This window comes from Tamandua tetradactyla, chromosome 1 (assembly GCF_023851605.1).
Source record: "Tamandua tetradactyla isolate mTamTet1 chromosome 1, mTamTet1.pri, whole genome shotgun sequence".
In the NCBI taxonomy this organism is placed as follows: Eukaryota; Metazoa; Chordata; class Mammalia; order Pilosa; family Myrmecophagidae; genus Tamandua; species Tamandua tetradactyla.
This window is the reverse complement of record NC_135327.1, coordinates 210932954-211005042: the sequence shown is the minus strand read 5'-3', so window position 1 is coordinate 211005042 and position 72089 is coordinate 210932954.

Genomic DNA, 72089 nt, shown 5'->3' with positions numbered 1-72089 from the left:
TCCCTAGGAGTCATCTCCCACGTCACCAGGGAGCCTTTCACCCATGGATGTCATATCCCATGTAGTGGGGAGGGAAATGATTTTGCTTGCAGAGTTGGGCTTAGAGAGACTGAGGACACATCTGAGCAACAATAGAGGTCCTCTAGAAGTAACTCTTAGGCATGTCTATAGGTAATCTAAGCTTCTCCACTACCTATACAAGCTTCACAAGAGTAAGCCTCATGGTGAAGGGCATGGCCTATTGATCCGGGTATCCCTAAAGTTTGACACAGTATCGGGGATTCCCTGATGGTAAGGTTTAATAGTTCCATAATCTTTCTCTCCTCCCTTAGGGGACTTTGCCAATACTTTTTGATTATCTGCTTAATATACTCCAGGATGTTTCCAGGCCTTACAATAATCTATCCAGGGTTAAAGGACCTCTTTCTCATTCTGTGCTCTCTGTGTTTCAGTTGTTCAAATGAGCTATACAGATAGGCTGAATTAGATTATGCACTACAGAAAATTTCAGTTCCAGATCAAATAAACCTTTCTTCCATTGGTTTCAAAGAGCATGTGTGGTTCTAAAATTTAGACACTGTCTTCCTTACCCCAATGTTCTGAATTACTTTAACCCCAACCTGTTCAGCTTTGTTCTTATCTCTAAATACCAGGTTATATATATAAAACAGCCTCTCAAAACCCAGAAATAATAATTACCGCTCCAGACTTAATGTGTCTGCTCTAAAAGCTTATAATCTAGGCCCCTGTTTTTTTATAAGCATTTTTTTAAAGGTGACCATACCATTGTTGTTTTTTTGTTTCTGACTTATTTTGTCTCACCAAATGTCCCACATGTTCATTCACATCATTGCATGCCTGATGACATTGTTCCTTTCTGTAGCAGCACAACCTAAGTTCATAAGTATGCAACATCATTTGCCAATCTACTCCATCAGTGCGTTCTTCAGCCACCTGCATTCATTAGGCATCATGTGGAGGGCCCAAAGTCCCCAGTCCATCAACATTCTCAATTTTAGATAATTTCATTGTTTCCAAGAGACAGAAAACCAATGAACAAACCCTCACCAAATAGGAAATCTAAATCTCCTTTTAACTTTTGTCCCTCATTCCATTATTTACCTCTGTTGTTGCTGTGGTAGTGCTGATGGTTTCCTTTTGAACATAGCTCATGGCATGCAATAGCAGTTTTCCCCATATACCCTGGACTTAAACACTCTTTGTACAAGAATCACATCTTTGAAGTAATTCTTATGAGAACTCATTCATATCTCTAGTGTGAGTCAGTGGGACATGTAGGGTCTATACAACCTGTTCTAGTTTGCTAGTTGCCAGAATGCAACACACCAAAGATGGATTGGCTTTTAATAAAAAGAGAAGTATTTCATTAGTTCTTCAGAGGAAAGGCAGCTAACTTTCAACTGAGGTTCTTTCTTACATGGGAAAACGCAGGGTGATCTCTGCTGGCCTCCTCTCCAGGCCTCTGGGTTCCCGCAGCTTTCCCCTGGGTGATTTCTTTCTGCATCTCCAAAGGCCTGGGCTGAGCTGTGAGTGCTGAGATGAGGTGTGCTGAGCTGCTTGGGCTGTGCTATATTGTACTCTCTCATTTAAGCAACAAACAAATAAGTCAAACATCATTCATTACAGCAGACATGCCTCCTAGCTGACTGCAGATGTAATCAGCAACAGATGAGGTTCATGTGCCATTGGCTCATGTCCACAGCAGCAGAACTAGGTGCCTTCACCTGGCCAAGTCGACAACTGAATCTAACCACCACACAACCCTTTTCAATCTTGTTCATCTTCAATATGGTAATATTACTTCTAGACCCACTAGAAAATCACCTTCACTCCTATCTATTCCCTTACATTGGAGTTCAACCTCATTAGTTAATGGTTCACCCATCTCTAGCTTCTATGTATCTCTAAGTCCCTCATATTCTGCATGATAAGCCTTGGATTATACCTTTATGCTGATCATAAAAGCAGAATAATACAGTATCTTTCATTTTGTGTCTGGCTAATTTTGCTCAACATTATGTCCTCAAGGCTCATTCGTCTTGTCATGGGCTTCAGGACATCATTTTGTCTTACTGCTGCCTGCATTGACATTCTATCCTATGTATATACCACATTTTGTGAATTTACTTGGCTGTTTTGGGGCAGCATTTAGTTTGTTTCCATTTTTTGGCAATTGTGAATAATATTGCTATGAACATCAGTGTGCAAATGGCTGTTTGTGTCATTGCTTTTTAGCTCTTTGGGAAAATATACCAAGTAGTGCTATTGTTGGGTCATAGAGTAACTTGATATTTAGTTTCCTAAGGAACCACCAAACAGCCTTCCATAGTAGCTGCACCATTATACATTCCCACCAGCACTGCATAAGTGTCCCAGTTTCTCCACATCCTCTCTAACATTTATAGTTTCCTGTAGGTTTAATAGCCATTCATATAGGTGTGAGGTGGTATCTCATTGTTCTAGAGTGCTAGCTGCTGGAATGCAACACACCAGAGACGGATTGGCTTTTAATAAAAGGGGATTTATTTTGTTAGTTCTTCAGAGGAAAGGCAGCTAACTTTCCACTGAGGTTCTTTCTTACGTGGTAAGGCACAGGATGGTCTCTGCTGGCCTTCTCTCCAGGCCCCTGGGTTCCAACAACTTTCCCCAGGGTGACTTCTTTCCCTATCTCCAAAGGCCTGGGCTGAGCTGCGAGTGCTGAGATGAGGTATGCTGAGCTGCTTGGGCTGTGCTACTGTGTGCTCTCTCATTTAAGCACCAGCCAATTAAGTCAAACGTCATTCATTGCAGCAGGCATGCCTCCTAACCGACTGCAGATGTATTAGCAACAGATGAGGTTAACGGACCATTGGCTCATGTCCACAGTCACAGAACTAGGTGCCTTCACCTGGCCAAGTTGACAACTGAATCTAACTACCACACTTATTGTAGTCTTAATCTGCATTTCCCTTATAGCCAGTGAGAATGAGAATCTCTTTATGTGTTTTTGAGTCTCTGTATTTGTTCTTTAGAAAAATGTCTATTCATATCTTCAGCCCATCTTATAATTGGATTGTTTGTTCTTTTGTTGTTGAGTTGAATGATTTCTTTGTATATACAGGAAATCAAACCTTTGCCTGATATGTGATTTCCAAATATTTTCTCCCATTGAGTTGACTGCCTCTTTGCTTTTTTGACAAAGACTTTTGAGGTGCAGAAGCATTTGATTTTGATGAGTTCCCATTTATCTATTTTTTTCTTTTGTTGCTTGTGCTTTGGGTGTAAAGTTTAGGAAGCCACCTCTTATTACTAGGTCTTGAAGATGTCTCCCCACATTTCTTCTAGAAACTTTATGGTGCTAGTTTTTATATTTAGGTGTTTGACCCACTTGGAGCTAATTTTTGTGTAAGGTGTAAGATAGGGGTCCTCTTTCATTCTCTTGGCTATTGATATACAGTTCTTCCATGCCTAATTATTGACAAGATTATTTTGTCCCAGTTCAGAGCATTTGGGGGCATTGTCAAAAATCAATTGACCATAGGTTTGGTGGTCTATATTTGCTCTCTTGATTCTATTCCATTGATCCATTGGCTTCTGTCTTAGTGCCAATACCATGCTGTTTTGATCACTGTGGCTTTATAATAGGTTTTACAGTCAGGGAGTGTTAATCCTTCCACTTTGTTCTCTTTTTTTTAGGATGCTTTTAGCTATTTGGGGTCTCTTTTCCTTCCAGATGAATCTGATAGTTAGCTTTTCCAAATCTTGAAAGTAGGTTGTTAGAATTTTGAGTGGTACTGGGTTGAATCTGTAGATCAATTTGAGGAGAATTGACTTCTTAACTATATTTAGCCTTCCTATTCATGAACAGGAATGTCTTTCCACTTATTTATATCTCCTTTGATTTCTTTTAGCATTGTTATGTACTTTTCTGTCTACAAGTCCTTTACATACTTAGTTAAGTTTGTTCCTAAGTATTTGATCCTTTTAGATGCTTTTTTGAATGGAGTTTTTTCTCTGACTCCTCAGTTAGGTCATTGCTTGTGTATAGAAATGTTACTGATTTTTGCACATTAATTTTATATCCAGCAACCTTACTGAATTTGTTTATTAGCTTAAATTACTTTGCTGTAGATTTCTCACAATCTTTCAAGTATAGTACCATATCATCAGCAAATAATGAGAGTTTTACTTCTTCCTTTCCAATTTTGATGCGTTTTATTTCTTTGTCCTGCCTGATTGGTATAGCTAGAACTTCTAGCACAATGTAAAATTGTAGTGGTGACAGTGGGCATCTTTGTCTTGTACCTGATCTTAGAGAGAAGACTTTCAGTCTCTCTCCATTGAATACAATACTGGTTATCATTTTTTCATATATTCCCTTTATCATATTGAGGTAGTTACCTTTGATTCTTATCTTTTGGAGTGTTTTTATCATAAAAGGATGCTGAATTTTGTCAAATGCTTTTGCAGCATCATTCGAGATGATCATGTCATTTTTCCCTTTTGATTTGCTTATGTGCTGTATTACATTAATTGATTTTCTGGTGTTGAGCCATCCTTGCATTCCTGGTATAAATGCCACTTGGCCATGGTACATAAATCTTTTAATATGCTGTTGGATTCAATTTGCTAATATTTTATTGAGAATTTTTGCATCTGTGTTCATTAGGGAGTTTGGCCTGTAGTTTTCCTTTCTCATAGCTTCTTTACCTGGTTTTGGTATTAAAATTATATTCACTTCATATTCCTCTTTCCTCAACTTTTTGGAAAAGTTTGAGCAGGATTGGCGTTAGTTTTTTCTGGAGTGTTTGATAAAATTCCCTTGTGAAGCCATCTGGCCCTGGGCTTTTCTTTGTAGGAAGATTTTTGATGACTGATTGAATCTCTTTACTTGTGATTGATTTGTTGAGGTCTTCTATTTATTCCTGAGTCAGTGTAGCTTGTTTGTGAGTCACCAGGAATTTTTCCATTTCATCTAAGTTGTCTAGTTTGTTGGCGTATAGTTGTTCATAGTATCTTCTTATGATTTCTTTGGTTCTGTCTTAATACACCCCTTCTCACTTCTGATTTTGCTTATTTGTATCCTCTCTCTTTTTTTCCTTTGTCAGTCTTGCTAGTGGCCCAGCAATTTTATTGATTTTCTCAAAAAAACACCTTTTGATTTTATTAATTTTTTCAATTATTCTTTTGTTCTCCCATTCATTTATCTCTGCTTTAATCTTTGTTATTTCTCTTCTCCTATTTGCTTTGGGGTTAGTTTGCTGTTCTTTCTCAAGTTCTTCCAAGTTTGCTGTTAAGTCCTCAATTTTTGCTCTATCTTGTTTTTTTAATTTAGGCACTTAAGGCAATAAATTTCCCTCTCAGCACAGCCTTTTCTGCATCCCATAAGTTCTGATAAGTTGTGTTCTCATTTTCATTCATCTCCTAATTGCTACTGATTTCTCTAGCAATTTCTTCTTTGACCCAGCGGTTGTTTAAGAATGTGTTATTTAATCTCCACATATTTGTGAATGTTCTTATTCTTTGGTGGTTATTGAGATCCAGCTTCATCCTACTGTAATCAGAGAAAATGCTTTGAATAATTTCAATTTTCTAAGTTTATAAGGACCTGTTTTGTGTCCCATCATATGATCTATCCTAGAGAGTGTTCATGAACACTAGAGAAGAAAGTATAACCTTGTGCTTTGGGGTGCAATGACCTATATATGTCTGGAAGGTCTAATTCATTTATCAAGTTATTTAACTTCTCTATTTCCTTGTTGATCTTCTGTCTGGTTGCTCTATCTATAGAGGGGAGTGGTGTATTGAAATCTCCTACTATTATTGTTGAAACTTTTATCACTCCCTTCAGTTTTGCCAATGTCTGTCTCATGTACTTTGGAGCTCTTTGATTGGGAGCACGAACATTTACAATTGTTATATCTTCTTGGTAAATTGATCCTTTAATTAGTATATATTGTCCTTCCTTGTCCCTTATGATGCCTTTAAATTTAAAGTCTATTTTGTTCAATATTAGTATAGCTACTCCTGCTTTCTTTTGGTTACAACTTGTGTGGAAAATCTTTTTGAATCTTTTCACTTTCAATCTATTTGTATCCTTGTGTCCAAGATGAGTCTTTTGTAAGCAGCATTTAGCTGGATTATGTTTCTTAATTCATTCTGCCAATCTATGTCTTTTAATTGGTAAATTTAGTCCATTAACATTTAAAGTTATTACTGAAAAGGCATTTCTTGATTCCACCATCTTATCATTTTTTATTTTATTTGTCAGATTTATATGTTCTTTTTCCCTCTTTCTCTTTGTATTATTTAAATTACCCTTAATGGCACTCTTCAATTCTGTGCCTTCCTCCAGACTTCCCTCTCTTGTTTGTTTTTTTTTTTTTTTTCAGCTGGCAGAACTCCTTTTAGTATTTCTTATAGGGCTAGTCTCTTGTTGAAAAATTCTTTCAGGACTTCTTCATCTGTGTAAACTTAAATCTCTCCCTCAATTTTGAAGGACAATTTGTCTGGGTACAGAATTCTTGGCTGGAAATCTTTCTCTTTCAGGATCATGAATATATTATACCACTGCCTTCTTGCCTCCAGGGTGCCTGTTGAGCAGTCTGAAATCAATCTTATTTGATTTCCCTTGTATGTAGTAGATTGTTTTTCTCTTACTGCTTTCAGGATTTTCTGCTTCTCTATAGCATTTGACAGACTTACTAGTATGTGCCTTGGGGAAGGCCTATTTGGATTTATTCTGTTTGGTGTTCTTTGGGCTTCTTTGACTTGTATACTTATATCCTTTATGAGGGTTGGGAAGTTTTCTCCCATTACATCTTTAACTACTCTTCCTAGTTGTTTTCTCCTCTCCTCTTCTTCTGGGACACCAGCAATTCTTATATTTGCATTCTTTTCTTTGTCTATCATATCCCCGACTTCCCATTTAATTGTTTCCATCTTTTTGCCATTTGCTGTTTTGAGTCTATGAAGTCAATTATTCTGTCCTCTATTTGACTTATTCTTTCTTCTGTCTCTTCAAATCTGGTTTCGATTTCCACTATTTTTCATTTATTCTTTCAAATTCCTCTTTGTGCTCCTCTACTGTCTTCTTGATCTCCTTTATGTCATTTTCTATCCCATTTATTTTATTAAGTAGAATTGTATGAACATCTTTGATTAGTTGCTCCAATGTCTGTGTCTCCTCTGGTTTTTAATTTAGTCATTAGGCAGGGCTACATCTGTCTGCATTGTGATGTGCTTAGTGATCTTCTGCTGGCTTCTTCACATGTAAATATCTTGATTGATTTACTTTGGGAGTTGATTTCTCTCAATAGTCTAAGGACTGGTGTTTGTGAGATGGCTGTATAACAGGGAACAGGGCACAGGGTGGAGCACTCAGTATGGTGATTTGTTTCAGGGCAGGTATGGGTGCAGGTTCGGGATGTTAATGCTGATGCTTGTGAAGGTGGGCACCCAGCTTCCAGGGAGGATGTAGTTGTGTGGGTGCATTGATCTGGGGAGCATAACCTTGGCGTGTGCTGGCCTAAGGCACAGAGCCCTTTGTGCACATGTGTAGAGCTGTGACAGCAGGTTGGTGTTATGTCTTCATGGATTGGGGCCAGATGTGACCCAACTGTGCAGGTTGGAACTTTCTTAGAGCTAGAAAGTGAGGTTGAGGGCTGTGTGCATGCATGGTTCTAGGACTGCTATAAAGTGTGGTTCCCAGAGCTGAATGATATGATTGGGGACCATGCATATGTGTAGGTCTCGGAGTGCTGTAAACAGAGGTGCTGAGCTCAGGGAGGGTAGGGTGAGGCTGTGCAACACTACAGGCAGGGGGTAGGTATAGCCTAGGTATGAAGGCTAGTGCTCACAACCTTTATGCACTGGCAACAGCTTGCAGGTAACAAGGAGGGGGAGTTAGTGCTCAGGACGGGTGCAGGAGAGGTGGGTTGGGCTGCATCTGGGGTGGGAGTGTGGGGCAGGTACATGTCCTGGGGGCTGGTGGTGTGGCAGCACCAAAGCGTGGGGAATGGGACCGGGTGACAGGGTTCGAGTGTGTGGGGTGTGGGGTGAGTCACCAGTCACAAGGTTGCACTGGTGAGGGTAGCGCACCCAAGGAACATTATCTGGCCTACTTTCTAGTCCTGTGTTCCTATCTGTGCTCTCCCATGGGCTCCACGGCTCTGTGCCTCTGTGCCAGGCTCCAGCTTTCTGCTTCTCAGTTCCTTGGCCTCTGCAACCAGGGCTGCCACATGTGGTGCAGAAGGCTCTCCCAGGTCAGTCACACTCCTGAATTGCTACTTCAGTTGCTCTCCTGCCCCTTCTCTAACTTTTCCATGGAGCTGGGTTAATCTCAAAGTACTGTAGTGGGTCATCTTCCCAGAAGTCTTATTAATATGTTGGTGTGGTGAGTTGCATGAATTCATTTTTTAATGTTTAAACAATTATCATTTCTGTGATAAGCCTAATTTGGTTATAGTATATCTATTTAATCACTTTGCTGGATTAAACTTTTCATTATTTTATTTGTAAATATTCATGGTATAGACGGGTTTTTAAGTGTAATTTTTTTCATATTTGTCTTATCTAGCTTGTGTATGAAGCTAATATCAGCCTCATTTATGATTTATCTCTGTATTGTAACATATGAAATAATCAGTACACAGTGATTTTTAAAACATATTTTAAGAATTCAAAATAAACTTTTGTGATAATTATAGGTCATGTGTATTGTATTTCTGTCATAATTAAAATGGTTGTCATTGCTTTTAAAATTGTTTTCTGTTTACTCTATTACTGGAGTTCCCTCTTATTTTCTGTCTGCTATGTATGTAATCACTGGTCAATTAGACTTCCTAGATCTGTGTTTAGAAACATACCTTATGTCCATTTATATCTCTTTTTCTGTGTTTTCTGAATTCTTAGAAACCTGTACTTTTCTTCTACTTAATCACAAAGAATATTCTGGAGCTACATTATCTTAAGATAAAACAGATTTTAAGACTATAATATATTTATAGATGAAAATGCTAACTAAGCAATGATAAAATTTCTACTTTATCTGAGAGAATATAATATTTTAATTTGAGTGTTTATTTTGAAATATCCACAAAATGTATAAGAGAAAAATTATTGGTTACACCAAAGAATCTTGACGAATCTGCCATCATCATAGAGATCTCAACATGTCATTCTCAATTATTAAATATATGAGATTCAACCCAAAATAAAAGGAATGCATTAATAAAATACATACGAATCTATACTTAATTACTAGAAAATACACAGTCACATAACCATTTTTAAAATTTTTCAGATACTTCAGCTAAGACATAAACCAAGTCTTGAAACATTTTGAAAAATTCTGATTCTCTGACCTCAATTTAATGACTAAATGAACTAAAACAAAATTAAAATACAAATTTATTAACATTTTAAACTCACTTGTGAGTTATTCAATGTTTATATGATTTTTCCAAAGAATAGTTATGAAAAACTATTAGAACTAAATTATAATGAAATACTAAATATTAACAGCATCTAAATATAACTACCCAAATGAAAAATATTGAAATATTAAATACTGAAATATTAAAATCAAAGAGCTGCTATTAATCAGAAGATAGAAAAAAAGAAAGTGAAAGCACGAGCTACTAGAAGTTATTTGAATATTTCCAAAGAAACCAATCACAGTAACTGGAATATATAAGTAATGCATATATATAATTTATAAATAAATATATAAATTGGTAAAAAAAAAAGATAAAAATTTCACACAGAAGAGCCAGATATATTACAAAAGAGAAGACATGAATGATGAATAAATATTTGAGAAGTTTATAAAATTATTTCTTATAATGAGAAGTTCAAAATAAGATGGCAGTCATATACTTAATTAAAATTATTATTTGGTGAAAATATTAAGTTATGACCAAACCAAGGATAAGTAAGGAAGAAGAGCAATTGAACAAATTAGAAATTTTGCTGATTGAATAGATTTTTAATAATACTTTGGGAAACAATTTGAAATTCTTTCCCACATTTGGAAATGAGCATCCACTACTTTCTAGTAATATAATGTTCCTTCTAGAGAAAAGGTCAGACATATACAAGGTAAAATGTGGTGAAGAAAGTACATGGCAATTTATTTATTATATGCAAAGACACAAACAACAGAAATATCCATTAACAGGAGAATTGCTAAGTAAATTATTGTCTATTTACATAATAGAATATTACACAACAGTAAAAATAAATATATTGCAGCCATAGGTAAAAGGGAGAAAAATCATAAAAAGATAATTGAAGTGGAAAATAAAATGTACAGAGTACTACATATTGCATAATCATTTATATAAACTCAATGATAAATAACTAAAGGATATAATGTTTAGGGATATGCATTGTGATAAATTTAAAAATAAACAATAGAAAGAAACACAATATCCAGGGTAGTGCTACCCTTTTCAGATTAGGTGAAAGAATGGGATTTGAAGGGAGAACACAGATAGCTTCATGGTGTTGATAACCTTTTGTTTTTTATTTAGGATTGTGGGTTTATGACTATTTTTTTCTATCAAAGTATATGCTTCATAACTTACATATACTTTGCATACTTTGATGTTTATGCATTAGTCATTAAATATTGCACATTTACAATATAAATGCAGGTGTGTTAATAATAAAAATTGGAAGGAACTGCACTAATTATCTAATTTATCATCTGAATATAAAAACTAATTAGAGAGAAATAATTTACCAAAAGTTTCATGTTTCAGAGTATAAATAAGAGATAAAAATAATCTCAATTGTATATTCATTAAAACATAAAGTTCTGATTATGTTTGTCTTGATATAAATGATTTGAAAGGTCAAGAAGCTAAGAAGTGCTTTCATTATAGAAATAAAGTCTTCAAAGTGAATTAATCAAGCCTTCTTAAATTATGACAGGGATTGAAACGTTGACACAAATATGTTTTGACAGTAGTCAAGGGATTCAGAATAAGAGTTTATAATTTAATCAACTAACTCCAAAAAAAGAGTCACAACCAGAAATAGTTTTGAACAAGAAAACATATATGAGAGGGCAAAAAAAAAATATGGCAAATGAAAACAACTAGCATATTTCAATATTTCTAAATCTGATTCTAGAAAAAGAAATCATTTAAAGGGAATGGTAAATTAGGATAACTCTGCAAAATAAAGAATTACCTGTTTTTAGAGATCCCATATGTGCTTATGTTGAATTTTTAATCTTGTAAACATTTAGCCCTTCTGAAGAAGCTTAATCACAAGAAGATATATCAGGATTTTACTAGTTCATGGTGCAATAAAGCACAAACTACAAAATGCTTGCCAAATAACACCACACTTATACCCAGTGATATTTTAAAGAAACTATAAAGCCCCAACTTCAGAGGACATGCTACCAATATTATACTTATACAATAATAATACAATATTTTGCATATAAAATATCTTATTAATTTGTTTAGATAAAGTTGAAAGAAAATATCAGCTATTACCAGAAAACTGTTCCATAATTTGCATTGGAATTGAAGACATTTGTAGTTTGAAGTTTTCCAATTCTTTTTAAAAACTAAAATTTAACATTCCTTTTTAATATGAATTTTTTTGTTCATAATTACTCCATATATTCTTTTCTTTTTATCATTTTAGCCTTCAGCATTTCAAGGGAATGATGGCAAAAAGACCATTACCACTAGCATAAATGGGCATTATGAAATATTATACATATATATATATGTATTCAAATGTGTTAATACATATATATTGTATTAATGAATACATGTGAACACACAAAAAGTTCTGTTAATCAAATATCAATTGGATATACTCAGCATAGAATATATGTCAATTTCATTTAAATCTTAGAAATTTTAATATGTGACTAATTTTATTTTATTAAGAAAGGGTAATCCTGGGTTAAGACAACAGAAACTGATTTCATGTATATGAAAGCCCCTGACCTTGTCCATTCCTTAGTACCGTGGCCAATAAATTTTAAAATAAAGACATAAACCCACAAAGATAAGAAAGACAGAAGAAAGGAAAGCCCAAAAAGTAATTTTGTAATTTGGGAAAAGGATAGATTAGTAAAAACTCCTATAGCAGTCCTCTCCAAGCCCATGGTAAGGAAATCTGATAAATAAAACGCAGACTCCTCAAAATGTTTGGGGTTTAGCAACACTACTACATTTGGATTTAGGGCTGAAGAAGAGGGCTAAACCAGAGGATTCTATGGCATCTTTCTTAGAAGCAGTTAGAGCCTCAGAGACTTATCCTCATCTCTAAGTTTCAGTATGACTGCCCTCCTCAATTCTAGTCAGTAGTCAGGAACTGTCCTTGTGGAGGGTTACACAGAGGTTCTGTGGACTAGAAAACACCAATCACAGTTAAATGCATGGCTATCATACTGTGGATGGGTGATTTCAATCAAATTCTGAACACTGGGTGCTGGATCCCCAGACGTCTTTACAAATTTGGCTCCAAGAATTCTACTCAATGAATCCTTACCTTCCAGACACACATGTCCCTTTTATGAAGAAACTGAACTACCCAAGAAGAAAGGTATAGAGAAACAATGTCATGTTTTCCCAAAGAAAACACGTTCTCTCTACCCAGATCACCTCATGCTCAAGCTCCTAAGTGACAAAACCATATGCAACTCAGAGCTTCCAAAAACATTTTATTCCAAATAATAGGAAGATGGCAAAATAGAATAGATCAAGTTCAGCCCTGCTCCAAGGAAAAGCTAGAGAAGGAATGGGAGGGAGACTGAGATGGCAATTCCAGAGTGTAACTGACCTAGGAGCGCTGTCTGCACTACATAGGGTGGCCCTGGTTGTAAAAGCTGAGGAACTGAGAAGGAGAGAACTGGAGCCCAGCACAGAAGCCCGGAGCCCACAGGAGTGCATGAACAAATATATGGCAATTAAATAACACACTGTGAAACAACCAGTGGGTCAAAGGAGAAATTGTTAGAAGAAATCAGTAGCTATCTGGAGATGAATGAAAATGAGAATACAACATATCAGAACTTATGGGTGCAGCTAAGGCTACATCCCATAAGATGGAAATTTATTGACTTAAATGTCTATATTAAAAAACAAGAAAGAGTGGTGCATGGTGGTTCAGTGGCAGAATTCTTACCTGCCATGCTGGAGACCCGGGTTTGATTCCTGGATTCCTGGATTCCTGACTATTGTCAAATAAATAAATAAATAAAAACAAGAAAGAGCAAAAATCAAGAACTTAACTGCTCACCTGGAGGAACTTGAGAAAGAACAGCAAACTAACCCCAAAGCAAATGGAAGAAAATAACAAAGATAAAGCAAAGTTAAATGAATGGGAGAACAAAAGAACAATTAAAGGAATCAGTAAACCTAGAAGTTTGTTCTTTGAGAAAATCAATAAAATTGATGGGCCACTGGCAAGACTGACAAAAAAAGAGGGAGGATGCAAGTAAACACAATCAGAAATGAGAAGGTGTGTTATCACCAATCCTGAAGAAATAAGGGAAATCATAAGAGGATACTATGAACAATTATATGGCAACAAACTAGACAACTTAGATGAAATGGAAAAATTCCTAGAAATTTGACTCAGGAAGAAATAGAAGATCTCAACAAACCAATCACAAGTAAAGAGATTCAATCATTCATAAAAATCTTCCCACAAAAGAAAAACCCAGGGACAGATGGCTTCACAGGGGAATTATATCAAACATCCCAAAAAGAACTAACACTAATCCTGCTCAAACTTTTCAAAAGAATTGAGGAAAAAGGAACACTACATAACTCATTTTATGAAGTTAATATGATTTTAACACCAAAACTGGGTAAGATGCTATAAGAAAGGAAAACTACAGGCCAATCTCACTAATGAACATATATGCAAAAATTCTCAACAAAATATTAGCAAATCAAATCCAACAACATAGTAAAAGAATTAATCATCACGACCAAATGGGGTTTATACCAGGAATGCAAGGGTGGTTCAACACAAGAAAATCAATTAATGTAATACAGCACATTAACAAATTGAAAGGGAAAAGTGGCATGATTATCTCGATTGATGCTGAAAAAGCATTCAAGAAAATTCAATATCCTTTTCTGATATAAACGCTTCAAAAGGTAGGAATTAAATTGTCAATTATTTGACAATAGTCAGGAATCCAGGAATCCAGGAATCAAACCTGGGTCTCCAGCATGACAGGTAAGAATTCTGCCACTGAACCACCATGCACCACTCTTTCTTGTTTTTTAATATAGACATTTAAGTCAATAAATTTCCGTCTTATGGGATGTAGCCTTAGCTGCACCCATAAGTTCTGATATGTTGTATTCTCATTTTCATACCTTAATATGATAAAGGGCATATATGAAAAGCTGATAGCCAGCATCGTACTCAATGGAGAGAGACTGAAAGCCTTCCCCCAAGTTCAGAAACAAGGCAAAGATGCTCACTGTCCCTCCTATTCAACATTGTGCTAGAAGTTCTAGCTAGAGCAATCAGACAAGACAAAGAAAGAAAAATGCATCCAAATTGTAAAGGAAGAAGTGAAACTTTCATTATTTACAGGTGCCATGATACCATATTTGTAAAATTCTGAGAAATCTATACATACTTACTTGAGCTAATAAACAAATCCAGCAAGGTGGTGGGATAGAAAATTAATGTGCAAAAATCAATAACGTTTCTATACAAAACCAATGACCTAACTGAGGAGTCAGCTAAGGAAAAAATTCCATTCAAAATAGCAACTAAAAGAATCAAGTACTTAGTAATGAACTAAACTAGGGATGTAAAGGATTTGTACAGGGAAAATTATATAGCATTTGCAAAAGAAATCAAAGATACAAATAAGAGGAAAGATAGTCCCTGCTAATGGATAAGTAGGCTAAATCAGTTAAGCAGTCAATTCTACCCAAATTGGTCTACAGATTCAACACAGTACCAACAACCTACTTTGAAGATTTGGAAAAGCTAGTTACCAAGTTCCTCTGGAAGGGAAAGAGACCCTGAATAGCTAAAAACATCCTAAAAAAGAAGAACAAGTAGGAGGATTAACACTTCCTGACTTTAAAACCTATTATAAAGCCACAGTGGTCAAAATAGCATAGTACCAGCACAAAGATAGACATAATGACCAACGGAGTCAAATCAACAGTGCAGAAATAGACCAGCAAATCTATAGTCAACTAATTTTTGACAAGGCCCCCAAATTCACTGAACTTGGACAAAATAGTCTTTTCAGTAAATGGACATGTTTGAGAACTGGATATCAATAGCTGAAAGAAAGAAATCCCTATCTGAAAGTGATCAAGCACCTAAATATAAGAACTAGCATCATAAAGCTTTTCAAAGAAAATGTAGGGAAACATTTTCAAGGGCTAGTAATAGTAGGCTACCTCAGCTTCCTAAACTTTACATCCAAAGCCCAAGCAACAAAAGGAAAAATAGATGTGAGAAATCCTAAAAATCAAATGCTTCTGCACCTCAAACGGCTTTGTCAAAAAGGTGAAGAGGTAGCCCATTCAATGGGAGAAAATATTTAGAAATAACATATTGGAAAAATGTTTGATATCCTTTATACAAGAAGAAATCATACTACTCAACAGCAAAAGAATCAACAACCCAATTATAACATGGGCTAAAGATATGACCAAGAAGTTTCTGAAGAGCAAATGCAGATGGCTCAAAAGCACATGACTTCACTTTTATGACCACAGTAAAGGTAAAATCAGAGGCCTACAATACAGAATATAGGGAACTTAGAGACATATAGAAGCTAGAGGTGAGTAAACAGTTAGCTAATAAGGTTGAACTCCAATGTAAAGGAATAGACAGAAATGAAGGTGATTCTCTAGTGGGTCTATAAGTAATATTGCCGTATTGAAGATGAACTAGATTGAAAAGGGTTGTATAGACTTATGTGTACCACTAGAAATATAAATTAGCTCTTGCAAGAACTACTTCAAAGGTATGATTCCTGTACAAAGAATATTAAAGTACAGGGTAGAGGAGGAGATCTGGTATTGTATGCTATGGGCTATGCTTAAAAAGGAAAACATCAGCACTACCACAGCAACAGCAGAGGTAAATAAGAGAGGCCAGGGACAAATGTTAAGAGGAGGTTTAGATTTCCTATTTGATAAGGGTGTGTTTAGTGGTTATCTCTTGGCAACAATGAAATTATCTAAAACTGAGAATGTTGATGGACTGTGGACTTTGTGCATTATACATGATGCCTGATGAATGCAAGTGGCTGAAAGATGCACTGACTGAGAAATAGATTGGTGAATGATGGTGTATACATATGATCGAATGTTGTGCTGCCACAAAAAGGAATGAAGTCTTGAGGCATGCAACGATGTGAATGAATGTGTGGGACATTTGGTAAGGCAAAATAAGCCAAAAACAAAGGACAATTGTGGTATGGTTTCCTTAAGAAAATAAGGGCCTAGATGGTAAGATCTTATAGCAGACACATTTAGTCTGGGGTGGTAATTATCATTTTTGGATATTAAGGGGCTGTTTTATATATCTATAACCTGGTATTTAGAGATAAGAGTGAAGCCGATCAGGTCGGGATTAAGGTAATTCAGAACACAGGGTAAGGAAGAGATGGTCTATAATTTAGAACTACACATACTCTTTGAGACAAAGGAAGAAAGGTTTATTTGATCTGGAACCTAAATTTTCTGTAGCACATAATTAACTCAACTTATCTATACAGTTCATTTGAATAATTGAAACACAGGGAGCCCAGAATAAGAAAGGGGTCCTTTAATCCTGTATAGATTATTATAATGCCTGGATACATCCTAGAGTATATTAAGCAGATAATTAAAAAGCATTGACAAAGTCTCTTGAGGGATGGGAGAAAAAATGTGGAACTATTAAACTTTAGCATTAGGATATCCCAGTACTGTGTCGAACCTTATGGACACCCAAATCAATAGGCCAAGCCCTTGATCTTGAGGCTTACTGTTGTGAAGTTTATGTAGGTAGTGGAGAAGCTTAGCCTACCTATAGGTATGCTTAAGAGTTACTTCTGGAGGACTTCCAGGAGTACTGCTCAGATGTGGCCTCACATTCTCTAAGCCCAACTCTGCAAGTGGAATAATTGCCCTCTACGTGGGACATGACATCAAGGAGTGAAAGTTTCCCTGGCAGCATGGGAGATGACTCCCAGGGATGAATCCAGTCCTGTCACCACGGGATCAACAATTCCATCCTGACCAAAAGGGGAAAAAGAAGTGTAACTAATGAAGTATCAGTGGTACAGAGTTCAAATAGAGTCAAGAGGCTACTCTGGATGTTGTTCTTACACAAGCTTCAGTTAGATATTGCTACCTGTTATAATTCGCCAAACCCCAACCAGGACCATTCCAGCCAATCCTAAAGAACACCTAGGGCAATATATAAGATTCCACAAGTATCCCATATACTAGAGTAACTTTCCAGAAGCCTACAACTTCTAGATGGGTCCTTGGACCAGATAAGTTCTGAAACCTAGAGGGCCCAGACTCTCCAGAACATCAGATATTTCCATCTCCGTACCCCACATTATTGGCCAACCCTTCCAACATGACAATGTTGGAATGGCCATAGCACAAACACCTCTAAAGAGAGGGATAGAAAGATCAAAGGTGATGGTGGAGTTATACAGGGAATATAGGGTTTAACTAATGAATATGATTGCTGAATCATTAAATTGACATCTCTTTTAGTCTCCAGTATCTTAGAGCAGCTAGAGTTAAAAACCTGAAATTGTGGAATTGTAACCCATGCCAAACTCTGAAATATGTTCTACAACTAATTGTGATGGTGTGCTTTGAAATGTATTGCTTTTTATATATATGTTATTTTTCACACAAACACAAAAAGTTGATTGTAATGATAAAAAAATATTATGCCTTCAAAAATTTGAGAGGATTGTATGGGAGCCCATAATTAACTCTGGGATCTGTCCTGTAACTATTTGTTGAAGAGTGCTTTGAAAACTATTGCTTTTTTCTTTCTTTGCTTTGTATATATGTTATACCATACCATAAAAAGTTAAAATAATTGATTAATAGATGTTCAAATATGTTTTAGAACTTTAAAATTCATCAAATATCAAAAATTAAAATGATTAGCTCTCAATCATGAGCATGCATAAATACATAGTTAACTATAAATAGAAACAAAGAAGCTATAAAATTAAAAATAAGATGTCAGAAAATAAATGAAACATTTTTATGATATGCTGAATGGAAGTCGAATAACCACATCTATTTTATCTATTTAAACAGAAAAGAGATAATACTTGGTCAAGTGAAAAACCTAAATTTCTGTTGCAATTAATAAATCTCCACTGCCACGTTTGGAAAAAGAAAACATTTTATTCCATTTTTTAAAATTTCTGAATAGACAATCAAGGATGACCTGATATCTGAGGAATGTCCATAACATAAAGTATAGAATTGCTAAAAATAAAAAAGTGAACAATTTTAAAAATCAGAAAAATAATAAGCAACTTGAAAAATGCATAGATCACGTAGAGAAAAAAACTTCAAAAATGTTATTAAGATTCTCAACATTAGAAAAGAAGTTACTGTATACATGAAGTAAAAACAGGGTGCTATATATAATAATTATTCTGTGAAAAAGAGCTATTTAATATTACATATTTGAGTGTAATCATGAAATCTCAACAGAAAAGTTAGAAATTATAGATGAAGAAATCTTCCAGAAAATAGAAGGAAACGACAGCAGGAACAGAAGGAGAGGAAAGTTGAAGAACCAATCCCAAGGCCCCATTTTGAATAACAGGAATTTCAAAAACATAAAAACAGAAAGATGAAGGGGAAGAAATGATAAATTTAATAATTAAAATTTTAAAAGGTCCCAGAAGTAAAGAAGCGCCTACCGGACTCTACAAATACGTCAAATCACTTTACGTTTTTCTGCTCCAGATCCTCTAGTGACTTCCAAACACACACAGTAAAGCCAAAGCCCTTCCAGTAACTTTCTAAGCCATAGCTTTGCTACTCTTCATCCTCAGCCTCCACCCTGCCCTGTCTCCTTGCTGTCCCTACAAATCTGCAGCCATGCCCCTTACCAGACCATAAGCTTCTTTTGCCCCAGATATTCACATGATTTTTATAGTAATAACTATTTAATTGCGCAGATTTAGGTTTACAGAAAAATGTCCCAAAGTAAGAAGAGCTCCTATATATTCCCTTACCCTCCAACGGGTTTGCCTGTTAACATCTTGCATTGTTGGTACATTTGTTACAATTGATGCACCAATTTGATACATTCTTATTAACTAAATTCCACAGTTTACATTAGTGTTCACTCTTTGAGTACTACAGTTCTATGAATTTTGACAAATGTAAAAAGTCACACACCCACCAGCATCATAAAGAATTGTTTCACGTCCCTAAAATTGCCCTGCACTCCACCTATTCTTCCTTCTCCCCCTTCCCCTGAATCCTTGGCAACCACTGATTTTTTTCATGATCTCTGTAGCTTTGCTTCTCCACAATATGATCTAATTTAAATCAGACAGTTTGCAGCCTTTTCATACTCGCTTCTTCCAATTAACCATATGCATCTAAAGTCCCTCTGTCTTTTCTTATACTGATAGCTCATTTCTTTTCATTGCTGAATAATATTCTATTATACAATAGACCCAACTGTCTGTTTATCTGTTAACCTATTGCAGATCATCTTGGTTGTTTTCAGGTTTTGGCATTTATGAATAAAGCTGCTATAAATATTCTAGTGTATGTTTTTAAATGGACAAAATTTTCAAGTCATTTGGATAAATACCTGGGAGCACAATTACTGGATCATGTGGTAAGCCTATGTTTAACTTTCAAAGAAGCTGCCGAACTATCTTCCACAGCTCTGTACCATTTTGCATTCCCACCAGAAATGAAGGAGCTCCTTTTGCTCCCCATCCTCACCCATTTGTTGCCATTGGGTTTTTGGACTTTAGAAGTTTAGTCTTATCTCTTTGTTGTTTTAATTTGCAATTCCCTAATAATCTATGATGTTGAGCATCTTTTTATGCGCTTATTTGTCATTACCATATATTCTTTGATGATGTGTCCTTTCAAACCTTTAGCTCATTTCTTAATTGGGTTGTTTGTTTTCTTATTGTTGAGTTTTGTGTAGTTTGCATATTTTGGATTTAAAGCCTTTTATTTGCTTTGTGTTTTTGCAAATATTTTCTTCCACCTTGTTACTTATCTTTTCATTCTCTTAACAGTGTCTTTTAAAGAACAGAAGTTTTACATTTTAGTGAATCTAACATTGATTTTTTCTTTCATAAATCATGCTTTTTGGTGTCGTGTCTAAAAAGTAAAAGAAAAACCAAAACCAAGGTCATCTATATTGTCTCCTATGTTATCTTCCAAATGTTTTATAGTTTTTCATTTTACTTTTAAGTCGGTAATCCACTTGTATTCTTTTTTTCATGAAAGGTGTGAGATCTGTATCTAAATCTTTTTTCTTTTGTATGTGGATACCTAGCTGTTCCAACACCATTTCTTGAAAAGCCTATTGCCTCTCCACTTAATAGCATGCACTCCTTTGTCAAAGATGAGTTCACTATATTTGTGTGAGTTCCATTGATCTGTTGGTGTTTTCACCAATGCCATACTATCATGATCACTGCAGCTTTATAGTAATTTTTTAAGCTTAAATTTGTCAGTCCTCTGACTTTGTTCTTCTTTGGGATTTTGTGGACTACTCTGGGTCTTGTCCCATATAAACGTTAGAAGCAATTTGTCAATATCCACAACAAAACTTGCTGAGATCTTAATAGCGATTACATTGAATATATTGATTAATTTGGGATGCACTGACACTGTGCAAATGGAATCTTCCTACCTATGAACACTGGATATCCCTCCAATTATTTAGATATCCTTTTATTTAAGTTTTGCAGTTCACATCATGTAGTTCTCATATGCATATTGTTGAACTTACACTTAAGCATTTCTTTTCTTTTTTGGTGCTAAAGTGAATATGGTTGTGTTTTAAATTTCAAATCCCAGTTGTTCACTGCTGGAATATAGGAAAGCAATTGACTTAGGGATATAAACTTTGAATCCTGCAGCGTTACTGTCATCACTTACTAGTTCCAGGCTTTTTTTTTTTTTTTTTAACTTTGTCAGTTCTTTGGAATTTCCAATTTAGGCAATAATATTATCTGCAAAGAAAATCACTTTTTTCCTTCCTTCCCAGTCGGTATACTTTTGATTTCCTTTTCTTTTCTCACTATATTAGGTAGGAGTCCCAGTACACTGTGAATAGGAGCAATGAGAGGGTCCATCTTTGTGTTGGTTGCAATCTTTGGAGAAAAGCAGCTAGTTTCTAACTACTGTTTTAGTTTCCTAAGCTACTTAGAGCAAAAACAATAAAATGGGGTTGCCTAAACAATAAAATTTTATTAGCTTAGTTTGAGGCCAAGAAAATGTCCAAATCAAGGCATCATCAAGGAGGTGCTTTCTTGCCAGAGATCGGCTGCCTGTAATCCTTGACTCTTCAGAGATCGGCTGCCTATGATTCTTACCATGGCAAGTCCCATGGTAACCTCTGCTGGTCTCTCTCTTCTCTTCCCAGTTTCCTTGTTTTTTAGCTTCTCTGGTGCATGTGCACACTTGTCTCTCTCTCTCTCTCTCTCTCTCTCTCTCTCTCTCTCTCTCTCTCTCTCTCTCTCTCTGTCTCTCTCCCTGTCTCTCCCTTTCTCTCTGTAGTCATTCTGTTTTTAAAGGACTCCAGTAATGGGATGAAGACCCATCCCGAATGAAGTGTATCACACCTAAACTGAAGTACCAATTTAATGCACTTATTATCAACCATTTTGCAAGGTGCTGGGGATTAAAAAAAAGAGTAGTTCCTGCCTTCAAGGATGGCAGTATAGTAGGAAAAGTCTATTTACAGACAAATAATCAAAATATATTTTGAAAATGTTACATTACAGATATGTGCACATACAAGCTCAGGTGTTTACTTTATAATACAAGGTAATGTTTATCTCCTTTGAAAGGTATGGAGGGCATATATACAAGATATGACCAAAGTTAAAATCTATAGGTGATTTGAGGATGTTTTTCCTCAGTGTTCCCTATATTGTTATACCAATTCTATATATATATTATATTTCAAAACAATGATTCCCTAAATTTAGCATATCATGTGCAACATTATGTCGTGCATGTAAGCTGGTAAAATCAATACTCCTACATGTAAATAAAAGAGAAAATATGAAAACAAAGAAATCAAAAAATCCCTTCTGAAGTGTGAGAGCTGTGAGTAAATAGATAAATAGCCTAATGAGAAAACTAACAAAGTGATTGAAAACCACGTCCACTATTGACCTGGAGCAATGTAAGCCTGGCCACTTCTTAGTCTCACAGTAGGATCAATACATGCATATATTGATGAGGTAGTCATTTTGTTATATTTTTCCATCTGTTATTTTTCCAGACTTAGTTTATTCTTTCAGAAAGCCTAATCTGTTTCTAGGCTAAAAAGAGATTTAAAGCCTAATCAGCAAAAAAAATTATTCTCATGTAAAATTGTCAACTCACTTGGCACCAATTCAGACAAACCATGCATTTCTCAATATGTAAAATTACTTTGAGTGAGTAATAAATGCATATTTTATTTTTTTTAATTTATTTATTTATTAATTTAAAAAATTAACAACAAACGAACAAAAACATCAACATATGATCATTCTGTTCTACATATATAATCAGTAATTCACAATATCATCACATAGTTGCATATTCATCATTTCTTAGAACAATAAATGCATATTTTAAAAATGATTCATCACTTGACATGTGGTTTTAGTAATTTATAATTTTGAAAATAAGTTCAATTTGAAAAAATAGAATGTCACACCATAGCAATGCATAGGCAAGTGAGAAAGAAAAAATATTAAGAAAGACAGATATCTCCTACTGTTATAAGTTTTGATGATGGTCCTAATGATTTAATTATGAAAATATGTAAGAAGATATCTCAAGTATTAATTTAAAATACTCATGCCCTTTAATACATATTAGAGAACAAAGTAAAAAAGTTCTTTAGTAGAATATTATTCCTCTTCAAAAAACAGAGTATCATTAATATGTAAATCAAGATATTAATAAAATCTACAAATTGTGTGAAAGAACACTGAAAATAGAACAAAAATTTCCAATGTAAGATCAGTGGGGAATTTGTGTTTACTCCAGAAGAAAAGGAGAATGCGAATTATGATCCTTCTTTTCAGAATGCATCTTCCTCCTCACCCTCCACCCAATTGCCAATTAGTAAATAAGATCCAGGGGGATATTTAAAACATTGCTCATGCACTGAACTATACAAACTATGTTAACACCATTTGGCTGTTCTGCAGTAGATCGACGCTCATCAGTAACACGCTTATTCTCCTCCGGTCTTCATAATACTGAGCTAGTGGAAATCGTGTCAGCATGTGGTTTTTCTGCCCTTTCCTAACAGCTGTCAGATTTGTACTTATGTAGAAGCCAGCAACACATTATTGTTTCCAAGGAAAGAATACGTCACACTCTTTGATATTGCAAGATCTGACCCACTGCTTTAATTAGCACTTTTACAGAAAAGAATGTGAAATGACAGCAAATCTTTCCTACTCATTTCTGCATTCCAGTTTGCAAGTAGCATTCAAAATCTGTTGCGGATCCAGTCAAAATTAACTCTGAGATATTACTTTAAGCACTCCTGTATAATTTTAGCAATATCTATAAATGAGAATAATTCATTTTTTTCTGAGATTCTGATTGAAAGCATAAAATTGTATTTCCCAAAACTCAGTATAGAATTAAAAACCACACTTTTTTGGTCTTGATGAGATATAGTTTGAAACCAGATATATTCATAATTTGCCAAATTTTAAATAGCTCATAAAATGGCCCATCACTTAACATCATTAACTTCCATGCACAAGAAACAGTGAAGTCAAGATGGTAGAGCTCGTTATATGAACATATTTGTCATTGGGTTGTAGCCTCGGAGCTACAAAACGTGACACATATCATGTTACCCTGCTCTTCTATGGAAGAGAATGCCAAACTGCCTTGACTTTGGAGAGTTGACCCTCTATTTTCTTTAGCCTGCAAGAAAAGCAGTGATCTGAAATGGCAGAGAGATTTCTCCGTTCCTTGAAGTTAAGATTTGAACAACCAGACTTCCCTCCCTTCTGATCGATTGCAGATTGACAAAGCCAAGCCACCACCGCCTAAATTTAGGGGAGTCTGTTATTTATCTCATTATCAAGATCTTTTTAATTTGCAGTTTCTAAACAGCAAACAAATACATCTTACCCCCCACTTCAGAGGATGCGAGAACAGATGAAAGAAAAGTGTAATGGTTTTGATCTCATTAGGATATCGACATTAGTGGGGGAGCAATTATAAAAGTAATTGACTATACTTTACCCAGGATCTGGAGGGAGTCATTCAGAAAGCCCATCGCGCTCCATCATTCATCTTCTGCTGTGTGCCCATGTGTTAGCTTTTCATCCCTTGAAGGCATTTAGCATTTCTCTGAGATTCAAAGTGCAATATAAGAAATATCTTGAAGTGTTGGTTACTGCTACCTACACTTGAATGTTCAAACCTCTGTTCTGTCAGAGAAACCAAATATGTTACCCCCACCTTGACATTTTTTAATTTTCCTTGAACTGAGAGTGTGCATAAGAAAAGGGGATTTTTCCTCTCATATTTGTTAATGACTTTTTTGTCCAGTAAACCTTTTATTGCATGATACTGATTAATTTTCAGGATATGTTCTGATTTAGGCTTGTTTATACAAAGACATGCTCTGCCTACTATGTGTTAATAAGACCCACAACTTTTAATGAACTTTTAATTTTAGAATACTTTCAGATTTACAGGAAAACTGATGATTCTTCAGAGAGTGCCCATGTAATCCACATCCAGTATATAGTATTGATAACGACTTAACATATTATGGTCCTTTTATCACATCTAGGGGACCAATATTGCTATGTTATTATTAACAATAGCCCTTACTTTGTTCAGATTTCATCAGTGTTCCCCTAATGTCCTTTCCCTGTTATCAGATCCTGTCTGGGATACCACATTACATTTAGCCCACATTTCTTCTAAAGGCTCTTCTTGGATGTGACGGTTTCTCAGACTTTCCTTGTTTTTGATGACCTTGACAATTATAGGAGTACTGGTCAGGGATTTTGGAGAATGTCACTTCAGTGGAGTTTGCCTGATGTTTTTCTCCTGATTAAATTGTATTTATAGGCTCTAAGGAGCAAGAAGACAAAGGTGAAGTATCATTCTCATTACATCTGATCAGCGGTACCTGCTATGCACATGACTTTCAAGATTGATGTTCTGCTGACCTTGACCACTTTTGTGAAGTAGTGTTTGTTGAGTTTCTATGCTGTAAAGTTATTCTTTTTATCTCCTTTTCCATCTTCTGCTCTTTGGAAGGAAGGCACTGTGGACAGCCTACACTTAAAGGGTGAGGAGTTATACACCACCTTCTTGATGGCAGAGTATCTACATACATTATTTGGACTCCTTTCTTTTGCAAAGGATATTTGCCTTTTTTCCACCATTTAATTATTTATTTAATCCCTTATTTATATCAACATGGATCATGGATATTTCCTATATGTTTTGGACTATAATCCAATATCACTTTATTTATTTTGTTTTGCTCAAATTGTTCCATCTTTGACATTAAGAAACCTTTCAGTTGCTTCCAGTGTTGCTTTTAACATATCCTCATTGTTTACTGTTGTTGCAGATTGTTTTGTTTTTATTTATTACTTTAAAATCTTCCTTACATTCTGGCTCTACCACATGTTCTGGCTCTCTCTTGTATATATATCCTTCTCCAATCCTAGACTCAGTCATTTCTCTAAGCATTTGTACTGGTTTGAAAATATTAAGTACCCCAGAAAAACCATGTTCTAATATTGATCCAATCTTGTGTAGGCAGACATATTTTTTAATCCTGATTCATTATTATAAGGTGGGAAATTTTGATTAGATTATCTCCAGGGAAATGTGGCATGCCCAGTTGTAGGTGTGACTTTTTAATTAGATAATGCAGACGGAAACACAGACATTTGGAAGAGCTGATGCAGATGCTTGGAGAGCAGTTGCTTCAGACTTGACAGGGCCAACATGAGGCCCAAACGTTTGGAGATGCAGGCCCAGCAGACATTGCCATGTGCATTCCCATGAGATGCTAAGAAAGCCAGAACCCAGAGTTGTGTCCCCAAGGAGCTTAGCAAAGGCCCACAGATGCCAAGTAAGGAGCCCTCACAAGAAACAGAGACTGAAAGCAATGGAGTGCAGGAGCAAGTGGCCAGCAGATACCAACCAAGTGTCTTCCCAGCTGATAGAACTGTTCTGGATGGCATCAGCCTTTCTTAAGCGAAGGTGAACTCTTGTTGTGCCTTAGTTTGCACATTTTCTCAGCACTAGAACTGTAAACTTAGACCTTATGAAATTCCCTTTACAAAAACCATTCCATTTCTGGTATATTACTTGCCAACAGCATTAACAAACCAATACAGGATCCTTAGCTGTTTTTGTTAGAAAATGGTATTATAAACCAAGATCTGGAACTCTTGTGTGCTCCTCGCTACTGGGTTGTTGCTTCTTCTAGATCCTCTCATCTTACAGAACAAGGAAATATATTTGTACATACTAATCCATGTATAGACATGTAATTATATATATATATATATATATATATATTTCTATATGCACCCATTTGTATCTATATTAAGTTAAATATGAGTTCTTACTGATGCCTACAATTCTAATCCATTAGCACACAGACCATTCTAGTCTTCTCTCTTTTTTATCACTATAGTCCCACTCTAACAGTCAGAAGTCTGGCTCTCACTATCCACCATTTATTTAATTGTTCACTTGCAGACTGCTCCTATAATGGTTTCAGAATTGTTACCCTGCACCCCCCACACAACTTTAGCAACTAGAATACAGAGCTTCTCTACAGTTCTCTTTGACTTTAACTACATTTGAACAGACTATGTGCATTTTTAAGTTGCTTATGCCAATATATTTTTCCTCCACCTCATTTACTGAGGTTGTTTCATAAATATATAATAAAGTTAGATTATTTTGTCACATTCTTCATTCCATTCTGGAATCTTTCAACCTCCTAAATTATGTTTTTAAAAACTTCCATACATTTAAGGTACACTTCGTAGATTTGGGCAAATGCATAGTGTCATGTATCCACTATTAGAAATCTCATCATAATCAGTTACAGGTGTGGTCTGTCCTGGGGCATGATTCCCCTCCAGCTGTGGACCTATGAAACTTAGAATAAGCTGTAGACCTGTGAAACTTAGAACAAGTTATCCAGTATACAAAGGAAAGTCAGTCTTTGGTGAAAACCGGCAGGGCTTACTTCATAAGATTTCGAAGTTTGACGTTTTGTCCTCAGGATTCGGTAGAGAGGCAGTCCCACCCTTTCCAAGGGCTTGTGCAGTGGTCCTGCTCTCTCCAAACATGGGGATGAGGGCTCCAACATTGAGGTGATGGCCAGACTCTAGGGCCCACCCTCCTCAAACATCAGAGCATCGGTGGGACTCTGCAATCTCTAGGCACAGGCTAAACCTCCACAAAATAGTGGGGTAGCATCCAGACTCTCCCCAGTCCTCAAGTTATGTGCTCCACCCTCTCTGAAAACTGGAGCAGCAGCACTCCTGGAACGGTAACACTGTTCTTGAACAATGGGGTAAAAGCCCAGCTTCTGCAAACACTGGGGCATACTCACCCTTTCCACATATAAGGGTGTGTCTGTTCTCTTCACCTGAGAAGATGTCTTCACTCTAAATCTCAGCTTCCATGCTTCTGCTTCAATATCATTTTTACTTCAATCTTACTTTTCTGTCCCTTTTAGTCTGGGTTAGCAGTGGTTCTGTTCATACAGATCTCACAAAAAATGTATCAGTTTCATATACAGTACACAGGGGTTCAACTGTTAAACAATAGGACTTTCCTCAAATCTTTCCTGGATAACTGCATTTCCAATCTTGACTTGCACTGAACTGGCTGACTGTTTCCATGTTCAGACAAATCCTCATATATGACACTATTTTCTAGGGACTTGCTGTCTGGAAGGTCAGAATTTTCCAAACATCAATTTATGGTTTCACTGTACCCAACAGTTCAATCCTCAGCTTAGCACTTTCCTCTTGCATTTTGCTATAAAGTGCAAAGAGAAGACAGGTTGCATTTACCACATTTAGTTAGGAAATCTCCTCAACTAAATATACAAGCTCATCACTTTCAAATCTGCCTTTCATCTGACACCAGAATTCAACTTTGCCAAAATCTCTGCCACTTTAAAACAAGGATTGCCTTTCCTCCAAGTTTGCAATGACACATTCATCATTTCTGACTGAGGCCTTATCGATGTACCTTTAGTGTCCAATTTCTACCAACAGTCTCCTCAAAGCAATCTAGGCCTTTTCCATCAAGCTCCTCAGAGCTTTTGCAGAATCTTCCCTTTATCCATTTTATATAGCTGTTCCAGCATTTTTGAGTATTTGCAGATTGCAGCAGCACTCTTATCCTGATACCAAATCTATTTTGTTTTGTTAAAGCTTCCTGTATGCAATATAACAGAAATGGGTTGGCTTTTGCAATGGGGATTAATCATCTTACAAATGTTCCAATTCAAGCCACAACAGAATGATCCCTTCTCTGAACATAGGCTACTACTGTCTGGGGTTCCTGTATTAGTTAGGGTTCTCTAGAGAAACAGAATCAACAGGGAACACTTGCAAATATAAAATTTATAAAAGCGTCTCACGTGACCGCAGGAACGCAGAGTCCAAAATCCACAGGGCAGGCTGTGAAGCGGACGACTCTGATGGAGGGTCTGGATGAATTCCACAGGAGAGGCTCGCCAGCCAAAGCAGAAATGGAACCTGTCTCCTCTGAGTCCTCCTTAAAAGGCTTCCCATGATTAAATTAAGCATCACTCATTGCAGAAGACACTCCCCTTTGGCTGATTACAAATGGACTCAGCTGTGGATGCAGCTGACGTGATCATAATCTAATTCTATGAAATGTCCTCATTGCAACAGACAGGCCAGCACTTGCCCAACCAGGCAAACAGGTACCACAACCTGGCCAAGTTGACACATGTCCCTGACCATGACAGTTCCTCTGTCAGATAGCAGGCATATGGCCAGGTTCAAACCAGCACAGAGAGGAACCCTGTCATGAAATAAGAAATCACCAATAATTCTGAAAATTGCTAAAATTCACTGATTTAGAAAGTTGAATTTGATAAAATATCTGCATTTTAGCCTGAGATTCCTGCTTAGGGAAACCAAACAAAGGTTTGGGAATCTAAGCCAGAAGAATCAAATGGCAATACCTTGATCTTTTTCTAAATTCTCACCTTGAACAGTGTCTAAATGACTCTGTAAGTTCTAGAAATGTGTGTCCTTTAATAACAAAAAGCTTCTCTTTTAATAATAAAAAAGTAGAGAGCCATGCATGCCTAATACATAAGAAACTATGACTTGTATCAGTCTACTTTTTAATAAAGTTTATCAGTATCAATAGAATTTGTCCTTGTTTAATATTACTAGACTGCTGGTATATAATATGGGCAATTACTGGGATTTTAGAATATATTAAAGTTTCTGGCCAAATTTCTCCTTTACAACAAGTAAAACAATTTCTGCATATGTATAAAGCTCTAGAATATTTAACAGTAAGTTATGTATATGCAATGTAGAACCCAGTGTATGAAATTACGTCACCATAAAGTAAATTGTTAACTCACATAAAGGCAAAGCCTTAATAGACTCTACCAGTGACTAGAGGCCCAATATGTATTAACACCACTAATTCAGAATAAAAAGGGGACAGTGGTGTCATTGACTACTCTAAGAATTAATGTAGGTATGAGTTGGTGTGTCGGTCTGAATCTGTGGTGGAACGCAGAAAAGCCATGCCCTTTAAACCTCATTCAGTGTTGCAGGTGGGAGCATATTTATTGTTTCCATGAAGATGTGACCCACCCAATTGTGGGTGGCAACTTGATTAGATGATTTCCATGGAGGTATGTATCCACCCATTGAAGGTGGAGTTGCTTACTGGAATCCTTCAAAAGAAGAACCATTTTAGAGAGAGTCCTTTTTTGGTAGAGCCACGAGAAAGCCAGCAGATGCCGCCATGTTCATCATGAGTCCTTCCAGCTGAGAAAGAAATATTGAACCTTGTCAGCCTTCTTAAACCAAGGTATCTTTCCCCAGATGCCCTAAACTGGACATTTCTATAGACTTGTTTTAATTGGGACATTTTCTCAGCCTTAGAACTGTAAAATAGCAACTTATTAAATTCCCCTTGTTAAAAGCCATTCTGTTTCTGGTGTATTGTATTCTGGCAGCTAGCAGACTAGAACAGGTGATCTTCATATACTTCACTGTCAAGTATAATCCCAGGAAGTAGACATGGGAAGGTTACCAAAGCTGTTATTGGGGTCAAAATCTACTCCTGAAACCTGCATCTAGAGTGGAGATATGGACCACTTGGGGTTTCACACTTGGAAACCCATCACCATAGTAACTAGAATATTGATAACATATGGTAAATGTTTCAGTTTACTAAAGCTAATGAAATCAAACATGCCAAAAATAAGTTGGCTTTTACAGTGGGGATTTATTAGCTTACATTTTACAGTTCTTAGGCTATGAAAAATGTCTCAACTCAAAGCGTCAACAGGATATGTGGACTCTGAGGGCAGGCTACCTGCATCTGGGACACTTCTGTCAAATGGGAAAGCACCAGTATCCATAGGTCCTTCACTCCCAGGTTTCATTGCTTTCATTTTCTGATTCGGTGGCTTCCTCTCTGAACTTCTGTGGGTCCTCTCTTAGCTTCTCCAGTGTTTTTTTCTATGAGCTCCTCTTAATTTCTTCTCTTAGCTTCTGTATGTGTTTTGTCCTTTTAGAAAGGCCCCCCATAAAAGGATTAAGACCCATCTTGAATGGGATGGGAAAAAAATCTCTATTGAAATAATCTAATAAAAGGGTCCCACCTACAATAAGTCTGTACCCACAGGAATGGATTAAAAGGACATGGCCTTTTCTGGGGTGAGTAACAACTTCCAAACTACCACAATGGGTATTTCAGAAATGTTTCTAAAATAAATGATTTTCATATAGTTGTGCTTATAATGCCTGTGTGTGGTAAAATGGAAATTATTTTATTCATCAGAATTCCCAGGCTTATAGAGAGGTCAGGGCTGTCTGCCAGGTTTGGATTTCTGAGAGAGGCATTTGTGGAGCACTAGATTTTATTTCTTAGAGAGTTTCACAAGGCAAGGAGGTCCACTTTGGGGAGCCAGGAGAGTTTGCATGTGGCAGCCAAGTGAGGAAACCATGAAGTTAAAATCTCATGGGGCTCAATGGGAGCATCCCCAGTCTCCCCTGGGCAGAAGACCATGAAGTGCTCAATGTGATTCTCTCTGAAAAATACAAAGTCTATTTTTACTCCTGGTATTTTCAGAGAAGAAGGGAATGATATATGTGTTACAGGGGCCATGACCTAGACTCTGGGCTACAGTTTAAAATAAGAGAGCCAAGATTTTCTTGTTGAAATTCCAATGCAAGCCGAAATTTGTTAAACTAATAAACCATCATTGACTCCTGGAATGTTTGCCAGAACTTTATTCATCATCAATGTTTTCCTCTAATCAACATTCCATCCATTCATTCATCCCACAAGTAGTTATTGACAGTCTACCATGTACTAGAAGTTATGCTAGGCTGTGAACAAAACATACAAAAACTCATTGTCTTCTTGGAGTTTAAATCAAGTAAGTTTTCACTTTTAAATGCCTAATCAGATTAATTGACCTTTTGGCTAAATCTTAAAAATAATACACTGAGTGAAACCTAGTTCCATTACATTACAAAGACGTGATACAATTATATAAAACACGCATATTGTTTAGATATAAATAAAGCCATAATAAAAACATAACTACATTCAGCACAGCAGTCACCTGTAGAGGGAAGTTATAGAACACCTACGGTAATTGCGGTTTGAAAGGATTTATGCACCCCAGAAAAGCACACTCTATTCCTAATTCAATTTTGTGGAGGCAGCCATTTCTTTTAACCCCTATGCAGTACTGTATGTTGGAAACTTGAATCTGAGGAGATGTGACTCACCCAATTGTAGGTATTAACTTGAATTAGAGGGAGATGTGACTCCACCCATTTCAGGCGGGTCTTGATTAGTTTACTGGAATCCTTTAAAAGAGGAAACATTTTGGAGAAAGCTTCAGAATGATCAGAGTCAGAGTCCACCAGCCAGCAACCTTTAGAGATGAAGAAGGAGAATGCCTCCAGAGGAGCTTCATGAAGCAAGAGGACTGGAAAGAAAGCTCGCAGATGTCACCACGTTCACCACATGCCTTTCAAAAATTGAAAGAAAAACCTTGAACTTCATCAGCCTTTCTCGAGTGAAGGTAACCTCTTTGTTGGTGCCTTAACTTGAACATTCTTATAGATTTGCTTTAATTGGAACATTTTCTTGACCTTAGCACTGTAAACTAGCAACTCATTAAATTCCCCATTTTAAAAGCCATTCCATTTCTGGTATACAGCATCCTGGCAGCTAGTAAACTAGAACAGTAAATGATACAGAGGAGGCTGTTACTGGACGTGTTGGTTTCAGTGCTTAAGCTGGATAAGTATTTAGGTTTTTACTGTATTATTCTCTATATTTTTTAATGTTTGAATATTTTATGTTTTGGGGCATGGCCAGGCTCTGGGAATCAAACCTGGGATTGATTGCCCACCCTGACTTACTATTTTTAATAATTAAAGTCACCATAGAAATAACATACTTTTGAATTTCTATAAACATGTTGTTCAGTTTCTTAGCTCCTTGTTTCATTGGGAAATTTTTCTCTTATTATACCAATAGCATATTTCTTCTTTACTATCATCTTAGTGTCTCCAAAGTCTCTAAACTTTAGTGTTTATTGTTTTTTCCCATTCTCATAAATTTTATAATGAGCTTGTAAAGTTACATAAAAATTATTGTGGGGATTTTAAATAGTATGGCATAAGAATTGGCATCTTTTATATGGAATCTTCCAATCTATGAACATCATATAGTTCCCCATGTATTGGTCTTTAGGAATGATTTCTTTTAAATGTCATAATTTTTCCCAAAGTGCTTGACAAGTAACTTATGAAATTAATTCCTAGGTACCTTATAATTTTTGTTGCTATTCAAATCATCTTTTTATTGTTTATTGCTGGAATAAGAATGTTACTCATTTTTGTGTCCTTAGCTTATATACAGCAACTTTGAGAGTTAGGCACTAATATATACTTTGTATCAAATTTTGGTTGCTAATACCTCCTATAAAATAAGGTGATGAAATGGGCATATCTGACTTATGTTTATTAATAATAACTTCTAATATTTTATCTCTATTTAAGTTTAATTAGGAAAATTAGTTCTATTCTTATTTTTCTAAGCTTATTTATTAAAATAGATTCAATATTCTAAATGAAACATTATCCAACCAATATACATGTGTATATATGAATGTTTAATATATTTAGCACCCCAAACCAAGTATGGTTTATCACAGGAATGCAAGAATGGGTGGTTATAAGAAGATAAGATTATGAAATTACATAAATACCACACATGAGAAATCATGTGCCCATCTCAGTTGATCGAGAAAAGATCTGAGGTACCTGTGCATACCTCTTGTCTATTTTCCTGTTTGGGTTATGTAACTGAGAAGTTAAAAATTAGCAAATAATTAGGATGACCAAATCATTGTATAGATGCCTTTTTCTTACATTCTAGTACATTGTAGAATAGCCACAAGGAAATACCTGAAATTACTGCAATTCACTCAGATGCCTTGATCTTTGGTAATGATTATATACCTCTATAATCTTTATCTTGTGATTGTAAAAACTTCATGACTGGCTTCACTTCTACCCCCTTATTCTGCTTATCCTGTTTTACAACTTTAGAGTCTTATAATCTCAAAGACAACCCCCTAATGTTTATTAATGAAGAAACACTAGTCAGCCCAGAACTAACAGCTGATTTCAGTGTTATCCCTTTAGATTTTTTAAATTGTAGTTGTTTATGCTAGTTATTGTTACAGGAACTACCCCACCTCCCTTGTTTGAATCCACAAAACTCTAAACTCCTTAGACTGGGGGAGACAGATTTTAGGCTGAGAGGCCACATATTTTCCTTGCTTTGCATAGGAATTAATTCTTCCTCCTTTGGAAACACTGGTGTCATTGATTGGTTACTATGCACATTGGGTGGAGAACACACCATTGATCAGTATCAGTTTCTTATTGACTTTTAGGCATTCTTCATGATTTCTGCATAATGATTTCTTCTTTTATAATGCAGTAACTCATTTTTGGATGGTCTTTTTTTGATAAAGAGAGCTCTGTAATTTTGAATGTGTCAAAATTGTAAAATTGTCAAGCTTTTCATTAATATTTGTCCCAATTTATTTTTTAGTTCAATAAAAATTATCCTATCCCAATGTAAAAGAGCTACTCTTTTCCATTTACTACTAAGAGTTCTAGCATTTTGCCTTTCTCATTTTGTCTTTAATCCACTTGGAATTTAGTTTTATAAATTCTGCGAAATAAAGATCAAGTTTAATTCATTTTTCCCACGTGGATAATCAGTCATTCCAGGAACAGTGATTTGTCATTAGGGGAATACATATTTAAATTACAATCTTCTTGTAAACTACACATTTTATATATATATGGTGTTTAACATTGCTTTCTTTTTGAATATTTTTGGTCTGCAATATAGCTATACCTCTTTCTTTTTAGTCATTTTTTCCAAATAGCATTTAATCCTTTTAATCTTTGTCTTTCAACTTATGTCTCATTCATTAATTAGTACATGGACAGATTATTTTTCCTGAATATTTTCTGGCCTTATCAGGAGATGAAAAACTATTTAAATAAATAATGATTATTTATATGTCCATATTTATTTCCACCTATTGCTTCGTGATTTTTATTTTCTCAATTTTCCACTTCCTTCTTTTGTGTGGTGACAATTATTTTTTACCTCATTCTGTTATCCATACCCTCACTCTGCCCACTCTCCATTCTCCATAATATTTGGAATGTTTACTTTTATTTTGGCAAAAGCAGTTGTTTTTCTTGAATTTATAACATGCCTTTTAAACTTGTTCCAAAGAAAGTCAGTAAATTTATTCTATTTCAAAATAAACAAAAAATTAATATGCCTTTCTAGGTTAAATGCTCTTCGTATCTTTCTTTTTAACTCTTTAAAAACCAAATCAAAACATGACTTAGATCTTCACCATTCACTTCATTAATATGTCCACCTTTATCTCAGATCTTTCCAAACTCACTTTTCCTTTTTTGAAGTATATCATTTAAACATTCCTTTAGCAAGTATCTCTTGTTTATCAACTCTGGTAGCTCTGTCTATATAAAACTGACTTTCATCCTCATCCATAAAGATAGCATTGCTGGGTTGTAAAGTCTAAGATGACAATTGTTTTTTCTTAATCACCAATTTAAAGGTATTTTATTATCTTCAAATTCCCACTGTAACTTCTAATAAGTGTTCCATCATTGTTCAAAATTTAGATTTTTCCTAAGTATTCTATCTTTTCTCTCTGGTTAATTTTAATACTTCCTCATTTTGTATGAAATGCCCTGCAGTTTTCCTTCAATGTGTCCAGGGGAGGTTGGATATTTATTTATCCCATTTGGGATTACTTGAGCCTTCTGAATCTCTGGATTCATATGTTTCTTGAACCGTGGAAAACCTGTGGATGTTCTTTACCCAAAATCAGTATCCATATTATTTCATTCTGAAACACTTACAGTATTGTCTATCTACTAGTTCAGTTATCTGAATTTTCCAGGGCTGTTTTTGCTTCTGTTGATTTCATTTTTTTTTAATAATTTAATTTCTGATGGCTCATGACCTGGCATAGAAAGCCCAAGTGCTTTATGATGAAACTTTTCCTGCAAGGACAATATGAATTGACTTATGTGATGGGCTCCTCTAGGCATTATAGAGCCAGAGTCCATCTATAGTAATGCCTCAATTTTTAAGGTTTCTGAACACAAAACATCTGCATAAATTTAAATTCAAAACATGCAAGATAGTTTTCTGTTTATAAATTGTTGAAGAAAACAATTTTTTTTAAACATTCAGAACTTAAAGAAATTTCTTTTCTGTTTGATTAGATTATTTCTGGTCTTATTTTCTGAGGTTTTTTCTTTTGTGATCTCAGCTATAGTTTATGGATCTCATTTTATTCTACAACTTGAAAAGTCTTCATGTCTTTTCACTTGTGCCTTTGTGGCCATTAAAGCCAGTCCTTTTAGATTCCAAGGCTTGCAAATGCCCACCAGCTAGCTGGAGATTCAGTGACAATTGCATTCTGCTGTTGCTTAACAGGAAGCAAAAGTAGGATGCAATCAGGGATTTCCCCATTTTAACAAATTTAAGCCTTGTAGTTGAGAGTCTGTTATATTTTGTCTGAAATTTCCAGGTGTTTTCTTACTAGAAGCATTTACAGATTATTCCCTTTACATTGTTTTTGGACACAATTGATTTTATTCATAAACTAATACTATAAACTGTTACCCAGCAATTCTTTGGTAAGTAAGAAAAGATGAGACACAAAACTTCTCAGAGACTAGTAATTGCTCTGCATTCTGTTCTGTGGTTTGTGGGATTAATTCATTCCAATCAATAAATAAATGATAATGAAATCCTGTAACATGCTAGGCATTTTACTAAGTTCTGGACATAGAACAGTGAATAAAATTGACAATGTTCCTATTTATATTGGAGTTTACATACCAGTGGAGTATGACAGAAATCAATCAAATATAGAAATAATTATAGAGTTTCTGAAAATAACACTTTATAAGAAGAACAATACATGAAGGCAAGAAGGTAGAGAGTAAGCATATTAGAGAAAGCAGGAGGAATGAAGACAGTGAGCAAGTCATAAAGTCTGGTTCCAGGCAGAGCAAAGACTGAGAGAATTAGCATGCTTGACATATAATAGAAAAGGAAAGGGAGAGGAATGGAAGGGGAGGGAAGGAAAGGGCAAAGGAAGGAGAAGGGAAAGAAAACAGAATACCAAGGTGGTAGAAGATAAACGAATGAGGGAAAAGTGTTAAGAAATGAGAGAATTAGCATGCTTGACATATAATAGAAAAGGAAAGGGAGAGGAATGGAAGGGGAGGGAAGGAAAGGGCAAAGGAAGGAGAAGGGAAAGAAAACAGAATACCGAGGTGGTAGAAGATAAATGAATGAGGGAAAAGTGTTAAGAAATTAGTTCTGTGAAATAGCAAGGTTGTTCATCAGATCATATAAGGCAGTAGTTTTCAGTATTGGTTCCATATTTGAATCCTCTGGTGAGATTTTTAAAAATATCATTTTCCAGGCATCATTACTAATGATACTGATTTAATTCATCTGGAGTTGGCAATTAGCATTAATACGTTTTTAATAGCTCCCAAGATGAATTCTAAGTTGCAGCTTGGGGTTAAGAATCACTGATGTACAGCCTCATACTTTTGGTAACTATTTTCCTTTTTCCCTGGTGAAATAGAAACTATCTGAAGGATGATTTTGAGTGGAGAAATGACTTAGTCTGACTTGATTTTAAAAATGGTCAGCTTGGATTCTCTGTGGAGAACTGGCTGGAAAAACAAGGTGATAAGTAAAGAGGTTATTGCAATAATCCAGGGGCATTATGGTGGCTTGAACTAGGTCGGTGTCACTGAGGCAGTGAGGAGTAGTTGGATTCTAGACATATTTCTACCAAAGAGTCAATCTAATTCATCAATGTTTAAGGTCTCAAATCTAGATTTTTGTCTGGAGCAACAATAAGAATGGTTTTGTCATTTACTATGACAGAGAAGACCAAGGGAAGAGCAGATCAGTAGGGGGTCAATGCTTTGTTTGATTTGAAATACCAGAGTCAAAATAGGGATAGCCAATTGGGAATGAGAAGCACTGAGCCCACTTGTTTAGAAAACTTAAGATTTACATGTGATTCTTTAGAACAAGCAAGAATGTTCCCACTGACTCTTGACTCTCCCGATAATTGCATGGTCACACATAGAAAAAAGGAAGTTTATGAAACAAGGCCTACTATTAAAATTTTGAATGATTTTCATGTTTTGGTGATGCTTCAGCACACTTTTGTTTCAGTATGAAAATGTACCCCTGTATTATTTTCTTAATAGCAACAAAAGACCAGAGAACAAATCATTAATATAATTACTCTATTATGAGGAAGCATTTTCTAAAAACAGAGCACTGAAGCCTCTAGATTGCCTCAAAAAGATAGTTTTGAAAACTTGTTGACTTATGGCAAGCCCCATTTACATCTTAGGCACCCAACAAAATACTTTTACCTAATTCTGGTACAGGAAGGGCCTTCAACTGAATTGTTACCCTCTCAGATTAAAAGGTCTGTTGCATTCTCTGACCATTATAAAGACAATGCATCAAGTACACAGCTCAAGTACATCCAGCTCAACGGTGTTTAAGGGTCATGCCCCATCCAATTACTAGATAAGCTGCATCAGATTCTTAAAAAGAAACCTCTTGATTAAATAAAACTGTATTAGCCAAAACCCTAAGTAAATCAAAACTGTTAATATCCATTGTTTCAGTTTGCTAAAGCTGCCGGAATGCATATACCAGAAATGGATTGGGTTTTAAAAAGGAGATTTGTCAAGTTATAAATTTATAGTTCTAAGGCCATGAAGATGTCCAAATTAAGGCATCAAGAAGGAGATTCCCTCTCCAAGGAAAGGCCACTGACATCTGGGGGTTCCTCTGTCACATAAGAGAGCACATGGTGACATCTCCTGGCCCTTCTCTCCTGGTTCTGGCTTCAATGCCTGTCTTCAAATGTCTCTGGGAGATTTCTCTCTCTCTTCTTCTCTCCAAAATGTCTCTGGCTTTTATTTTCTCATAAAGGATTCCAGTAAGGGGAATAAGACCCATCTTAAATGGGCTGGATCACATCTCAATGGAAACAACCTAAGCAAAAGGTGCTACCCACAACAGATCTGTACCTGCAGGGATGGTTTTTCTGGGTTAGACAGCAGATTCAAACCAGCACATCCATTATCAGAGAATAGCACAAATTCACATTTTAAAATCAAGAATCAAGAAATTTACCATTGTGTTCTGAGGGACAAACAGGTTTAACCTAACCTCTTTCAAAAGAAACATAGGCATCAAGGACTCAACAATTTCTTCAGAAAACGGAGTCACCAGAATTCACTGGAATCCACGACATTTTGTGAAGAACTGACATGTTTAATGTCACTTTATGAAACAGGAGTCATTTAATTATTGGGGAATATGAGTAAATAATGTTTATATGATATCCAAGTACAACGACAAGTTTAAGCTATTCACTTAAATATATCATCTGTTCCTGAGATTTTCTGTTAATCCTAGTTTATTACTGATTGTTTATTCCATCATCTGTCAGCTTTCTCTAACACACATTTTTTAAGAAGAAGCCAAAGAGGAAAATGTGAGTGAAAATGTAAAATTTATACAATACTTTTATTCATTGATGTGTTTTTAAAAAATTGGTTCAAGGGAAATGCTATTCAATTTAGTGGTAAACACTTTAACCTAGTTTATTGGACCAGTGTTCTGCAGAAATGTAGATTGGAAATAGTTCTGAATAAAGCAATAAACACTTGTTTCATTGAACAGACACTTAATGGAACACTATTAGATAATGTGCTTTTCTTGGTAGCTTTGTTTAGAGGCAAACATGCAGGTGCTTCAATGAGATGACCAGAGTTCATATACTCTCTGACTACCAGCTTTGTTTGGGGAAAATGTTTAGTCTCTGTGAGACTCAATTTCTCTATACTTACCTGTAAAATGGAAACAAATAACACTTGAACCATTGGGTTTGTGAGAATTGATTGAGATAAATGTAAAGTGCTTAGCAAAATGTCTAACTCAAAGTAGGAACTCAATGAATTCTAGCTTCACATAAAATATCTCATTAAACAACATCACACAGATAGATATGCATTTCACATTTTACAGATATGGAAATGGTAACTCAAGGAAACTAAGTACATTGCTCAAAGACACAGATCTAGAAAATGACAGCTAAAATTCCAACTCAGGTCTATCAACTCCAAAGCCTGTATTCTTTAAGCTATACCTCAAGAGTTCTCATGAACACCCAAAGATTTTACCAAAGGATGTTTGCAACAGTTTAAAAGAATGAAAGTTATGGTGTACCAAAGATATGGGATGTAATTCCCTTCATGAAAATAAAAGATATACTTTAACTTTTCTTGGTAAGCACAATTTTTCCACAATTATGTGTTTAAAAGTTATGAGGGGACTAATTTGATGAAAAGATCAACAGTATCAAGAAATTCACAATTATTGCGATTCCATATGTGCTAATTTTAAAATACTCTCTGAATATTAGAATGATTCTGGAAACAAATGTATCTATCATCTTGGCATTTCTTTGAAAACCTTGGAAATTGCCCCATTTGGTAGCCTAGGGAAGGGGAAAATCCCACCTGTGAAGGTCCAAATATCTGAATAGTAAGATGTACCATGTCCAGAGTCAGAGAGCCATAAGGAAGCCTATGCTTGGGTGTCTAAATTCTATAAATATGCATCTGGGTAGAATGCTTCATTTGAAGTTCTCTGCCCTGCCAAGTTATAACCACCATTATCCCCTCTATCTGGTAACCCCTTATCTGGTGGTTAGTTAGCAATTATTTCAGCCTTTGCTTAACAGAATCTTTTGGCCAAGTAACTTTATTTAATAAATTAGCAATCACAAGGGAATGCAACATAGTCCCTTCATGAACATGTTAGCAATGTTGGAGATCTTAAGCAAAGATGCAACCCAGCAGCAATGGGGAGTTACAACTGTGGCTGGGAAAAATTGAAATAAACTAAGAAAGCTCTGATTTCTGGGCTAAGTGGAGCCATGAGATCATCTCAAAGAACTAGTCTTTCATTACTCTGCTTTTCAATATCATCTTAGGTAAAAACAAGGGAAAAGCATCAAGACTTCAAGCTATTCACCTTTTCACATCTAAGCATGCAATTGCTTTCCATTATACTTATTTTCAAGCATGGGATTAAATAATTGGATAATCAAAATGTTCACCATTCCCAAAAGAATTAACTCCTATTTCTCCCCCAAATAATTTAGACTAGAAGTAAATTTCATTTTGGCAACTTCACTTTGGCAATATTTCAACATAGTTTATTAGAGTTGACTTAAACTAGGACATTAACATCTGTGATCACTAAAGAGCTCCCTACACCATTGTCTCAGTTGCAGTGTTGAATTATGCATAACAAGAGCAAAACATTTTAAGAGAGCTGTTTCATAAATGAATTCTAGATGATTGCATTTATCTTGATTTACCATAAAAAAGTTAATACAAGTCTCAGATTTTTTAATTTAATAGTAAGTTCTTGGCCTAAAAATGAATGTTACATTGCTGAAATTCTGAAAAGACAGGGATTTCCTTTTTTTTTCACTTCTTTGGCTATTCTGAACTCTAATTTTGCTATTAGCATTTTTCCTTAAAAAGCTCCAGATCTAGAGGTTTTTCATAATTAATTGAGATTTGTAACTAGAGCCTAAACAGAATTGTTGTGTATTACTTGCTTAGCTGCTATTCACAGCTGCAGTTGGAACAATGCATAAATGAAAAATGCTTAAAACAATAGCCTGAAGCAATTACATGCCAATAACGACTCATACTCTGCCACACCTGCTTTCCATCTATCCTTATTAACAAGCTTAATTTAAAATCACAAGTGATAGGAAGCAAACTAACCATTACCAGCTGGTACATGCAGATGTCAAAACAAATGTCATTGGGGTGGGAGACCCAAACTTCATATAGCCTGCAGATGCATGTGTTGAATGTTTAGAACTTTCTTCGATTATTTATTTGGGGACCGAAATGATCATATTTTCAACATGCAGCAGTCTACCATGGTTTCTGAACTGAGATAAGAGAAAATTATAAAGAAATTTGAACAGTCCAAAATAATATCTTTTCACATTCCGGGAACTTTTTTGTATCATTAATCCAATTTCTATAGATGAACAATTTTTAGCATCTCATCTTTAATAAGGGTTTAGTAACAAGCCCATTTGATATATAAAAACACCAATAATGGCACGCATTGTCCTCACAGCTGTGAGGACTGGCATTCATTATCTGAGGAAACAATGACATATGGAAAAGTTAGGGGTGCATTAAAAATACTCACAAATATATATATCATTCACATTTCAGTATATCTCAATTGAGAAAGGCCCTCAAAAAGAGATAGAAAAGCATGCTATCACATAGTCTTCTTTCCCAGTTCACAAATTGGATTTATTGCCAGGGCAAAATGTTTGAATATTCCTTGAACTAAGGGGCTCTGCTCAATAGAACTTCTGTTAAGTAATATTACATGTGCTATTATTTCCAGAAATTGTAGGCATGAACTTCTCTGAAGAAACAACAGGGAATCAAATAAAATCATGCATATTATCAATTACAAAACTCCCAAATCTTTACAAATGGAATTATACAAAAGAGAGATCATCTTCAAAACAATTTTGTTAAATTCTGCACTTCTTTTAGATGATAGAAATACTTTAGTTCATATTCCATACTTTCCATGAAATGAAGGATTGGCTATTTTAGAAACTCTGTGTGCATGTGTATGTGTGTGCTTGCATGGAATGTTTGTGTATGTGTATTTTTTTTCTGTTTTCTTTTGGGGGGGTGCATGGTCTGGGAGTTGAACCCAAGTCTCTCACATGGAAGGCAAATATTCTACCACTGAGCCATCATGTACCCTGTGTGTATTTTTAATTGAATAGTTTTGTTTGTTTGTTTTCAGTACCAGTAAGTCTTTATTTATTCATCATATTAACCCAGGGAAAGAGGGGAAGGGAAAACAGGCAGTACAAATGTGGTAGTTTTGTAGCTGTTAGGTACTCCCAGAAAGGCCTATGTTTTTAAAATTCGTTCCTGTAAGTGTAGACCTATTGTGGGTGGGACACTTATGATTAGGTTATTTCAATGGAGATCCACCTAATTTAGGGTGGGTCTTGCTGGAGGCCTTTATAAGAGGATAAAATATACAGAACCTGAGAGATAAAACAAGAGAGCTCAGCAAAATCCCAGAGAAGCTGAGAGACAAGGACACCCACCGAAGCTGGGAGAGGAAGCCACTGAAGCCAGAAGCTATAAGCAAAGAAACCTGGAAGAGAAGGATTAGCTGACATGGGCCATGTGCCTTGCTAAGTGAGAAATACCCAGACGCTGGCAGGCTTTCTTCAGAGAAAGTATCATCCTGTTGATTCCTTAATTTGGACATTTTCATGGCCTTAAAACCATAAATTGGTAAGCTAATAAATCTCCATTGTAAAAACCAACTCATATCTGGTATATTGCATTCTGGCAGGTTTAGCAAACTGAAACAATATGCTGCAAAACAATAGCAGAAGGGAAAGGAATTACCCAGTGACTTGGATATACATTCATCTTTCCTCCCTTCATCTCTCACCTCCACTTCCTGCATGGAACCTACCCCACCCCCCACTGATTCTTTCTATCTGGGATTGATGATTAAGTTGGTTCTGTCAATCTAAACATAGCCGTGTTAGTCTTTGGCAAGAATCTCTTCAAGGAATGGTCTTAATTCAGAAGTTTGGGAATGAGGCATGGGTATTCCTAGATTCTTCAGGGTTTTTGCACAAATCATTGAAGAGTTGTGAAGATACCACACCCCTCCCCCCAAATTAAATGCAAATAGGAGCTTGAGGGGCTAGAGGATGGGGTAGTTTTTAGGACAGATTTAGTTCAAAATAGAAAATAGGGGAAGGAGAACAAAAGCGGCAGGCAGATTCAAGATCCCTACTTCAAGAGCAACCCCCAAGCATATGTTCCAGGTCCTTTTGCCTGGTACAGAATCTTCTGTCAAAGAAACTTTGATTATTTTTATTTAAACATGTGGAAAAGTTTGCAAACGACAACAAAAGAACATGGAGAAAGACCAATACATTATGTTTACACAAATTAGACAACCTAGCAATCATCAAATCAGTGATTCGTTACATTCTATGAAGCCCAGGCAAATACAAAAGCTAAAGAGGGCAATGTTTAGCAGAGACAAGAACACAGGATCAGACCTGCATCACCCAATGCATTGTATTGCATTTTCCCTATGTCAACACAGTGGGGAAAGCTTGCAGTGATCCCACAGAAATGAAACCTTCTTTCTCCTTTGGCTATCATGATACTATAATACCTACTAGAACAGGGTACAAAATTGTCCCCAGATGCCTCAAAGAAGCCTTCACTTATGGTCCTTCCGGAAGCCAGGAGGAAAAGTACAGAATTTTGAAAGGTTAAGGATTTTTTACTTCATACACTCATCCTTAGACACACACCCACATACCTACACCCATTGTCCATGGCCAGACATAGCCCAATCCAGTGAAGGATGGATCTGGTATTCAAACAGGTCCTGTTCCCTAGGATTAAGAGACTGGGAACAGGAATTCCTCATTAGCTAACTTTCACCTAAACTTGTCTTGACCTTTAACCTGGCCTAGCCTCTCCTAACCTTTCTGTACCATCCTTCCATTTAGACTAACTTCCAGTCTGCCAGTAGGAGATCTAGTCATGGGACCACCCAATTAAGACCTAGTCTCCAATGAAAGAAAGGGATTTCAAGAAGACACTATGGCAGAAAAGATGACTTCTACATGGGGATAAGAGTGAGGAGTAAAAGAGGTTCTGTGCAGGTGATTCTAAGGCATAATTATAAGTCTCCAAGGGAACTTTTCAAATACTTATTTATTCTCTGCCCAAATTCCTCCAGGATATATCTGGGCATCATACTAACCTGGACAAACCAACAAGATCTAACCCTTTTCAAGATTGTATGTACTAATGGTGTTAACTAAACTGACTATACAAGTTAAATTAAGTAATGTGCTACCCAAAATATAAATTTTTCACCAAATTAACAACTCTCCCTTTGGTCTCACACAGAAGTTGAAGTCTTAAAATATGGTCCACATCATCCTTTACCTTGTATTCTGCTCTACCTTAGTCCTATCCAGATCAGCTTCCTTCATATCTCTACTCGAAGTCTGATCCCTTTTTCAATATTGTTGTATTTATCTGATTAATTTCTTAATTTTGAAGAACCACCCCTTCTTGGAAACTTTCCTTGATTATCTCCTTTGAAATAGCAGTTTATGACAATCATCACCATCTCTACTCTACTTCATTTCCTTCCTCACCTTTATATATCACACTGTGCAGCTCTGTTTTGTTCTGTTTTCAGGAGGTTTGCATGTGTCTTTACCACTAGAAGAAGATAAGCTTCAAGAAGGCAGGGAATTTGTCTTTCGTTTCATGACTGTAACCCAAGGATCTAAAGGTGAACCTGAAAATTAGTATATGCACAGTAAATTTTATTTAAACAGAATTTGGAATGAAGAACTGATACAAGACCAAAAATATCCACGCAAAATTAACCTCTACAAAATGAATGGACCACATTTTCCATTTATTAACAAATTGAAAAAGCATAGAAACATTTATTTCTGCTAAACAGACGCCTTTTATTTTTGAATGCTACAAACCTATTGCCAATTATGTTGAGAACTTATAATTAAACAAGGGATAAATTAAAAGTGTGCATTCCCGGGGTTCCTCATTATTCTTAGGAGAAGGGAAGTTTCAACATTTAGGTGATGGCTTTGCAATGTGAACTATCGTGTCTCGTAGAATTTTCAGTTATTGCTTTTGCTTAAATCTGAACATGCAATGCTTAATATTTACATTATTTTTGAACACAAAGAATCATGCATTATCAAATCTATTATTTTTTAAAAGTATGAGTAAATGATAATTAGGAATAATTAATAAAATGTATATATATATATTTCAAATAACTCATAATAGTAAATTTTATGATAGCAAGAAAGAAATTTGAGGTGCTTTTTATTTTATTGGAGTAAAATTACATTTAAATAACTAAGACTCCTTTAAAATTGAAATTCTTAAGTGCATCAATATCTAATGGTAAAGTTTACCTTATACACATTTAAATATATAGGCACATTCATACTTGTGTTAACTAAGTTCAAATTGAAAGCCATGTATGAAATATGACCAACCAGTGATTTGAGCCAGTGTAATTGGACTTCAAATATAATTTTGAAAAATCACTCAGCAATTAAAATAAACTGAATTGTAATATAACTTAAAAAGTAATGCAAGTATTAATTTGACTTGGATGTTATCATTAAATGCTTTCAAGTTTTTCACTTCGAATTTCACCTAGTTTTGAACAATAATAAAATGACAATAACGATAATACTTAGCATTTAACATGTGTCAGGAATTCTTCCCAGCACTTCTTGTCAATTTTTTATACAAAAGTTTGTTGTAATTGTGTGTATATGGGCAACAGATTTTTTATACTGACTAAGGTCAAATTCTGAGTTGTTTGCTTTATGATGCTGGGTTTTCACTAGTTTAGCAAGCCCTTCACTGACACAATATTATAAAATATTCTTTCATATTTTTCTCTATGACAGTTATGGTGTTCTCAAAATTTAGTTTTGAAAAGTATATTTGCCAAGGATCTCCCATTCTTGCCCAAATGGATACTTGTAGTCTTTCCTGAATAATCCATCCTTCCCCTCACTGATTAGAAATGCCAATTTATCAAATACCTGTTTCCATTTTATTTGAGACGTATCTATTCTTCTTCTGCTCTAAAAACATGCCAGAAAAGCAAGAAATAAAAGAAACATGGAAGGGGAAACAAAGAGATGAGGAAGAGGAGGAGGAGGAAGAGAAGGAGAAAATGGAGAAGATGAGCACAAGAACCTATATTTGAGAACCCATTCTCAGACAAAATTTTTGCTAAGTGCACACAGCATTTCAAATGGTTGAGTCTTATTCCATTTTAATTGAGATCAGCAATTGAATTAAAATAATTTTTCTTTGGCCATAGAAGATCATATATATAGTAAATGGCATAATAGAATAAATTTTAAATTTATAGTCAGAATACCCTGAGTCCAAGATTTGGCCTTATCCATTCACAGACCATTAATGAAAATCAGATGATGTGTTACACACATAAATGCTCTAAGAATCGTACATTTCTACAGGTTAATTAACATTCATAATATATTTTTTTAGTTTTACAGGTGGTCAAATATTTCAATTACATGACCCTTTCAAAAGTAGCTAAGGACTAATAATTTTTTATTTAGGTCACAGGATTAAGAATCAAACATACCAGGTTCAAAATCTGTTTATACATGGATTGGATCCAAATGACTTCTTGATAATATATTAAAACTATACTATGCATATAGTGATCTAAAGGTCATTTTAAATAAGACCAAATCAAACTATAAGAAAGAGAGAAGATTTCATGTTAGACTCATTTTCCTGATGCATTTGCATAGGTAGTTAAGAGCTTCAGGATTTGTGATGGAATTAACCACTAAAAGCTATCATCACTCTGTAATTAATGATAAATGTTAAAAATAGAAACCTTAAATCAAAATGTGGGTGCAACTTGATATTTAAATAAATTCTAAAACATAAAATAATCCTATCAAATAGCTGACATAACTTAATCTAAATTATTTATATTTTGTTAACAAACAGTCCATATTCATAAATATTATGTTTGTACTGATTTATTTTTTTCTTTATACACAGTCTGTTCTCCAAGCTCTCAGGCTTTTAATTAATCTGGATTTGGAGTATAAATTCTTTATGCCTTGATTAATACCAAACAGGTTTTATTTAATTAAAAGACAGTCTGGTGAAAGACATTTTAATCAAAAATTGCACATGCATACAGTACATCTGTATTTAATACTCCAAAAGGAAAAAGAAACCTGATTTATTGTATTTATTTCTTCAAGGTTTTGAATAAAGCAATAATTTTGGTTTCTGTGATGAATTATCTCCATGCCCCTCTTTCAGCTGAAGTGCCATCACTACAGAGGATACCTAAAGAACATAGAAGCCAAGGAAAAGCCCCCAGACATCAATGAAATACTTGGCACAAATCTCTGGTGAATTGCAATTGAATACATGAGATTATATTAGAATTCTTTGTATGTTTTCTATTTTAGTACCTAGTAGCTCTGGTTAGACTTCTTGAGGGTATTACTCTTCAAAGAAGTATGTATCTAAGGTTGCTAGCACTGCTATGACAAGCGCCACACACTGGGTGTGTTAAGCTTAAACAACAAGAGCTGGCTTAAACAGCAAGAACTTAGTGACTCATGGTTTCAGAGGCCCGAAGTCTGAAATCAAGACACCACCAAGGCCATGCTTTGTCTCTAGAGTCTGAAGCATTTGGATTGCTGTAAATGGGGCTCCTTGACTTGTACACTGTTTCCCATCATATGGCAATGCCCTTGATCTCATCCTATGTCTTTCTCTAACATCCTCTGAATTTCCTCTTTTAATCAGGCCTCCAGTCATTCAGATTAATGTCAACCTTGGTTCACTCTGACCTCACATATACAGGGTCTTCGAAGATGCATCCTATTCACTAAGGAGTCCCCACCCTAACTGATGATACATCTTTAAAGGGTATTATTAACAAATGGGTTCACACCCACAGGAATGTAGATGAAGATTAAGAATATGTCCTTCATTAGGATGCATAATTCAAATGACCATAAAAAAGTAGGTTAAAAAAGTGGAAATTAATCCTAAAACTTAGGACAGTTTTCATATTCCTGAATTCATGATTTATACTGTGCTGGTTTGACTCTATCATGTACCCCAAAAAAGCCATGTTGTAAATCTGATCCAATCTGTGGAACCAAATTTATTGTTTAGGGTGGGAACTTTTTGAGTGGATTGTTTCCATGGAGATGTGACCCTGCAGATTCAAGGTGGGACTGGATTAGTTTACTGGAGTCCTTTAAAAGAGGAAATATTTTGGAGAAAACTGAGCTGACATAGACGCTTGGGGAACATTTGCTTTAGACCTGACTGAGCCAGCACAAGACCCAGATGTTCAGAGAGGCAGAATGAAAATGTCCCTGGGGAAGCTATTTGAAACCAGAAACCCAAAACCCCAGCAGATCTCAGTCACATGCCTTCTGAGCTGACAGAGGTGTTCTGGACCCATCGGCCTTTCTTGAATCAAGGTAGCTTTCTCTGAATGCCTTCATTTGGACACTTTTATGGCCTTAGAACTGTAAACTTGTAACAATAAATTCCCTTTTTAAAGCCATTCCATTTCTGGCATATTGCATTCCAGCAGCTTTAGCAAACCAAAACATATGCTTTTTTGGGAGGTGGGGGGAGGGGGGTGCATGGTCTGGGAGTCAAAGCTGGATCTCCTGCATGGAAGGTGAGCATTCTACCACTGAACCATAGAATATGATTTTGAAAATTAGTAGCCCTTGTAAAATCAATATTTCATTAACAGACTTTTGTTGAAAAGGTATTTCTATGATTGAGTGCAAATTCAGTAGTTGTTCTAGGGCATGATTTAAAATTCATTCATCACATAGTTGGTAAAACCACAGAGGTGATAGGACACTAGGGAGTCCAGAGAGGTGGTTCACCAAGGATGGTCTTGGAATAAGACCAAGATCAGAAACGTAAATTCTTGAGCACCACCCCCAACATGTACGCTCAGAAAGTCTGGAGATGAGACCCAGAAATCTGTGTTTTAACAAGCTTTCCAGATGATTCTGATGCATACTGCACTGGAGATTAAAAATAAAGCAAATCCTAATAGGTGCTCTCTTGAAATGCATCTTCCACAACATCTGAAAGGTAGAAATATGACAAAGGCTTAAGAAACAGTGACAATAAGAGGAGCACTGTGATTTCACAAGGAGGGAGATGTTTCTGAGGATATGGAGAGAAAGGGAGAGTTCCTCAGAGTGTGAAAGCATCAAGCATATTATTACCTCAGCAATTGCATTTTTCCTCTGGAGATGTCCCATCTTTCCATTATGTTTTGCTTTATATATGAAAAATAGGTATAACACTTAAGGCTTATTCTTACTTCTGCATACTGAGATTAAAAAGGATCCAGTAATTCTGGTACCAATACTCAGAGGAAGACAAAGAGCATTCGACATGAACGTCCAATTCAGGTGGACATGGTCAAGATAAAATCGCAGACAAGAAACATTTTAATCTCATGGAAATATCAGTATCTGCTGCTGGCAGGATCTAATAGTGGGAGGAAAGAAATAGTCATAAAAGATATGGGTTTTAAGTAATCAGGAAAGTCTTCCTGGTAACAGGTCAGAAATTACATTTTTAGACCTAAAAGGATTGAGTTCAATAAAACCCTCCCACTGCAGTAACATGCATTCACAGCAATTTTGGGGACAGGCTTTACTGACTTTTTCTTTTTCCAGTAGGTCTTATTAAAGGATAATTCACTTGAGAATTACAGCATTTCCAACACAGCTACATTTTTCCAGGTTACTTCAATGCCAGAGGAAACATATTCTAAATTGCAATAGGAATCTAATTGAAATAGATTACATGCTAGAAAAATAATCAGACTTTTTGTACAAAGACTTATTTTTCATCCTAAAATACCTACAGTCGTTTTGGAGAAACTGAGAATACATATATGGTATTTAAGAAACAAGAAATCCAATTTGCAGATTTAAGAAGCACTGAGAGGTGTATAAGTATATTATATTGAAGAAAATTGAACTAAAATCATTTCATAAAGCACTAAAAGAAACACTACTTTGCGACTCAAAGACCTAATGTTGAAACCTCTATGTGAATGTCAAACTATAAGTAATTCATATAGGCATGCATTTTAGTGTTTTTAACCAAGTTCTTGTCATGAGATAGGTTGATTTCCTTCCCTAATAGTGTTTTAAGAGAACTCTTATAGATGCTTTAGGGAAATATATCCAAATCGGGGGGTCTTTTTAAGCCATCACCCAGCCATTCAAAACTGGATTGACTGTGAAACTGACCCCCATGGGAAGTGATCCCCAGAAAGAAACACAAGTTGTAGGTGTATTATCTCTTGCTTATGTTAACAGAATGAAGAATGGCCTCAAATAAACCCTTGGGAAAATTCGGTGCATTTTAATTGGAACATTTTTAAAAGGCACGATAATTTTTAAATTTGGGAAAATAAAATGGTTTCAGCTCTCTGCTAACAACCTTGTTCTCCTCTAAGCCTTTTCTGATCAGTTGATTATGTGTATGTATGGGTGTGGTTTTTTATTTTTGTTTGCCTGGGAGATCGTCTTTTATATAATTTTGCCTGGTGTTTGAATACTTACCACCCTTGTTAAACTCATTCATTCATCATTATTTCCAAAGTCAAAATTATGAGGAAATATCAACATTCCAGGGACGAGACCTCTGACTGTGTCTACCTATGATTCAAATATTTATAAAGCAATAAAAATAATGAAACTGATTATGTGAGATTACAGAAATGAAAATATTTCCTTGAAGTTTATCTTTCTTTGGAAATTTAATGTACTCAACGAGTATAGGTGTTGACCCAGACTAATGTTGAGAGCAAATCCAAAGAAAAGGAACTACAATTCTTTTGCTATTTTAAGTGGATTTTAAATTGAAAATGTGAAATCCTAGGGAATCCTAGCAGAATGTTAATAAAAAGCTCATTTTCTGTGCAACATTTGAAACAGTGCACACCTAAATATTTTTGGAAACCAAGAATGGTAAAATTTTGAGCCTGTCAATTTTAAAAATCTATCTTTATTCTATTGCCATACAATAATAAGACTTTAGGTAGTAAATGGAAATATTCACTTTAGTTTCCTGATAATTTATGTTTATATTAATTTTTGTTGGTGTAGTTTGGCTTTTGTTTTGTTTTAGAAAGGAATAGGTGCAATCTAATCATGTTTTAGGACACAAAGAAGGAAATAACTCAAGGCAAAAATACATGTCCCCATGTATGAGCTGTAAATCATATAGAATTGTTTTTGGCTTTTAGAAAACATGGACAAATATTAAGAAATAATACCTAATTTTCTCACATAATAACAATTTGGGGATAAAATTCTGCCATTTATTTAACACAATCTGAATCTCTGATTTTCTCCAGATTTTTCTAAATAGCTTTTAAGATTCCAAGCATTATATCCATTTTTAAACCTCCTAACATTAAATTAAGTTTGCTCAGAAATTCCATGCATGAGATTTCTGCTTATTCCTCACTGGTCCTAGTTGAAACATGTGTATTGTTACTCTGACTGCAAATGATCTTGGAAAGAATCAGTATTTAACTTTTCTATCCTTCATCAGAAAGGCATGCACAGAGAAGGGACCTACAAATGAGAATTAATTTGTCTGAACAGCAGTTTCTACCCAATTGGTAATGATGAGCAGAAACAGGAAATTATGAAGCTTCTCATTTAGGAAAAAGATAAATTATGGAACCAGAATAGTCTCTGGTCCATGCTGGTCAAAGCAAAAATCCACGCAGAAGGACTTATGAAGTTTCCCCTCAAGGCATAGGAGTTCCCCAATTAGATTCTGGTTCTGTTCACTGTGAAGAATTTTTTTTTCCTTTTCCACTGAATCTACTATTTTGTCTTCTAGACTGATTCTTCCTTCACTATATTACAGGGCCACATCCAAAGCAGGCATTGGAAATGATGCCCAGCTTAGAACTACACAGCTTCCAAAAAAATCATTTCCTGCTCATGAGAGGTTCAGCACAAGAGTTAAAATGTATAATAGGCAAAATTATTAATAATCTAAAATTCTTTCAGATCTTTGTAGGTGTTTGCCTCCAGCCACTTTCATATGCAAATGACTGCATTGAAAAATTTTTCCTAGAAATAAGTATCAAATCAGCTTTACTTTTCTTTCCCCAGGCTTCTCTCAACCAACCATGGCTTTTTTCTAAGACTGCAGCCTTGAGGTGGATTGCCAAAGCCTTCATTTGACTTTGACTACAAGGCTGAGTCTTAGTGATTTTTGTATCTCGTGCTTTCTCAATCTTATTTCTCATTATTTTGTATCCAGAAACAATTGCCTTTCCGATATTTTAAGGTTTCAGGTTTCTGGATTTCATTTGCTCTGTATTTTCTACTTCCAAATCAGCATTTTTCTTCTGGACCCCCAAAGAAGGCAATATAAAACATACTTTAATTCTTTCAATCCTCTTTCCTACATTTGCAGTTTCAGTAAGCACACAGTCTCATGGAGCACTTTAGTAAACGTTTTGCCCCCAAATAACAGGAGTCACCATCTCTCTAGTTTGTGATATTAGTCTCCTCATCATATAAAACTTGAATGCTGGAGAAATTCTAGCTAAGCTATCCCCCTTTCAGTTACCATTTCTGGATTAGTTGGTGTAAATAATTCTAATTGCTGAAATAAATGACCTCCTAATTTCTCCTTGATTACATCTGAATTGAATATGAGCTGGCAGAGATTGTGGGGGATTTTCTCCACATAGTGATTCAGTAACTCAGGTTCCTTCAGAAATTGACTCTGTCATCACCTAAACCCCTGGATATCCCACTGAATTCTTTGTGGGGTTTGGTACACAAGAACAAATGGAGGTTCATATACCACATATCTAAATATATTTGAAGATATAAATCAAGGTAGCGCACTCTTAAAAGAAGTGTTTTGATTCCCCTATAACCATGCAACCATAAGCTTTAGAGGGCCAGGCTTAAATTTAAAGTGCTCAGTCCTCTTGGATTTCCATGACAAAATATGGTGGTATATGAAGGATTAGCCCTTGGGCCTACAACCTTGACCTTAGTTCTCCACCTAGATCACAGCATACCCTCTTTTCTTCCCATACCTAGTTTGTACACCACAAAGCACCTTGGTTACCCAAGTAGACATTCAGGTTGGAGCATGCATACAAACTCCATTCACCACCCCTGCAAGTGGCAATGCCTTGTATTCCCAAACTCTACAGATCTAAAAGGAGTGCATATTGACCACGTCATCTATCTTCAGTAAGTCATAGCGGTAGAGACTTTCTTGAACATCCTGCAAACATGTCTAGTTATTTGGGCAGGAAACTATAGGAGTCTAGTTCCCAGAAGTTCCCTACCCTCAGGTGGAGGTATGCTGTCAGATAAAAGCCTGAGTGAGGGTTTTAAAGTGCAGGATCTAGGGCAGAGTCTGGCCGAGGTCTAAGATACTGTTGGAGCTAGCAAATGAAGAAACACATACAACATGTAAAATTTCCCAGGAATCTGCAGGAAAAGGACTTTTTCATGGCATATATCCCTTTCACTTCTGCTTATATTACATTATTCATAACACAGCCACAGAGCCTACCTGCAGAACTTTTGGGAAATGTAGTCTGTGTCTCTATGCACAGAAGGAAAGGCTGTTTCAATGCACACCTATCATGTTTTTTGCCACTTTATACCATAATGGCCTCAGAGACATGGTGTTCACACATGCCAAGTTCATTTCTAAGGCAAAGGGTCAAATATTTTAAAGAATAAATCAAAGTTTGGAACGTTAAACCAGCACAATTTTTGCCAGAACCAGGCACCATACCCTGGCCTACTCCAGAAGGGATGCATTTCCCTACTGTTATCATGCAAAACCTTGTTAATGACTGTTTGGAAAAAATTAGGTTGGGACGCCCCCATTAAGCAAGTCATGCTGCAGATACAGCAGGCAGAAGTGCTTTTAGAACAAGTCACAGAAAAGTACCCCATAGAGAGTAAACACTTACAATTAAAAAACCCTGCATTGAGCCATCCTAGAAATTTACTCCCCACCACGGCACCGGTCCATTGCTATAAAACAATAAAAAATCTAAGTAAACAATGTAACCTTTTAATCAAAACAAGCTAACCTTTAACCAGATTAAAATAGGTCTTGACATATTGCCTCACCTGTAGAATAATAGGAAAAGAAAGTCTAAACTCAGAAAACTGCAAACACGATGTCTGCGGTTTAAGCCAATATCTTGCTGCTATTGAAATCTTGTGTAAATTTTCCTAGGAAAATCAGAATGTGTACTTTCGCTTTGCTTCCCTGAACCTGTAACTTTACCTAAAACGTAAGCCATGACACAACCATGATCCTGTGATACCTGTTTTCTTGCCAAGAATAAGGGTATAAAATCAGTTAAGCAAAAATAAATCTAAGCAACTCTTCTCAGAAAAAAATTCTCTAAGCTGTCTCTTGGTGTTCTCGCGCCGATGACCCTCCACACCTTCAAGCCCGTTCCCTCTGCTGCGGCTGGACCGCGGCACACAATGAAGTATATAAAGATGTAGCATACTGAAAACATCTTGGTTCTGAAAGAAGAAATGATATTATGCCACAGTCTTCTTATTAAAACAGAATGGAATGAGTTTTATTCCTCACTGTTAAAGCTACAATGTATCTGAATGCAAATAGCAATTGTTGCAACATTGCTTTCACTATTTGTTCCCATTTTATTTTGTCTTCACTATGCATTTGTTACATTTTACTGAATTTGGTAAAGTTTTGCTACAGCTTTATTTTTACCATTTTGATACACTTCACTGAATACATGCCAATAAAGTATGTTTTTTAGTGTTCCTATGTGTATATACATATACACCCACATACACAAACACATGCACTTGTGTGTATTTCTGTTTATTTACTTATTCATGAAAGATATGTGACAGGTTTGTGCATATGCAGCACACTTTGATTTTTTTTTTTCGAATGTCAGGTGCATTCATTTTATCTGACCTTGGCCTGCTTTGTATTATTCTCTCAGTCATTTCTGTAATATAACCAAGTTCTGCTAACCAGGAATTCAGCAGTGCCCACATAAAGCAAACACAAGGCTGCCTACAGAGAGAGGCAAAAGCCACACAAAAATGTTTAGCCCTTAGCTCTAAAGCATGGGTCAATGGGCTCCCATACAGCCTCAGGAAAGGCCATGTGAAGTTTTCACTGTGAAAACACCACTGGTGCAGACATAAACCTGAAAAGAAAGTAAATCATACAGCTCAACACAAAAGCTGAGCTGTTGCTAGAAATCTCCCAGAGGACCTGCAGGCATACAGTGTTCTCACCTAAACAAAGAGGCTTAACTTGCTGTTTAACCAAAAAGGTTGTGTCTGCTGTTAGCTCCAGCAGTGATCAGGGAGAGAAAGGCCAGGAAATTGTTTTCCAAACAGCTTAAAGTCACAGCCAGTCATACATGGTTTCCTGCACAAAACCTAATCAGAGAGAATATGCTACAGGACACAGCAGCAGGGTTTCAAACCTCTGTAAATTTTATCACATCCCCATACATCTCATTGTGTGATATCTCACAAGTTCACGGATTGTTTTTATGCAGGTTGTATTTCCATTATAATATATAATCAATGCAAGATATCCACAGGCATATATTTTTGCAAATTTTAGCCATATTGTATTTTATATATTTTAGCTGGTAATTTATCTCACTCATAATAAAAAAAACACAATTCCCATCTCAAATTCCAACTTGGTATTTGTTCTACAAATTGGCTTATGAAAATGTTTGACCCAATGTACATATTGCCATTTAGAATTCTATACTCAAATTGGACTCATAGCTGTATTACCTACATTTAGTATTCAAGTAATGTATAAAAGTGTTGAAAATAAAAACTGTGCAATAGAGTATATAAAGTAAAACATCATTACTTAATGAAAAATTTGCTTAACTCAAGAAGAAGATAATGAGTTATGAGATCAACTAATAAGAAAATCTACTGTTGGTATAAATTTTCATCACTAGATCTACCCAATCTGTGCAAATAGATGTCAATTTGTGCAATTTTACATACATGTATGTTATTATTTAAATCATATAATATTTCATATTATTAGGGAATAGTTAAATCTTAGAGGAAAGCACTCTTCTCTCTTTCTCTCTCTTTCCTCTAACACTTATAATCTACAGCAAGCAGGAACTTTGAAATGTTCCATCTGGGCATCAATATTTGCTACTATTTTAGTTTCCTTTGGCTGCTCACTCGAACACCATGAAATGGGCTGAGTTAAACAATTAGTATTTATTCACTCATGGTTTTGAGATTAGGAAGAAGTCCAAATCAAAGTATCATCAGGGGGATGCTTTCTACCTGAAGAACATGGCATTCTGGGGTTAGTTATTGTCAATCCTTGGTCCTTAAACTTGTCACATGTCAAGGCATATAGTGGTGTCTCCTGGTCTCTCTCTTCTTTTGTGGGTTCCGTTATGCTCAGGTTTTTTGGCTGCTCCCTCTGTGGCTTTCTCTGCATCAGTTTGAATTTCATTCTGCTTATAAAGGACTCCAGTAATAGGATTCAAACCTATCCTGGTTGAGGTAGTCACCCTTTAACTGAAGAAGCTTATCAAAATGTTCTACTTTCAGTGGGTTCACAGGTACAAGAATGGAATAAATTCAGAAACATGTTTTTCTGGGGTTCCTACAGCTCTACACCACAACAGCTACTTTTTTTTAAGCTTTGAACTTTCCTAGAATGTAGAACATAACTCAAACTTTTTGTTGTCAGGCACACTTAACATTATTTGTTATTTTTTCTTTTCCTATCAGTGAAAGAACAAAAGGATTATTGAAATCTCAGAAGCAGTCTTAGATAGCAAACCGAACTCATTCATTCATTAAACAAATATGGATGGAGAATCTACTGGCTATTTATCAGGGGCTTTTCTAGGCCCTGGGGGTTATAGCACATGCATACATACATATGAAACACATACATGATCAGACAAGAAATCAAACAACACCAAATATCTGCCCTTTGGATGCTTACATATTTATCAGTAATTCTAGTAGGGAACACTCACACAGATATATACCTATATGTGGAGAAAACAAACTGAAAAAAATTAGGTGACAAAAACACCTGAAACTATGGGCAAGCAACAGTGGCTCAGTGGCAGAATTCTTGCCTGCCATGCCAGAGACCTGGGTTAGATTCCTGCAGCCAGCCCATGCCAAAAAAAGAAACATCTGAAACTAATAAGCAATTATAGTAATGTTGTAAGATACAAAGATTAATTTGAAAAGCCAATTGTTTTCCTTTATAACTGCATGAATAATTGAATTCTGAAGTTTAAAATACAACATTATTTGCATTAGCACCCCAAAAAATGCAAATTTAAATATCTAAAAATGTAAAGTTAGATATCTATCTGAAGAAAGCTATACAACTCTCATGAAAGTAAACAAAAATATCTTTATAAATGAAGAAACATTTCACACCCATGTGTTTTAGTTTCCTAGCTGCCAGAATGCAATATGCCAGAAATGGAATGGCTTTTAAAAAGGGGAAATTAATAAGTTGCTAGCTTACAGTTCTAAGGCAGAGAAAATGTCCCAATTAAATCAAGTCTTTAGAAATGTCCAGTTTAAGGCATCCAGGGAAATGCATCTTGGTTCAAGAAGGGTGGTGAAGTTCAGTGTTTCTCTCTCAGCTGGAAGGGCACATGGCAAACATGGTGGCATCTGCTGGCTTTCTCGTGGCTCTGTAGAAGGGACTTTCTCCAAAATGTTTCCTCTTTTAAGGGGTTCCAATAAGCAACTCCACTTTCAATGGGTAGAGACTTACCTCCATGGAAATCATTAATCAAAAGTTACCACAAAATGCTCCCACCCAGCAATACTGAATGAGGATTAAAGGACATGGCTTTTCTGGGGTCCACCACAGATTCGAACTGGCACACCATGGACAAGATGACTCAATATGGTTGAGACATCAGTTTTTCCCACTGATATATAGATATGACACAAGCCCAATCAGAATTCCAGCAATGTATATTGTTTATATTGTCAACTTAATCCTAAAGTTCATATCAAAAGGCAAAGTACAAGAATAGGCAACAAAATTCTGAGGAAGAGCAAAGTCAGTTGACATCGCCCAACTTCGGTACTTACTGTAAAGCTACAGTGATCAAGACAGTAAGTACTTGACAACAGAACAGAAGGGAGAGCCCAGAAATAGACCCATTTGTATACAGTCAACTGCGTCTTTGACAAAAGAGCAAAGGCCACTCAATGGAGAAAGGATAGTCTTTTCAACAAATGGTGCTAGAACAACTGGACATTACATGCAAAAAAAAAAAAATGAATCTAGACACAGACCTTATATTTTTCACAAAAATGAAATTAAAATGGATCATAGACTTGAACATGAAATGCAAACTATAAAACTTCTAAAAGATAACATAGAAAGTCTTGGCAATCTTATGCTTGGTGATGACTTCTTAGATATAATCTTAATAATACAATCCATGAAAGAAAAACTTGGTAGGTGGACTTCATTACAATTCAAGCTTCTGTTCTGTGAAGAGAATGTTCTGTTAAGAGAATGAAAAGACAAACCAGAGATTGGGAGAAAATATTTTCAAAATACATGCCTGACAAAGGGCTTGTATTAAGAATATAAGAAGACTTCTTAAAACTCAACAATAAGAAAGTAACCAAATTTAAAAAATGAGAGAGAGGATGGGCCATGATGGCTCAGCAGGCAGAATTCTCGCCTGCCATGCCAGAGGTCAGGGTTTGATTCTTTGTGCCTGTTCATGCAAAAAAAAAAGAGAGAGAGAGAAAGATCTGAATAGATATGTCATGAAGAAGATATGCAGAGGGGAAAGAAGCCTATGAAATAGTGCCCAACATCATATGTTATTAGGGTATTATAAATTAAAACAAGATACCAGTATACAGCTATCAGAATCACTAAAATCCAGAACTCTGACAACACCAAATACTAACAAGAATGTGGAGCAACAGGAATTCTCTTTTCTTACAGATGATGATGCAAAATTGTATAACCACTTTGGAAGACAGTTTAGCAGTTCCTTACAAAGCTAAATTAGGCTTACCATGCGATCCATCAAGCATGTTCCTGGGTTTTTATTCAAAGGAGATAAAGGAGTATGTTCTCACCAAAACCTGCACACAAATGTTTATAGAACTTTATTCATAATTGCCGAAAACTGGAAGTGACCAAGGTGTTACCATGAGGTAAATGGAAAAACAAACTTGTACAACCAAACAATGAAATATTTTTAGTGATAAAAAAGAGCTATCAAGCTACAAAAAGATATGAAGGAAATTTAAATGAATATTTCTAAGCTTAAAAAGTCAGTCTGGGTAGGCTGTGTACTGTATGATTCCAACCATGTGATAGCCTAGAAAAGGTTAAACTATAGAGATAGTAAAAAGATATCAGTGATTGCCACAGGTTCAGGGTTATGGGTGTGGGGATAGAGGGATGAATACGTGGTGCACAGTTCATTTTTAGGACAATGAAGCAATTATTTAGGATGCTGCAGTCATGGACACAGAATGTGCTGCATCTGTCAAACTCCGTAGAACTCCACAACACGAAGAATGAGCCCTAAGGTAAATAAAGAATTCAGTAAAAAATAATGTATCTAATTGGTTCATCAATGGTAGCCAATGCACCAACAAATGCAAGATGTGTTTGGGAGGCAAAGGGACATAAAGAGACTCTGTATTTTATGTGAAATTTTTCTGTTTAAACCTAAATCTTCTCTAAAAATTTTTATTACTTTTAAAAAATTATATGACTATATGGAGCAAAAGAAGTCTCTACTTTGCAGAGGCACATGACTGTGAATTTGTAGAAATGGCAAAGGAACAGTATCAAGTGGAGCATGGAGGGTGGTAGAGTATACCCTATATCAGGTAATTGGGAGGGCTTTGATTTTACTGAGCATGTTTGGAAGCAATTAATGGAGGTGGAGGATAAAAGTAAACCAATTAAACATATAATTTTAAAGAATTGCTGAACAGAGTATATACAGCTATGATGGGAGCAAGGAGAGAAGGTGGCAGGCTATTGATTAATATTCTATAGATTGAAGCTAGGATCAACACTTTTTACTGATTGACTGATGTGATAGAAATGGAGAAATCAGAATGACTTCAAGGTTTTTAGCCTGAGAATCTGGAAAGGTAAAATTGACATTTGCTGAAGTAGAAAATCTAAGGAAAGAGTAGTTTGAAGATGAAGAGTTAAGTTTTTTCTATGGTAAAGTTCAGTTGCTTGTCAAGTGGTGAATAGGCAGTTGCATATATAAGTTTTCAGGTGAGATCACCCTTAGTCCTTGAAGACATATGACATCATCGGTAGATTTAATCACTCAAATAATGAGTATAAGAATTTTAAAGAAGAAATATGAGGATTAAGCCTAGGTAGCTCTAATATTTAGATATCATGGACATAAAGAAATAAAAGCAAAAAGGAAATGTATAAAAGGGATCAATGAGGAAGGAGAAAATCAAGAGAGAATAATCTCCTGGAAGCCAAGTAAAGAATGCCTTTTAAGAAGAAAGAAATAACCAATTGGATTAATAGCATGTTGAGGTCAATGAGAAAGAAGATGGAAAATTAATGATTGAATTTAGTGAATTGTAGGGCACACAGTTGAGTGTGAAACTGCTAAAAGATGAAACTGCTTAGACTAGATTTGATGGATGTAAGAAGGAAATTAGAATGAGAAATTCTTGCAAGGCGTGCTGCTATAAAGGAAAGTAGAAAAATGAGATATAGATAATGAAGAAAAGTGGATCAATAAAGGCTTTTGTTTTTATTTTTTTAGTAGGGAGGAATTATCACTTACATACTGATGGAAATTACCTTTTACAGGGGGAAAATTTGTTTACGCATGAGAAAGAGGGACATGTCCTTGAACTTGCAAGATGTCATACAATCTAGAGTACGAATGAAGGGGCTGGCCTCAAGACCACAGCGGATTCAACTATAGCATCCAGAGTGAGGTTATAGTGTATTGATGAAGTCAAGTGGATATGGAAGCTTGAAATTCCCTTCGACAGTTTCTGTTTTCTCTGTGAAATTTAGCTAAAAGTTAAATATGTAGGAGAGGATGTTGGAAGTTTGAGAGATGTGGGAAACAGTATCTGGATTCCACTTGCAGATTGCAGTCATGCATTAAATGCAAGGCCATTCAGTAGTGTTATGTGTATTCTCCCAACCTTATACAAACTCAGAACAGAGTAGGTGGAGAACTATGTTTAATTAGTGATGGGACTTTATCAGGTGTACACCACAAAGTGAGAAAGGGCAAGAGAATTGGGGCTGATAATGGGGGAACGTGCAAATGGATAAATTGGGTAGTGAATCACATAATGTAAGCCTGGTGAGGAAGAATGAGGAAGCAAGGGGGGTGAAATGCAGTATTAATGATGTAACATCAATAAATTTCCAGACTCAGTCAGGAAGAAGTATTGTGAAGCAGTCATACAGTGCTGACATATGTGTGCAAGGAAAAGGGAAGGAAGGCTATCAGGAAGATGCAGATAGCAACCTAGAATTTGTCCCATCACTTGACACATAGATGAACCATGAAAGTCTTCCAAATGATAGCCAAGTGTGAGGAAGAGAAAATCAGGACAGAAGCTGCAGAAGATTAAGCATACCTGGAATAAGATCCATGCATTCATACTTTGACCTGTATATATGCATAAGCTTTAATTATAAATAACTTTATATGACTTTACAACAATAGATTATACCTCTTCATTCATCCCGATACCAATGATACACACATTTACAATTTTCTGGCACAATAAGTACAAAACATTGTTGCAGTCTTTCAGCAACCCCTGCGAAATAAAAAACATGGACGCGGACACTTCCTGCGGAAAGAGTCACACAGACACACACAGAAGACAGACAAGATGACAGCAGCCCTGAAGAGCTCCAGCTGCTTTATTTTATATCATTTCTCACAGCTCTTTTGCTGACCAAGCCTGTTTTTTCAGTATATTACTCCCTTGTTCTCTTGTTACTTTCAATCTAGCCTCCTGGATAGCTGGGTAGCAAAAAGGGAACATTCCATGCTTCCTGTGCGAAAGTAGAAGCAAAACAAGTCTGTTTGCAGACCATGTTCTTCCCCTTTGTCCCCAGATAAGACTCACGGCTGGGAGCTCGCTGTTTGCAGCAGACCTCCTCAAGGCCACTTTGAAGCCAGTCGCTCCCAATAAATTCTGCAGGTTTTCTGTTAACCCTTTGGCTCCTACAAACATCACTAGAAGATATAGGCCCACTTTATTGTCTAATTTGTGAAGACTGAATGCACATGTATAGGATTAGAAATGATTAGTAAAAATGTGAAAAGTGTATAGCCACAAGAAGGCAAGCAGCAAAGGGGACAGATCTGCTTTATCCTCTCAAGTATCTCCAGTGCCAAAAACAGCACCTGACACTCAAAAATCTTAGTAGCTGTCAGCAATTATGTTTCCCTTAAGGCGAAGCCAGCCAGCCAGGTGCAAAAGAATAAAGCATATATTCAGGACAAGGCAGAGATAATGCAGGAAATGAAGCCTGGAAGGATCCCTGGTCCTATGTCTTTCTATTCCTGAGGCCCATTTGTTTTCTTCTTGAGTTCTACCATAAAATAAAATCTCTTCATAATAAAGGCCATTTTGTCTCAAAGAAAATGATATCATTCTGTCACTGTCTATCTCAGCAGTCCTACAAATATTGCCTATTAACCAAGCAAACAGAAAAACTTACGTAAAAATACGCAGAAATTATTAATTAGCTTTAGAATTTTAAGACAGTGAAAACCCACATAAATCTGTTCAGATAGTTGGCTGATTAAAATGAGAAGTCATTTTAAATATCCATACCAAAATATTGTGTGTATGTTATATTTTACCATAAACCATTTATGTATATAACAATTGTGAAATATTTCTTGAAAATGTATGTTTAAAAACAGTTATTTTTTTTTTTTGGTAATGTGGATTCTAATCATTCACAGATTCCATATTATGAATTTGCTTACTAGTTAAATTCATTTTGTATCCTAAATCAAAGCTGACAGCACTTTTGCAGTCATTCATGGCCATGTGAAGACATAGTGGTTAATCTGTGTTACCTAAACTGCTTGTTTCCAGCTGAGGTCAAACAATGCAACATTCTGCCTTCTTGTTTCAGCTCTCATTCTGTAAACAAGCATCTTTTTTTGTGGGTATACGTATAATGACTTTTAATTTTTACTTTTTTTTTTTTTTGGTGATTTTGTTGTTTAAAATGACCCACAAATGTAATGCTGAAGTGCTGTCTAGTGTGTCTAAGCTCAAGAAGGCTGTGATGTGCCCTGTGAAGGAAATCCATATGTTAGGTAAGCTTTATTCAGACGTGAGTCATAGCTCTGCTGGTTGTGAGTTCAGTGCCAAAGAAACAGCAAGACAATGTGTCTCTAACAAGAAACAACCATAAAACAAAATTATATATTAACTAGCTGACAAAAATGTTGTGACAGAGGCTAGGAAAATAGCCCTGCTGTTACCTTTGGAGAAATGATTCAGTAGTTACTAATTCACTGCCTGTGGAGACTTTATAGAACATAAATACCACAAATAACAAGAGTCAACCTATCTAAATATGCCTATCAAGCTTAAAGAAATTGACTTCTATATCAGGAAGGAGAAGGTTAATAGAGGGTCTGGGCACTGAATACACAGGTCTGAAGTGCTGAAAAGACTCACAAGATGCCTCGAGGTGTACTGACATCAGGCCTTGCTAAATTTAGGTAAAGACCGTGATGCAGAGGAGAAAAAGCACAGGTAATCACCAAGTGTCCAAGGCCTCCAGGTACAGCCCATCAGGGTACTTTCTCGGTTGCACAGATCTTGTCATTAAATCACAAACCACCAAGATGCGTGTGAGGCGAGACGAAAGTGTTTGGTGGGGTTTTCTATACCCTTCTGGCCATGAAGCCAAGCCAGACTGTGTCCAGTTAAACTGATTGTAAAAAATCAATCTAAGCAGCCCTATAAAATGTAGACTTGCAAGCCCAGAGTATTTCCAGGGACATTTCAAAAGAATAAATAGCCTATTATAAATCAGTTGCTAGCTTATTTCATCCTTATAAAAGACAATAGTCAGTAGCAGACCACCAGATGTCCCTGGAGATTACCTAGTCTAACTAGAAGAGAGAATTTTATTTTACACAATCAGTAACTTCTCCCTGCCTCCTAGCTAACATCAATGAGTAAATGCTGACCCTGAATAGATCTCCTTGTAAAATTCTGATGGGGTTTACTAGCTGAAAGTTTACTAGCAAAGGAATTTCTCATCAAAGAATGTTTTCAGTAAGATGTACCTGGGTCTATCTAGATTGCTTATTGCAAATAAATAAGGAACTTACAGGATCAACTGCCAAATTGAAATTAGTCTTAGAGATGCTCTACCCGTGTGAGAAACCAAGCATAAAAGCTGTGAAACACCAAAACTCAATACTTTTCCCTGCTACTGTTTAACACATATGCCTGTGCTTCACAAACTAAAACACATCCCAATGTAACAAAACGATTTTTCAAGAAAGAGCATTTGAAGATCCGGGGTCTCTCCAGAGATGGATGCTTCATCCGGGTTTGTTTTTTGCTTGTATCCTTAAATATTCTTAGGAAAGAGTTGATTTTCATTAACATTAAATGAAAGTCTGTTTGACATTTCAGACTTTTATTGTCCTGCACAGAACCAGGTTGGAGATTAATGAAGCCACATCTCTCCCAACACTTTAGGAATCATATATTAAGTAAATTACTTTTCTGTAGATGTAATTATAAGATTATGTTTATATAGGGAAACTAAATATGTTCATATAGGGAAAGTAAATGTGAAGTCATAAAAATAAAGTAATATTTCTATTATATGTGTGTGTATACACATTGACTGTAATTGTGTTTCCTAAAATAAATGTTTTGTCATGTAAATACCATTTAAATGGATTGGAGGTTACTATCTCAGTAGCTGTGGAAAATGTAGAGATGGAAGATATAAAACTGTTAGTTAATTTAGTCAGTGAAAATGACCAAGTTAAAAAATATTTTTTCTTCTAACCTGTAACATATACTTCTTTCTTCTCCAAACAATTCTCATTTATATCACCCTCTTTAATAGCTAAAGCTGTCAGAAAAGCAGAAAATACGATGCATCTACATTAATAATATTTAGATTACATTTCTAACTTTCTATCTGTAGAATAACCAAAACCAATGAAGGTATATGTTGAAAGGCTACTTGTTCATTCATCCACTCGATCTTTATTGAGTGCCTGCAATATGCCATTTACAGTGATACTAGCTTTATAAAATTAAGCAAGATGTAGACATTAAAATCAATACAACTACAATCTATGGGGGACTGAAGTAAATAAAACATTTTAATCTGATGCTGAAGTTAAGTAGAGGGCAGTGCAATGGTGGCTCAGTGGCAGAGTTCTCACCTGCCATGCCAGAGACCCAGATTTGATCTAGAACTCCACTCATGCCAAAAACAAAAATAACAAAAAAGAAAGAAAGAAAAGTTGAATAGAGAATGCTAAGGGTGTAGATAGGAGGACCTCTAACTGATTTTATAGACTGACAAAAGGTTTATCAAAAGGTAAGAGAACTGAACACCCTCATCAAGCAGGGCATTCATAAAGAAGAAATGGTATACCAGTGCATTTCCTTTTCTTTCATGAAGCTTTCCATCTCTTCACTCATGCAAGTTCCAAATGCAAGTTGTTAGTGCTATTGAATGCTGCATGTTCTGTCAAGGAAAGTAAGGAATTGAAAACAGAGATTTCATGATATCATCCAGTCTGAGGAATTGGGAAAATATGAAAGAGAAATGAACAGAGCTTCAGAGAAATGTGGGACACGACCAAGCACGACAGCACATGCATAATGGAAGTCTCAGAAAGAGAAGGGGAGAGAGAGAGAAAGGGGGAGAATAGACATTTGAAGAACATTAATCTATATAGCCAAGAAACTTAACCAACTTGAGTATGATGAACTCAAAGAGATTCCCTGTTAGAGATACCATAATTAACTTAATTAACTGTTGAAAGACAAAGAGCAGAGATGATCTTAAAAGCAGAAACAGAAAATTGATTAATCACTTATAAGGGATACTCAGTAACAGTAATGATTAACTTCACATTGGAAACCATGCAGTCCAAACTAGTGAAATGACATAGTAAAATTTCTGTTAAAAAATATTATCACAATAATCACAACCAGAAAAACAAACCTTCCAAGATATAGGAGTAATAAGAATTTCCCAGGTAAACAAAAATGAAAAGAATTTGTCACTAATATACCTGTCTTACAAGAAATACTAAAATGGTCCTTCATACAAAACAACAACAAAAAAGAATTAAAAAGCATAGATAAAGGTAACAGCATAAGTAAATATAAAGACAGCATAAAAATATATGTATTTGTAACACTTTTCCTATCTCACCTGATTTAAAGACAACTGCATAAAGGAATTATTATAATACTGTGTTTATGGGCTTATAATGTATAAAGATGCACCTTGCATGACAATAATAGCACAAAGAAGGTGGGAATGGATCTATACCGGAACAAAGTTTTTATCTACTTTTGCAATTAAGATTGTTTTAGGATGTTAATTGTAATCCCCAAGGCCATTACACACATGCAATACACACAAGTGCATGCACACACACAACAAAATTAAAATGATATATTAGAAAATAGCTATTTACTTCAAACAAAGGCAGTAATGGTGAAATACAGGAAAAGAAAAAACATAAGACATATTGTAAAAACACAGCAAAATAAAAGATATTAATGCTACCTTAACAAAGAGTACACTAAATGTACACAGATTAAATATACCAATTAAAAGACAGAGATTGGCAGAACAGATTATTTTTTAATTATCCAAATATTTGTAGTCTAAAGAAGGATACTTTAGATTCAATAACACAAATAGATTGAAAATAAAAAGATAGGAAATATATCTCCTGCATACAGTAACCAAAAGAGATCTGGGGTGACTATACTAGCAGACAAAATTAACTTTAAAACAAAATGTGTTACTAGAGATGAATTAGGGATTTTGTAGTGATAAAAAGTACATTGAGAAGATATAAGGTTTATATACATATATTCAACTAACAACAGAGCCCAAAAATAGACAATCCAGAATTAACAATTGGAGAGTTCAACACCTCATTTTCAAAAATGAAAAGGACAAGCATGCAGAAGAATAAAAAAAAATAGAATACTTCAACAACATTGTAAAACTACTCGGGGTAATGGGTATCTAACTATAAAACACCCCACCCAACAACAATATAATACGCATTCTTACAAGTGCACCTGGACTTTCTTCAGAACACCACACATTAGAGCATGTGCCAGTTTGAAACCATTGTGTAACCCAGAAAAGTCATGCTCTTTAATCCACATCCAATATTGCTGGGTGGGATCTTTTTTATTGTTTCATGGAGATATGACCCAGCTAATTGTAGGTGGTGACTTTTGATTAGATGGTTTCCATGGAAATGTGTTCCCATCCATTCAAGGTGGGGCTACTTTCTGGATCCCTTTAAGAGGGAACTCTTTTGGAAGGTGCTCAGTGCCACAGAGTCCGCACAGCCAGAAACCTTTAGGATGCAGAAGGAAAATGGCCTAGGGAAGCCTTATGAAATGCTCACAGTCATCTTGCACCCTCCAGCTGAGAAAGAAACCTTGAACTTTAGTGGCCCTTTCTTGGAGTGAGGTTTCTTTCTCTGGATGCCTTAATTTGGGCATTTTCATATCCTTAGTACTGTAAACTTGCAACTTAATAAATTATCTTTATAAAGGCCATTCCATTTCCAGTATATTGCATTCCAACAGCTTACAATCTAAAACAGAACATAAAACAAGTCTTAAAAAGTTTTAAAGCATTAAAAAAGTTTTAAAGCATTAAAATCATGAAAAGTACATTCTCTGACTACAATGGAATTAAATTAGAAATTAATAACAGAAGAAAATTTAACAAATGTGTAAAAATTAAACAATATTAATCTAAACACTTAGTAGGCCAAATAATAAATCCCAAAAGGAGTTGGAAAAATGCTTTTGAGATGAATAAACACAAATCATAATGTATCAAATTTATAGGATGCAGCATACTCACTCCTTAGAGGAAAATTTAAAACCATAAATTACTAAATTACTAAAAAAAACACATTATGGTAATAAAAAAGAAGAAAGATCTCAAATAAGCTACCTAATTTTTCACTTTAAGAAACTAGAAAAAGAAGAGCAGACTACATCCAAAGCAAGCAGAAGAAAGGAAGCTATAGAGATTGGAACAGAAATAAAGAAAACAGAGTAAAATCAAAAGTGTGTTCTTTGAAGCAATCAACAAAATTGACAGAACTTTAAGCAAACTAACCTAGAGATAATGCCAAGCTTATTTGCTCCTATTTTCAAGAAAGCAAAAATTATCCAAGGAGAGCCTTCATAGCACATCTCCTTATATCTTTTCAACTGGATGGATCACATGACTACAGATAGAAGCAAGCAAAAGAACCTGAGAAATGAAGTTTTCATCAAAAGTGATCAGAATCAAAAGAAATCATGGCTTAGCACATGGGGCTGAGCCCACCAATCCCTTGAATCAAGTTAGGACAAACTAACTTGAGTAGTTATGCAAATATGTGGACTAGGTGAATATCTGTCTGCTACAATGTTTTCAAACTGCATTATTATTACATTTCATAATATTTTAAAACTTGCATATTATCTTCACTTGGATTGGAGCAAAAGAGTTAAAATACAAACAATGAAACATTTTGTTGATTCCATCAAATGTCTAAACTTTTCTATCTTGGGCTTCAAAATAACTCAATTTTCTCCTTAAAAGTAAACACTCATAGCCATGTCCTTCAAATATGCTAAGATGTCAGTAATCTAATTAATCACAAGTGTTTGCAATTTAAATTTACTTTATGATCAAACAGATAAAAGTCAACATTTGTTAGAGGGGTTTCTGTATGCCAAATATGATAAAATATTACTAGTCTCTAATTAAGTCATTTGGTTTGAATGAGCTAAGTTAGGTCTCTAAGCTTTCCTAATAAATTAGTTACATGCTTGAATTACAGAAAATATAATTGTCACTGCAACACTCAAAGATTACATTTTCTCAATACTGTAAATACAGATTATTTTCTTTCTGTTAAACAATTTACAGCTCCAACAATTAGTAACACTGATATAAGATGCTGATTCTAACAAAACTCACATCCCATTAATAACTTATATAGCATAACATTTAGAAATGTGTGTTTTAGATGTTATGATACTTTAATTAATGTCTCATTGTTATTAACCTGATCATCTTGGGGAAAGCATGCATTATTTATTTGTAGGATAATGAATTACACTGGTAATCCAAAATAATGTAAATCTTGTTTTTTATACCTAGGATCACTTTATCTGGGTGTCTGTTATAATTAGGTATTTGTAACTCCAATAATAGAAGCTCCTTTAGATTTATCCATGGTGGACTGAGCCATCATTTTTATGGTTCAGTTTTTATTCCATATATACATTAAATACATCCTAAATGAACTAAAGTAATATTTAACTTTGCAGTAACATGTGTTGTACATACATCAGTTTGAGCACTTTGTGAAACTAAGACTCTGGGCCTTAATTTTCTAAATTGCAAAGAGGAAAAATAACAATAATGTCACCTAGCTCACTAGGTGTTTTTGTTTTAAAAATTAGCTGTTATATAAAGTGCCTTGCACAGCACCTAGCCTAAAAAAATAGTTCAATAATATCAGGTAGTGCCCTAACACATTGTTGTCAATACTGGGACCAATACTACACTTAATTTTATAATTTATATAAAAATCATTTTACAATATTTTGTCAGGGACGACATTAAGACTTTGAGAGACTAAACGATGACAAATGACTTCAAGTTTCTACTCAGGCATGTAGAGAGCTGAAAGGAATATCACTGCCAACATTCAATGAAAAAAAGTGATGTTTATGCTAAGAATTCAAGAAGTAACAAATAACCAAAGGGAGAATTCCAAAAAGAACCTGCGGATGAGAGGTTTCAGTAAAAAATACTTTTGTTTTGTTTTTCTTAATATATACTCAGATAAATAAAAATGGAAGTAAATATACTTGTATTTATAAGTGGGTTTTTATACATTAGTTAGCCAGTTCTTTTTTGTAAAGAACCAGACAGTAAATAGTTTAGGATTTGCGTGATGTATAATCTCTGTTGCATCTACTCAACTTTATTGAGAGTCTGCAAATACTCATAAATGACAGTTAATGCGTGGGTGTGGCTCTGTGCCAATGAAACTTTATTTAGAAAAACAGGCAACAAGCTGGACTGGACCATGTACCATAGTTTGCTGACTCATGGCTTACACAGACATATTTCTCAACATATTTCCAGGATACCTCAGTAATTATAAGCACTACTAGCACCTACACCATGGTGTCTAAATACCATTCACCAACAAAAAAAGAACCAAGGTTCCCTGGTACAGCACTTTGTAAACAGTCTGTCAGCTTCTTTAAAAGTTAAACTCTACTTTTCACCTAGAAATTTCACTTCTAGGTATCGACCCAAGAGAAACAAAAAAATATGTGCCCAAACAAAAACATATGCAAATGGTCAATGTAGCAGTTTTCATAATAGCCCCAAACAAGAAATTACCAAAATGTCTATAAACCAATGAATGGATAATCAAATTTTATTTTCATATAATGGAATAATATTAAGCCATAAAAAGGAGCAAAATACTAATAAAACTTACAACAGGGATGGACGTCAAAAATATTATGCCAAGTGAAAGATGCCAGATGTAAAAAATAACATATTATATGATTCCAGTTTATATGATAGATTCAGAAAATATAAATTTATAGAGACAGAAAATAGATCATTGGTTGCCTAGAGGTGTGGGTGAGAGCCAGGATTGACTGTAAACAGGCTTGAGGGAATTTGAGGATGATACAAAGTACACTTCAGTGACATTTAACAGTCACTGAAATGTACCTTTACATTGGTACATTTTTATGGTATATAAACCATACCCTATTAAAGCTGT